Source organism: Triturus cristatus, chromosome 8, assembly GCF_964204655.1.
Source record: "Triturus cristatus chromosome 8, aTriCri1.1, whole genome shotgun sequence".
Lineage (NCBI taxonomy): Eukaryota > Metazoa > Chordata > Amphibia > Caudata > Salamandridae > Triturus > Triturus cristatus.
This window is the reverse complement of record NC_140591.1, coordinates 899,981,917-900,051,450: the sequence shown is the minus strand read 5'-3', so window position 1 is coordinate 900,051,450 and position 69,534 is coordinate 899,981,917.

The following is a 69,534-nucleotide window of genomic DNA, read 5'->3' as shown; positions in this document are numbered from 1 at the left end:
AGAGTTAAGACAGTAGCTATGAGGCCAGAGTAAGAGTCCAAGACCTTAACCATTAGGCCAGAGTAAGAGTTAAGACAGTAGCTATTAGGCCAGAGTAAGAGCCCAAGACCTTAACCGTTAGGCCAGAGTAAGAGTTAAGACAGTAGCTATTAGGCCAAAGTAAGAGTCCAAGACCTTAACCATTATGCCAGAGTAAGAGTTAAGACAGTAGCTATGAGGCCAGAGTAAGAGTTAAGACAGTAGCTATGAGGCCAGAGTAAGAGTCCAAGACCTTAACCATTAGGCCGGAGTAAGAGTTAAGACAGTAGCTATGAGGCCAGAGTAAGAGTTAAGACAGTAGCTATTAGGCCAGAGTAAGAGTCCAAGACCTTAACCATTAGGCCAGAGTAAGAGTTAAGACAGTAGCTATGAGGCCAGAGTAAGAGTTAAGACAGTATCTATGAGGCCAGAGTAAGAGTCTAAGACCTTAACCATTAGGCCAGAGTAAGAGTCAAGACAGTAGCTATGAGGCCAGAGTAAGAGTTAAGACAGTAGCTATGAGGCCAAAGTAAGAGTCCAAGACCTTAACCATTAGGCCAGAGTAAGAGTTAAGACAGTAGCTATGAGGCCAGAGTAAGAGTCCACGACCTTAACCATTATGCCAGAGTAAGAGTTAAGACAGTAGCTATTAGGCCAGAGTAAGAGTTAAGACAGTAGCTATTAGGCCAGAGTAAGAGTTAAGGCAGTAGCTATTAGGCCAGAGTAAGAGTTAAGACAGTAGCTATGAGGCCAGAGTAAGAGTCCAAGACCTTAACCATTAGGCCAGAGTAAGAGTTAAGACAGTAGCTATTAGGCCAGAGTAAGAGCCCAAGACCTTAACCGTTAGGCCAGAGTAAGAGTTAAGACAGTAGCTATTAGGCCAAAGTAAGAGTCCAAGACCTTAACCATTATGCCAGAGTAAGAGTTAAGACAGTAGCTATGAGGCCAGAGTAAGAGTTAAGACAGTAGCTATGAGGCCAGAGTAAGAGTCCAAGACCTTAACCATTAGGCCGGAGTAAGAGTTAAGACAGTAGCTATGAGGCCAGAGTAAGAGTTAAGACAGTAGCTATTAGGCCAGAGTAAGAGTCCAAGACCTTAACCATTAGGCCAGAGTAAGAGTTAAGACAGTAGCTATGAGGCCAGAGTAAGAGTTAAGACAGTATCTATGAGGCCAGAGTAAGAGTCTAAGACCTTAACCATTAGGCCAGAGTAAGAGTCAAGACAGTAGCTATGAGGCCAGAGTAAGAGTTAAGACAGTAGCTATGAGGCCAAAGTAAGAGTCCAAGACCTTAACCATTAGGCCAGAGTAAGAGTTAAGACAGTAGCTATGAGGCCAGAGTAAGAGTTAAGACAGTGGCTATGAGGCCAGAGTAAGAGTTAAGACAGTAGCTATGAGGCCAGAGTAAGAGTCCAAGACCTTAACCATTAGGCCAGAGTAAGAGTTAAGACAGTAGCTATGAGGCCAGAGTAAGAGTTAAGACAGTAGCTATTAGGCCAGAGTAAGAGTCCAAGACCTTAACCAATAGGCCAGAGTAAGAGTTAAGACAGTAGCTATGAGGCCAGAGTAAGAGTTAAGACAGTAGCTATGAGGCCAGAGTAAGAGTCCAAGACCTTAACCATTAGGCCAGAGTAAGAGTTAAGACAATAGCTATGAGGCCAGAGTAAGAGTTAAGACAGTAGCTATGAGGCCAGAGTAAGAGTTAAGACAGTAGCTATGAGGCCAGAGTAAGAGTTAAGACAGTAGCTATGAGGCCAGAGTAAGAGTCAAAGACCTTAACCATTAGGCCAGAGTAAGAGTTAAGACAGTAGCTATTAGGCCAGAGTAAGAGTTAAGACAGTAGCTATGAGGCCAGAGTAAGAGTTAAGACAGTAGCTATGAGGCCAGAGTAAGAGTTAAGACAGTAGCTATTAGGCCAGAGTAAGAGTTAAGACAGTAGCTATGAGGCCAGAGTAAGAGTCCAATACCTTAACTGTTAGGCCAGAGTAAGAGTTAAGACAGTAGCTATGAGGCCAGAGTAAGAGTTAAGACAGTAGCTATGAGGCCAGAGTAAGAGTCCAAGACCTTAACCATTAGGCCAGAGTAAGAGTTAAGACAGTAGCTATGAGGCCAGAGTAATAGTTAAGACAGTAGCTATGAGGCCAGAGTAAGAGTCCAAGTCCTTAACCATTAGGCCAGAGTAAGAGTTAAGACAGTAGCTATGAGGCCAGAGTAAGAGTTAAGACAGTAGCTATGAGGCCAGAGTAAGAGTTAAGACAGTAGCTATGAGGCCAGAGTAAGAGTCCAAGACCTTAACCATTAGGCCAGAGTAAGTGTTAAGACAGTAGCTATTAGGCCAGAGTAAGAGTTAAGACAGTAGCTATGAGGCCAGAGTAATAGTTAAGACAGTAGCTATGAGGCCAGAGTAAGAGTCCAAGACCTTAACCATTATGCCAGAGTAAGAGTTAAGACAGTAGCTATGAGGCCAGAGTAAGAGTTAAGACAGTAGCTATGAGGCCAGAGTAAGAGTTAAGGCAGTAGCTATGAGGCCAGAGTAAGAGTCCAAGACCTTAACCATTAGGCCAGAGTAAGAGTTAAGACAGTAGCTATGAGGCCAGAGTAAGAGTTAAGACAGTAGCTATTAGGCCAGAGTAAGAGTCCAAGACCTTAACCATTAGGCCAGAGTAAGAGTTAAGACAGTAGCTATGAGGCCAGAGTAAGAGTTAAGACAGTATCTATGAGGCCAGAGTAAGAGTCTAAGACCTTAACCATTAGGCCAGAGTAAGAGTTAAGACAGTAGCTATGAGGCCAGAGTAAGAGTTAAGACAGTAGCTATGAGGCCAAAGTAAGAGTCCAAGACCTTAACCATTAGGCCAGAGTAAGAGTTAAGACAGTAGCTATGAGGCCAGAGTAAGAGTCCACGACCTTGACCATTATGCCAGAGTAAGAGTTAAGACAGTAGCTATTAGGCCAGAGTAAGAGTTAAGACAGTAGCTATTAGGCCAGAGTAAGAGTTAAGGCAGTAGCTATTAGGCCAGAGTAAGAGTTAAGACAGTAGCTATGAGGCCAGAGTAAGAGTCCAAGACCTTAACCATTAGGCCAGAGTAAGAGTTAAGACAGTAGCTATTAGGCCAGAGTAAGAGCCCAAGACCTTAACCATTAGGCCAGAGTAAGAGTTAAGACAGTAGCTATTAGGCCAAAGTAAGAGTCCAAGACCTTAACCATTATGCCAGAGTAAGAGTTAAGACAGTAGCTATGAGGCCAGAGTAAGAGTTAAGACAGTAGCTATGAGGCCAGAGTAAGAGTCCAAGACCTTAACCATTAGGCCGGAGTAAGAGTTAAGACAGTAGCTATGAGGCCAGAGTAAGAGTTAAGACAGTAGCTATTAGGCCAGAGTAAGAGTCCAAGACCTTAACCATTAGGCCAGAGTAAGAGTTAAGACAGTAGCTATGAGGCCAGAGTAAGAGTTAAGACAGTATCTATGAGGCCGGAGTAAGAGTCTAAGACCTTAACCATTAGGCCAGAGTAAGAGTCAAGACAGTAGCTATGAGGCCAGAGTAAGAGTTAAGACAGTAGCTATGAGGCCAAAGTAAGAGTCCAAGACCTTAACCATTAGGCCAGAGTAAGAGTTAAGACAGTAGCTATGAGGCCAGAGTAAGAGTCCAAGACCTTAACCATTAGGCCAGAGTAAGAGTTAAGACAGTAGCTATTAGGCCAGAGTAAGAGTTAAGACAGTAGCTATTAGGCCAGAGTAAGAGTTAAGACAGTAGCTATTAGGCCAGAGTAAGAGCCCAAGACCTTAACCATTAGGCCAGAGTAAGAGTTAAGACAGTAGCTATTAGGCCAAAGTAAGAGTCCAAGACCGTAACCATTAGACCAGAGTAAGAGTTAGGACAGTAGCTATGAGGCCAGAGTAAGAGTTAAGACAGTAGCTATGAGGCCAGAGTAAGAGTCCAAGACCTTAACCATTAGGCCAGAGTAAGAGTTAAGACAGTAGCTATGAGGCCAGAGTAAGAGTTAAGACAGTATCTATGAGGCCAGAGTAAGAGTCTAAGACCTTAACCATTAGGCCAGAGTAAGAGTCAAGACAGTAGCTATGAGGCCAGAGTAAGAGTACAGTAGCTATGAGGCCAGAGTAAGAGTTAAGACAGTAGCTATGAGGCCAGAGTAAGAGTTAAGAAAGTAGCTATGAGGCCAGAGTAAGAGTTAAGACAGTAGCTATGAGGCCAGAGTAAGAGTCCAAGACCTTAACCATTAGGCCAGAGTAAGAGTTAAGACAGTAGCTATTGGGCCAGAGTAAGAGTTAAGACAGTAGCTATTAGGCCAGAGTAAGAGTTAAGACAGTAGCTATGAGGCCAGAGTAAGAGTTAAGACAGTAGCTATTAGGCCAGAGTAAGAGTCCAAGACCTTAACCATTAGGCCAGAGTAAGAGTTAAGACAGTAGCTATTAGGCCAGAGTAAGAGTTCAGACAGTAGCTATGAGGCCAGAGTAAGAGTCCAAGACCTTAACCATTAGGCCAGAGTAAGAGTTAAGACAGTAGCTATGAGGCCAGAGTAAGAGTTAAGACAGTAGCTATTAGGCCAGAGTAAGAGTTCAGACAGTAGCTATGAGGCCAGAGTAAGAGTCCAAGACCTTAACCATTAGGCCAGAGTAAGAGTTAAGACAGTAGCTATGAGGCCAGAGTAAGAGTTAAGACAGTAGCTATTAGGCCAGAGTAAGAGTCCAAGACCTTAACCATTAGGCCAGAGTAAGAGTTAAGAGAGTAGCTATGAGGCCAGAGTAAGAGTTAAGACAGTAGCTATGAGGCCAGAGTAAGAGATAAGACAGTAGCTATGAGGCCAGAGTAAGAGTTAAGACAGTAGCTATTAGGCCAGAGTAAGAGTCCAAGACATTAACCATTAGGCCAGAGTAAGAGTTAAGACAGTATCTATGAGGCCAGAGTAAGAGTCCAAGACCTTAACCATTAGGCCAGAGTAAGAGTTAAGACAGTAGCTTTTAGGCCAGAGTAAGAGTTAAGACAGTAGCTATGAGGCCAGAGTAAGAGTCCAAGACCTTAACCATTAGGCCAGAGTAAGAGTTAAGACAGTAGCTATGAGGCCAGAGTAAGAGTTAAGACAGTAGCTATGAGGCCAGAGTAAGAGTCCAAGACCTTAACCATTAGGCCAGAGTAAGAGTTAAGACAGTAGCTATTAGGCCAGAGTAAGAGTTAAGACAGTAGCTATGAGGCCAGAGTAAGAGTCCAAGACCTTAACCATTATGCCAGTGTAAGAGTTAAGACAGTAGCTATGAGGCCAGAGTAAGAGTCCAAGACCTTAACCATTAGGCCAGAGTAAGATTTAAGACAGTAGCTATGAGGCCAGAGTAAGAGTTAAGACAGTAGCTATGAGGCCAGAGTAAGAGTTAAGACAGTAGCTATGAGGCCAGAGTAAGAGTCCAAGACCTTAACCATTAGGCCAAAGTAAGAGTTAAGACAGTAGCTATTAGGCCAGTGTAAGAGTTAAGACAGTAGCTATGAGGCCAGAGTAAGAGTTAAGACAGCAGCTTAGAGGCCAGAGTATGAGTTAAGACAGTAGCTATGAGGCCAGAGTAAGAGTCCAAGACCTTAACCATTAGGCCAGAGTAAGAGTTAAGACAGTAGCTATTAGGCCAGAGTAAGAGTTAAGACAGTAGCTATGAGGCCAGAGTGAGAGTTAAGACAGTAGCAATGAGGCCAGAATAAGAGTCCAAGACCTTAACCATTAGGCCAGAGTAAGAGTTAAGACAGTAGCTATGAGGCCAGAGTAAGAGTTAAGAAAGTAGCTATGAGGCCAGAGTAAGAGTCCAAGACCTTAACCATTAGGCCAGAGTAAGAGTTAAGACAGTAGCTATGAGGCCAGAGTAAGAGTTAAGACAGTAGCTATGAGGCCAGAGTAAGATTTCAAGACCTTAACCATTAGGCCAGAGTAAGAGTTAAGACAGTAGCTATTAGGCCAGAGTAAGAGTTAAGACAGTAGCTATGAGGCCAGAGTAAGAGTTAAGACAGTAGCTATGAGGAAAGAGTAAGAGTTAAGACAGTAGCTATGAGGCCAGAGTAAGAGTACAAGACCTTAACCATTAGGCCAGAGTAAGAGTTAAGACAGTAGCTATTAGGCCAGAGTAAGAGTTAAGACAGTAGCTATGAGGCCAGAGTAAGAGTTAAGACAGTAGCTATGAGGCCAGAGTAAGAGTTAAGACAGTAGCTATGAGGCCAGAGTAAGAGTCCAAGACCTTAACCATTAGGCCAGTGTATGAGTTAAGACAGTAGCTATGAGGCCAGAGGAAGAGTTAAGACAGTAGCTATGAGGCCAGAGTAAGAGTTAAGACAGTAGCTATGAGGCCAGAGTAAGAGTCCAAGACCTTAACCATTGGGCCAGAGTAAGAGGTAAGCCAGTAGCTATTAGGCCAGAGTAAGAGTTAAGACAGTAGCTATTAGGCCAGAGTAAGAGTTAAGACAGTAGCTATGAGGCAAGAGTAAGAGTTAAGACAGTAGCTATGAGGCTAGAGTAAGAGTTAAGACAGTAGCTATTAGGCCAGAGTAAGAGTCCAAGACCTTATCCATTAGGCCAGAGTAAGAGTTAAGGCAGTAGCTATTAGGCCAGAGTAAGAGTTAAGACAGTAGCTATGAGGCTAGAGTAAGAGTTAAGACAGTAGCTATGAGGCCAGATTAAGAGTCCAAGACCTTAACCATTAGGCCAGAGTAAGAGTTAGGACAGTAGCTATGAGGCCAGAGTAAGAGTTAAGACAGTAGCTATTAGGCCAGAGTAAGAGTCCAAGACCTTAACCATTAGACCAGAGTAAGAGTTGAGACAGTAGCTATGAGGCCAGAGTAAGAGTTAAGACAGTAGCTATTAGGCCAGAGTAAGAGTTAAGACAGTAGCTATGATGCCAGAGTAAGAGTTAAGACAGTAGCTATGAGGCCAGAGTAAGAGTTAAGACAGTAGCTATGAGGCCAGAGTAAGAGTCCAAGACCTTAACCATTAGGCCAGAGTAATAGTTAAGACAGTAGCTATTAGGCCAGAGTTAGAGTTAGGACAGTAGCTATGAGGCCAGAGTAAGAATTAAGACAGTAGCTATGAGGCCAGAGTAAGAGTCCAAGACCTTAACCATTAGACCAGAGTAAGAGTTAAGACAGTAGCTATGAGGCCAGAGTAAGAGTTAAGACAGTAGCTATTAGGCCAGAGTAAGAGTTAAGACAGTAGCTATGATGCCAGAGTAAGAGTTAAGACAGTAGCTATGAGGCCAGAGTAAGAGTTAAGACAGTAGCTATGAGGACAGAGTAAGAGTCCAAGACCTTAACCGTTAGGCCAGAGTAATAGCTAAGACAGTAGCTATTAGGCCAGAGTAAGAGTTAGGACAGTAGCTATGAGGCCAGAGTATGAGTTAAGACAGTAGCTATGAGGCCAGAGTAAGAGTTAAGATAGTAGCTATGAGGCCAGAGTAAGAGTTAAGACAGTAGCTATTAGGCCAGAGTAAGAGTTACGACAGTGGCTATGAGGCAAGAGTAAGAGTTAAGACAGTAGCTATGAGGCCAGAGTAACAGTCCAAGACCTTAACCATTAGGCCAGAGTAAGAGTTAAGACAGTAGCTATTAGGCCAGAGTAAGAGTCCAAGACCTTAACCATTAGGCCAGAGTAAGAGTTAAGACAGTAGCTATGAGGCCAGAGTAAGAGTTAAGACAGTAGCTATGAGGCCAGAGTAAGAGTCCAAGACCTTAACCATTAGGCCAGAGTAAGAGTTAAGACAATAGCTATGAGGCCAGAGTAAGAGTTAAGACAGTAGCTATGAGGCCAGAGTAAGAGTCCAAGACCTTAACCATTAGGCCAGAGTAAGAGTTAAGACAGTAGCTATTAGGCCAGAGAAAGAGTTAAGACAGTAGCTATGAGGCCAGAGTAAGAGTTAAGACAGTAGCTATGAGGCCAGAGTAAGAGTTAAGACAGTAGCTATTGGGCCAGAGTAAGAGTTAAGACAGTAGCTATTAGGCCAGAGTAAGAGTTAAGACAGTAGCTATGAGGCCAGAGTAAGAGTTAAGACAGTAGCTATTAGGCCAGAGTAAGAGTCCAAGACCTTAACCATTAGGCCAGAGTAAGAGTTAAGACAGTAGCTATTAGGCCAGAGTAAGAGTTCAGACAGTAGCTATGAGGCCAGAGTAAGAGTCCAAGACCTTAACCATTAGGCCAGAGTAAGAGTTAAGACAGTAGCTATGAGGCCAGAGTAAGAGTTAAGACAGTAGCTATTAGGCCAGAGTAAGAGTCCAAGACCTTAACCATTAGGCCAGAGTAAGAGTTAAGAGAGTAGCTATGAGGCCAGAGTAAGAGTTAAGACAGTAGCTATGAGGCCAGAGTAAGAGATAAGACAGTAGCTAGGAGGCCAGAGTAAGAGTTAAGACAGTAGCTATTAGGCCAGAGTAAGAGTCCAAGACATTAACCATTAGGCCAGAGTAAGAGTTAAGACAGTAGCTATGAGGCCAGAGTAAGAGTTAAGACAGTATCTATGAGGCCAGAGTAAGAGTCCAAGACCTTAACCATTAGGCCAGAGTAAGAGTTAAGACAGTAGCTTTTAGGCCAGAGTAAGAGTTAAGACAGTAGCTATGAGGCCAGAGTAAGAGTCCAAGACCTTAACCATTAGGCCAGAGTAAGAGTTAAGACAGTAGCTATGAGGCCAGAGTAAGAGTTAAGACAGTAGCTATGAGGCCAGAGTAAGAGTCCAAGACCTTAACCATTAGGCCAGAGTAAGAGTTTAGACAGTAGCTATGAGGCCAGAGTAAGAGTTAAGACAGTAGCTATGAGGCCAGAGTAAGAGTTAAGACAGTAGCTATGAGGCCAGAGTAAGAGTCCAAGACCTTAACCATTAGGCCAGAGTAAGATTTAAGACAGTAGCTATGAGGCCAGAGTAAGAGTTAAGACAGTAGCTATGAGGCCAGAGTAAGAGTTAAGACAGTAGCTATGAGGCCAGAGTAAGAGTCCAAGACCTTAACCATTAGGCCAAAGTAAGAGTTAAGACAGTAGCTATTAGGCCAGTGTAAGAGTTAAGACAGTAGCTACGAGGCCAGAGTAAGAGTTAAGACAGCAGCTTAGAGGCCAGAGTATGAGTTAAGACAGTAGCTATGAGGCCAGAGTAAGAGTCCAAGACCTTAACCATTAGGCCAGAGTAAGAGTTAAGACAGTAGCTATTAGGCCAGAGTAAGAGTTAAGACAGTAGCTATGAGGCCAGAGTGAGAGTTAAGACAGTAGCTATGAGGCCAGAATAAGAGTCCAAGACCTTAACCATTAGGCCAGAGTAAGAGTTAAGACAGTAGCTATGAGGCCAGAGTAAGAGTTAAGAAAGTAGCTATGAGGCCAGAGTAAGAGTCCAAGACCTTAACCATTAGGCCAGAGTAAGAGTTAAGACAGTAGCTATGAGGCCAGAGTAAGAGTTAAGACAGTAGCTATGAGGCCAGAGTAAGATTCCAAGACCTTAACCATTAGGCCAGAGTAAGAGTTAAGACAGTAGCTATTAGGCCAGAGTAAGAGTTAAGACAGTAGCTATGAGGCCAGAGTAAGAGTTAAGACAGTAGCTATGAGGAAAGAGTAAGAGTTAAGACAGTAGCTATGAGGCCAGAGTAAGAGTACAAGACCTTAACCATTAGGCCAGAGTAAGAGTTAAGACAGTAGCTATTAGGCCAGAGTAAGAGTTAAGACAGTAGCTATGAGGCCAGAGTAAGAGTTAAGACAGTAGCTATGAGGCCAGAGTAAGAGTTAAGACAGTAGCTATGAGGCCAGAGTAAGAGTCCAAGACCTTAACCATTAGGCCAGAGTATGAGTTAAGACAGTAGCTATGAGGCCAGAGGAAGAGTTAAGACAGTAGCTATGAGGCCAGAGTAAGAGTTAAGACAGTAGCTATGAGGCCAGAGTAAGAGTCCAAGACCTTAACCATTGGGCCAGAGTAAGAGGTAAGCCAGTAGCTATTAGGCCAGAGTAAGAGTTAAGACAGTAGCTATTAGGCCAGAGTAAGAGTTAAGACAGTAGCTATGAGGCAAGAGTAAGAGTTAAGACAGTAGCCATGAGGCCAGAGTAAGAGTTAAGACAGTAGCTATTAGGCCAGAGTAAGAGTCCAAGACCTTATCCATTAGGCCAGAGTAAGAGTTAAAACAGTAGCTATTAGGCCAGAGTAAGAGTTAAGACAGTAGCTATGAGGCTAGAGTAAGAGTTAAGACAGTAGTTATGAGGCCAGATTAAGAGTCCAAGACCTTAACCATTAGGCCAGAGTAAGAGTTAGGACAGTAGCTATGAGGCCAGAGTAAGAGTTAAGACAGTAGCTATTAGGCCAGAGTAAGAGTCCAAGACCTTAACCATTAGACCAGAGTAAGAGTTGAGACAGTAGCTATGAGGCCAGAGTAAGAGTTAAGACAGTAGCTATTAGGCCAGAGTAAGAGTTAAGACAGTAGCTATGATGCCAGAGTAAGAGTTAAGACAGTAGCTATGAGGCCAGAGTAAGAGTTAAGACAGTAGCTATGAGGCCAGAGTAAGAGTCCAAGACCTTAACCATTAGGCCAGAGTAATAGTTAAGACAGTAGCTATTAGGCCAGAGTTAGAGTTAGGACAGTAGCTATGAGGCCAGAGTAAGAATTAAGACAGTAGCTATGAGGCCAGAGTAAGAGTCCAAGACCTTAACCATTAGACCAGAGTAAGAGTTAAGACAGTAGCTATGAGGCCAGAGTAAGAGTTAAGACAGTAGCTATTAGGCCAGAGTAAGAGTTAAGACAGTAGCTATGATGCCAGAGTAAGAGTTAAGACAGTAGCTATGAGGCCAGAGTAAGAGTCCAAGACCTTAACCGTTAGGCCAGAGTAATAGTTAAGACAGTAGCTATTAGGCCAGAGTAAGAGTTAGGACAGTAGCTATGAGGCCAGAGTATGATTTAAGACAGTAGCTATGAGGCCAGAGTAAGAGTTAAGATAGTAGCTATGAGGCCAGAGTAAGAGTTAAGACAGTAGCTATTAGGCCAGAGTAAGAGTTAAGACAGTGGCTATGAGGCAAGAGTAAGAGTTAAGACAGTAGCTATGAGGCCAGAGTAACAGTCCAAGACCTTAACCATTAGGCCAGAGTAAGAGTTAAGACAGTAGCTATTAGGCCAGAGTAAGAGTCCAAGACCTTAACCATTAGGCCAGAGTAAGAGTTAAGACAGTAGCTATTAGGCCAGAGTAAGGGTTAAGACAGTAGCTTTGAGGCCAGAGTAAGAGTTAAGACAGTAGCTATTAGGCCAGAGTAAGAGTTAAGACAGTGGCTATGAGGCAAGAGTAAGAGTTAAGACAGTAGCTATGAGGCCAGAGTAACAGTCCAAGACCTTAACCATTAGGCCAGAGTAAGAGTTAAGACAGTAGCTATTAGGCCAGAGTAAGAGTCCAAGACCTTAACCATTAGGCCAGAGTAAGAGTTAAGACAGTAGCTATGAGGCCAGAGTAAGAGTTAAGACAGTAGCTATGAGGCCAGAGTAAGAGTCCAAGACCTTAACCATTAGGCCAGAGTAAGAGTTAAGACAATAGCTATGAGGCCAGAGTAAGAGATAAGACAGTAGCTATGAGGCCAGAGTAAGAGTCCAAGACCTTAACCATTAGGCCAGAGTAAGAGTTAAGACAGTAGCTATTAGGCCAGAGAAAGAGTTAAGACAGTAGCTATGAGGCCAGAGTAAGAGTTAAGACAGTAGCTATGAGGCCAGAGTAAGAGTTAAGACAGTAGCTATTGGGCCAGAGTAAGAGTTAAGACAGTAGCTATTAGGCCAGAGTAAGAGTTAAGACAGTAGCTATGAGGCCAGAGTAAGAGTTAAGACAGTAGCTATTAGGCCAGAGTAAGAGTCCAAGACCTTAACCATTAGGCCAGAGTAAGAGTTAAGACAGTAGCTATTAGGCCAGAGTAAGAGTTCAGACAGTAGCTATGAGGCCAGAGTAAGAGTCCAAGACCTTAACCATTAGGCCAGAGTAAGAGTTAAGACAGTAGCTATGAGGCCAGAGTAAGAGTTAAGACAGTAGCTATTAGGCCAGAGTAAGAGTCCAAGACCTTAACCATTAGGCCAGAGTAAGAGTTAAGAGAGTAGCTATGAGGCCAGAGTAAGAGTTAAGACAGTAGCTATGAGGCCAGAGTAAGAGATAAGACAGTAGCTATGAGGCCAGAGTAAGAGTTAAGACAGTAGCTATTAGGCCAGAGTAAGAGTCCAAGACATTAACCATTAGGCCAGAGTAAGAGTTAAGACAGTAGCTATGAGGCCAGAGTAAGAGTTAAGACAGTATCTATGAGGCCAGAGTAAGAGTCCAAGACCTTAACCATTAGGCCAGAGTAAGAGTTAAGACAGTAGCTTTTAGGCCAGAGTAAGAGTTAAGACAGTAGCTATGAGGCCAGAGTAAGAGTCCAAGACCTTAACCATTAGGCCAGAGTAAGAGTTAAGACAGTAGCTATGAGGCCAGAGTAAGAGTTAAGACAGTAGCTATGAGGCCAGAGTAAGAGTCCAAGACCTTAACCATTAGGCCAGAGTAAGAGTTAAGACAGTAGCTATTAGGCCAGAGTAAGAGTTAAGACAGTAGCTATGAGGCCAGAGTAAGAGTTAAGACAGTAGCTATGAGGCCAGAGTAAGAGTCCAAGACCTTAACCATTATGCCAGTGTAAGAGTTAAGACAGTAGCTATGAGGCCAGAGTAAGAGTCCAAGACCTTAACCATTAGGCCAGAGTAAGATTTAAGACAGTAGCTATGAGGCCAGAGTAAGAGTTAAGACAGTAGCTATGAGGCCAGAGTAAGAGTTAAGACAGTAGCTATGAGGCCAGAGTAAGAGTCCAAGACCTTAACCATTAGGCCAGAGTAAGAGTTAAGACAGTAGCTATTAGGCCAGTGTAAGAGTTAAGACAGTAGCTATGAGGCCAGAGTAAGAGTTAAGACAGCAGCTTAGAGGCCAGAGTATGAGTTAAGACAGTAGCTATGAGGCCAGAGTAAGAGTCCAAGACCTTAACCATTAGGCCAGAGTAAGAGTTAAGACAGTAGCTATTAGGCCAGAGTAAGAGTTAAGACAGTAGCTATGAGGCCAGAGTGAGAGTTAAGACAGTAGCTATGAGGCCAAAATAAGAGTCCAAGACCTTAACCATTAGGCCAGAGTAAGAGTTAAGACAGTAGCTATGAGGCCAGAGTAAGAGTTAAGAAAGTAGCTATGAGGCCAGAGTAAGAGTCCAAGACCTTTACCATTAGGCCAGAGTAAGAGTTAAGACAGTAGCTATGAGGCCAGAGTAAGAGTTAAGACAGTAGCTATGAGGCCAGAGTAAGAGTTAAGACAGTAGCTATGAGGCCAGAGTAAGAGTCCAAGACCTTAACCATTAGGCCAGAGTGAGAGTTAAGACAGTAGCTATTAGGCCAGAGTAAGAGTTAAGACAGTAGCTATGAGGCCAGAGTAAGAGTCCAAGACCTTAACCATTAGGCCAGAGTAAGAGTTAAGACAGTAGCAATGAGGCCAGAGTAAGAGTTAAGACAGTAGCTATGAGGCCAGGGTAAGAGTCCAAGACCTTAACCATTAGGCCAGAGTAAGAGTTAAGACAGTAGCTATGAGGCCAGAGTAAGAGTTAAGACAGTAGCTATGAGGCCAGAGTAAGAGTTAAGACATTAGCTATGAGGCCAGAGTAAGAGTTAAGACATTAGCTATGAGGCCAGAGTAAGAGTTAAGACAGTAGCTATTAGGCCAGAGTAAGAGTTAAGACAGTAGCTATGAGGCCAGAGTGAGAGTTAAGACAGTAGCTATGAGGCCAGAATAAGAGTCCAAGACCTTAACCATTAGGCCAGAGTAAGAGTTAAGACAGTAGCTATGAGGCCAGAGTAAGAGTTAAGAAAGTAGCTATGAGGCCAGAGTAAGAGTCCAAGACCTTAACCATTAGGCCAGAGTAAGAGTTAAGACAGTAGCTATGAGGCCAGAGTAAGAGTTAAGACAGTAGCTATGAGGCCAGAGTAAGATTCCAAGACCTTAACCATTAGGCCAGAGTAAGAGTTAAGACAGTAGCTATTAGGCCAGAGTAAGAGTTAAGACAGTAGCTATGAGGCCAGAGTAAGAGTTAAGACAGTAGCTATGAGGAAAGAGTAAGAGTTAAGACAGTAGCTATGAGGCCAGAGTAAGAGTACAAGACCTTAACCATTAGGCCAGAGTAAGAGTTAAGACAGTAGCTATTAGGCCAGAGTAAGAGTTAAGACAGTAGCTATGAGGCCAGAGTAAGAGTTAAGACAGTAGCTATGAGGCCAGAGTAAGAGTTAAGACAGTAGCTATGAGGCCAGAGTAAGAGTCCAAGACCTTAACCATTAGGCCAGAGTATGAGTTAAGACAGTAGCTATGAGGCCAGAGGAAGAGTTAAGACAGTAGCTATGAGGCCAGAGTAAGAGTTAAGACAGTAGCTATGAGGCCAGAGTAAGAGTCCAAGACCTTAACCATTGGGCCAGAGTAAGAGGTAAGCCAGTAGCTATTAGGCCAGAGTAAGAGTTAAGACAGTAGCTATTAGGCCAGAGTAAGAGTTAAGACAGTAGCTATGAGGCAAGAGTAAGAGTTAAGACAGTAGCCATGAGGCCAGAGTAAGAGTTAAGACAGTAGCTATTAGGCCAGAGTAAGAGTCCAAGACCTTATCCATTAGGCCAGAGTAAGAGTTAAAACAGTAGCTATTAGGCCAGAGTAAGAGTTAAGACAGTAGCTATGAGGCTAGAGTAAGAGTTAAGACAGTAGTTATGAGGCCAGATTAAGAGTCCAAGACCTTAACCATTAGGCCAGAGTAAGAGTTAGGACAGTAGCTATGAGGCCAGAGTAAGAGTTAAGACAGTAGCTATTAGGCCAGAGTAAGAGTCCAAGACCTTAACCATTAGACCAGAGTAAGAGTTGAGACAGTAGCTATGAGGCCAGAGTAAGAGTTAAGACAGTAGCTATTAGGCCAGAGTAAGAGTTAAGACAGTAGCTATGATGCCAGAGTAAGAGTTAAGACAGTAGCTATGAGGCCAGAGTAAGAGTTAAGACAGTAGCTATGAGGCCAGAGTAAGAGTCCAAGACCTTAACCATTAGGCCAGAGTAATAGTTAAGACAGTAGCTATTAGGCCAGAGTTAGAGTTAGGACAGTAGCTATGAGGCCAGAGTAAGAATTAAGACAGTAGCTATGAGGCCAGAGTAAGAGTCCAAGACCTTAACCATTAGACCAGAGTAAGAGTTAAGACAGTAGCTATGAGGCCAGAGTAAGAGTTAAGACAGTAGCTATTAGGCCAGAGTAAGAGTTAAGACAGTAGCTATGATGCCAGAGTAAGAGTTAAGACAGTAGCTATGAGGCCAGAGTAAGAGTCCAAGACCTTAACCGTTAGGCCAGAGTAATAGTTAAGACAGTAGCTATTAGGCCAGAGTAAGAGTTAGGACAGTAGCTATGAGGCCAGAGTATGATTTAAGACAGTAGCTATGAGGCCAGAGTAAGAGTTAAGATAGTAGCTATGAGGCCAGAGTAAGAGTTAAGACAGTAGCTATTAGGCCAGAGTAAGAGTTAAGACAGTGGCTATGAGGCAAGAGTAAGAGTTAAGACAGTAGCTATGAGGCCAGAGTAACAGTCCAAGACCTTAACCATTAGGCCAGAGTAAGAGTTAAGACAGTAGCTATTAGGCCAGAGTAAGAGTCCAAGACCTTAACCATTAGGCCAGAGTAAGAGTTAAGACAGTAGCTATTAGGCCAGAGTAAGGGTTAAGACAGTAGCTTTGAGGCCAGAGTAAGAGTTAAGACAGTAGCTATTAGGCCAGAGTAAGAGTTAAGACAGTGGCTATGAGGCAAGAGTAAGAGTTAAGACAGTAGCTATGAGGCCAGAGTAACAGTCCAAGACCTTAACCATTAGGCCAGAGTAAGAGTTAAGACAGTAGCTATTAGGCCAGAGTAAGAGTCCAAGACCTTAACCATTAGGCCAGAGTAAGAGTTAAGACAGTAGCTATGAGGCCAGAGTAAGAGTTAAGACAGTAGCTATGAGGCCAGAGTAAGAGTCCAAGACCTTAACCATTAGGCCAGAGTAAGAGTTAAGACAATAGCTATGAGGCCAGAGTAAGAGATAAGACAGTAGCTATGAGGCCAGAGTAAGAGTCCAAGACCTTAACCATTAGGCCAGAGTAAGAGTTAAGACAGTAGCTATTAGGCCAGAGAAAGAGTTAAGACAGTAGCTATGAGGCCAGAGTAAGAGTTAAGACAGTAGCTATGAGGCCAGAGTAAGAGTTAAGACAGTAGCTATTGGGCCAGAGTAAGAGTTAAGACAGTAGCTATTAGGCCAGAGTAAGAGTTAAGACAGTAGCTATGAGGCCAGAGTAAGAGTTAAGACAGTAGCTATTAGGCCAGAGTAAGAGTCCAAGACCTTAACCATTAGGCCAGAGTAAGAGTTAAGACAGTAGCTATTAGGCCAGAGTAAGAGTTCAGACAGTAGCTATGAGGCCAGAGTAAGAGTCCAAGACCTTAACCATTAGGCCAGAGTAAGAGTTAAGACAGTAGCTATGAGGCCAGAGTAAGAGTTAAGACAGTAGCTATTAGGCCAGAGTAAGAGTCCAAGACCTTAACCATTAGGCCAGAGTAAGAGTTAAGAGAGTAGCTATGAGGCCAGAGTAAGAGTTAAGACAGTAGCTATGAGGCCAGAGTAAGAGATAAGACAGTAGCTATGAGGCCAGAGTAAGAGTTAAGACAGTAGCTATTAGGCCAGAGTAAGAGTCCAAGACATTAACCATTAGGCCAGAGTAAGAGTTAAGACAGTAGCTATGAGGCCAGAGTAAGAGTTAAGACAGTATCTATGAGGCCAGAGTAAGAGTCCAAGACCTTAACCATTAGGCCAGAGTAAGAGTTAAGACAGTAGCTTTTAGGCCAGAGTAAGAGTTAAGACAGTAGCTATGAGGCCAGAGTAAGAGTCCAAGACCTTAACCATTAGGCCAGAGTAAGAGTTAAGACAGTAGCTATGAGGCCAGAGTAAGAGTTAAGACAGTAGCTATGAGGCCAGAGTAAGAGTCCAAGACCTTAACCATTAGGCCAGAGTAAGAGTTAAGACAGTAGCTATTAGGCCAGAGTAAGAGTTAAGACAGTAGCTATGAGGCCAGAGTAAGAGTTAAGACAGTAGCTATGAGGCCAGAGTAAGAGTCCAAGACCTTAACCATTATGCCAGTGTAAGAGTTAAGACAGTAGCTATGAGGCCAGAGTAAGAGTCCAAGACCTTAACCATTAGGCCAGAGTAAGATTTAAGACAGTAGCTATGAGGCCAGAGTAAGAGTTAAGACAGTAGCTATGAGGCCAGAGTAAGAGTTAAGACAGTAGCTATGAGGCCAGAGTAAGAGTCCAAGACCTTAACCATTAGGCCAGAGTAAGAGTTAAGACAGTAGCTATTAGGCCAGTGTAAGAGTTAAGACAGTAGCTATGAGGCCAGAGTAAGAGTTAAGACAGCAGCTTAGAGGCCAGAGTAAGAGTTAAGACAGTAGCTATGAGGCCAGAGTAAGAGTCCAAGACCTTAACCATTAGGCCAGAGTAAGAGTTAAGACAGTAGCTATTAGGCCAGAGTAAGAGTTAAGACAGTAGCTATGAGGCCAGAGTGAGAGTTAAGACAGTAGCTATGAGGCCAAAATAAGAGTCCAAGACCTTAACCATTAGGCCAGAGTAAGAGTTAAGACAGTAGCTATGAGGCCAGAGTAAGAGTTAAGAAAGTAGCTATGAGGCCAGAGTAAGAGTCCAAGACCTTTACCATTAGGCCAGAGTAAGAGTTAAGACAGTAGCTATGAGGCCAGAGTAAGAGTTAAGACAGTAGCTATGAGGCCAGAGTAAGAGTTAAGACAGTAGCTATGAGGCCAGAGTAAGAGTCCAAGACCTTAACCATTAGGCCAGAGTGAGAGTTAAGACAGTAGCTATTAGGCCAGAGTAAGAGTTAAGACAGTAGCTATGAGGCCAGAGTAAGAGTCCAAGACCTTAACCATTAGGCCAGAGTAAGAGTTAAGACAGTAGCAATGAGGCCAGAGTAAGAGTTAAGACAGTAGCTATGAGGCCAGGGTAAGAGTCCAAGACCTTAACCATTAGGCCAGAGTAAGAGTTAAGACAGTAGCTATGAGGCCAGAGTAAGAGTTAAGACAGTAGCTATGAGGCCAGAGTAAGAGTTAAGACATTAGCTATGAGGCCAGAGTAAGAGTTAAGACAGTAGCTATGAGGCCAGAGTAAGAGTCCAAGACCTTAACCATTAGGCCAGAGTAAGAGCTAAGACAGTAGCTATTAGGCCAGAGTAAGAGTTAAGACAGTAGCTGTGAGGCCAGAGTAAGAGTTAAGACAGTAGCTATTAGGCCAGAGTAAGAGTTAAGACAGTAGCTATGAGGCCAGAGTAAGAGTTAAGACAGTAGCTATTAGGCCAGAGTAAGAGTCCAAGACCTTAACCATTAGGCCCGAGTAAGAGTTAAGACAGTAGCTATTAGGCCAGAGTAAGAGTTCAGACAGTAGCTATGAGGCCAGAGTAAGAGTCCAAGACCTTAACCATTAGGCCAGAGTAAGAGTTAAGACAGTAGCTATGAGGCCAGAGTAAGAGTTAAGACAGTAGCTATTAGGCCAGAGTAAGAGTCCAAGACCTTAACCATTAGGCCAGAGTAAGAGTTAAGAGAGTAGCTATGAGGCCAGAGTAAGAGTTAAGACAGTAGCTATGAGGCCAGAGTAAGAGATAAGACAGTAGCTATGAGGCCAGAGTAAGAGTTAAGACAGTAGCTATTAGGCCAGAGTAAGAGTCCAAGACATTAACCATTAGGCCAGAGTAAGAGTTAAGACAGTAGCTATGAGGCCAGAGTAAGAGTTAAGACAGTATCTATGAGGCCAGAGTAAGAGTCCAAGACCTTAACCATTAGGCCAGAGTAAGAGTTAAGACAGTAGCTTTTAGGCCAGAGTAAGAGTTAAGACAGTAGCTATGAGGCCAGAGTAAGAGTCCAAGACCTTAACCATTAGGCCAGAGTAAGAGTTAAGACAGTAGCTATGAGGCCAGAGTAAGAGTTAAGACAGTAGCTATGAGGCCAGAGTAAGAGTCCAAGACCTTAACCATTAGGCCAGAGTAAGAGTTAAGACAGTAGCTATTAGGCCAGAGTAAGAGTTAAGACAGTAGCTATGAGGCCAGAGTAAGAGTTAAGACAGTAGCTATGAGGCCAGAGTAAGAGTCCAAGACCTTAACCATTATGCCAGTGTAAGAGTTAAGACAGTAGCTATGAGGCCAGAGTAAGAGTCCAAGACCTTAACCATTAGGCCAGAGTAAGATTTAAGACAGTAGCTATGAGGCCAGAGTAAGAGTTAAGACAGTAGCTATGAGGCCAGAGTAAGAGTTAAGACAGTAGCTATGAGGCCAGAGTAAGAGTCCAAGACCTTAACCATTAGGCCAGAGTAAGAGTTAAGACAGTAGCTATTAGGCCAGTGTAAGAGTTAAGACAGTAGCTATGAGGCCAGAGTAAGAGTTAAGACAGCAGCTTAGAGGCCAGAGTATGAGTTAAGACAGTAGCTATGAGGCCAGAGTAAGAGTCCAAGACCTTAACCATTAGGCCAGAGTAAGAGTTAAGACAGTAGCTATTAGGCCAGAGTAAGAGTTAAGACAGTAGCTATGAGGCCAGAGTGAGAGTTAAGACAGTAGCTATGAGGCCAAAATAAGAGTCCAAGACCTTAACCATTAGGCCAGAGTAAGAGTTAAGACAGTAGCTATGAGGCCAGAGTAAGAGTTAAGAAAGTAGCTATGAGGCCAGAGTAAGAGTCCAAGACCTTTACCATTAGGCCAGAGTAAGAGTTAAGACAGTAGCTATGAGGCCAGAGTAAGAGTTAAGACAGTAGCTATGAGGCCAGAGTAAGAGTTAAGACAGTAGCTATGAGGCCAGAGTAAGAGTCCAAGACCTTAACCATTAGGCCAGAGTGAGAGTTAAGACAGTAGCTATTAGGCCAGAGTAAGAGTTAAGACAGTAGCTATGAGGCCAGAGTAAGAGTCCAAGACCTTAACCATTAGGCCAGAGTAAGAGTTAAGACAGTAGCAATGAGGCCAGAGTAAGAGTTAAGACAGTAGCTATGAGGCCAGGGTAAGAGTCCAAGACCTTAACCATTAGGCCAGAGTAAGAGTTAAGACAGTAGCTATGAGGCCAGAGTAAGAGTTAAGACAGTAGCTATGAGGCCAGAGTAAGAGTTAAGACATTAGCTATGAGGCCAGAGTAAGAGTTAAGACAGTAGCTATGAGGCCAGAGTAAGAGTCCAAGACCTTAACCATTAGGCCAGAGTAAGAGCTAAGACAGTAGCTATTAGGCCAGAGTAAGAGTTAAGACAGTAGCTGTGAGGCCAGAGTAAGAGTTAAGACAGTAGCTATGAGGCCAGAGTAAGAGTTAAGACAGTAGCTATTAGGCCAGAGCACGAGTTAAGACAGTAGCAATGAGGCCAGAGTAAGAGTCCAAGACCTTAACCATTAGGCCAGAGTAAGAGTTAAGACAGTAGCTATGAGGCCAGAGTGAGAGTTAAGACAGTAGCTATGAGGCCAGAGTAAGAGTTAAGACAGTAGCTATGAGGCCAGAGTAAGAGTCCAAGACCTTAACCATTAGGCCAGAGTAAGAGTTAAGACAGTAACTATTAGGCCAGAGTAAGAGTTAAGACAGTAGCTATGAGGCCAGAGTAAGAGTTAAGACAGTAGCTTAGAGGCCAGAGTATGAGTTAAGACAGTAGCTATGAGGCCAGAGTAAGAGTCCAAGACCTTAACCATTAGGCCAGAGTAAGAGTTAAGACAGTAGCTATTAGGCCAGAGTAAGAGTTAAGACAGTAGCTATGAGGCCAGAGTAAGAGTTAAGACAGTAGCTATGAGGCCAGAGTAAGAGTCCAAGACCTTAACCATTAGGCCAGAGTAAGAGTTAAGACAGTAGCTATGAGGCCAGAGTAAGAGTTAAGAAAGTAGCTATGAGGCCAGAGTAAGAGTCCAAGACCTTAACCATTAGGCCAGAGTAAGAGTTAAGACAGTAGCTATGAGGCCAGAGTAAGAGTTAAGACAGTAGCTATGAGGCCAGAGTAAGAGTCCAAGACCTTAACCATTAGGCCAGAGTAAGAGTTAAGACAGTAGCTATTAGGCCAGAGTAAGAGTTAAGACAGTAGCTATGAGGCCAGAGTAGGAGTTAAGACAGTAGCTATTAGGCCAGAGTAAGAGTTAAGACAGTAGCTATGAGGCCAGAGTAAGAGTTAAGACAGTAGCTATTAGGCCAGAGTAAGAGTTAAGACAGTAGCTATGAGGCCAGAGTAAGAGTTAAGACAGTAGCTATGAGGCCAGAGTAAGAGTTAAGACAGTAACTATGAGGACAGAGTAGGAGTCCAAGACCTTAACCATTAGGCCAGAGTAAGAGTTAAGACAGTAGCTATGAGGCCAGAGGAAGAGTTAAGACAGTAGCTATGAGGCCAGAGTAAGAGTTAAGACAGTAGCTATGAGGCCAGAGTAAGAGTTAAGACAGTAGCTATGAGGCCAGAGTAAGAGTTAAGACAGTAGCTATGAGGCCAGAGTAAGAGTCCAAGACCTTAACCATTAGGCCAGAGTAAGAGTTAAGGCAGTAGCTATTAGGCCAGAGTAAGAGTTAAGACAGTAGCTATGAGGCCAGAGTAAGAGTTAAGACAGTAGCTATGAGGCCAGAGTAAGAGTTAAAACAGTAGCTATGAGGCCAGAGTAAGAGTCCAAGACCTTAACCATTAGGCCAGAGTAACAGTTAAGACAGTAGCTATGAGGCCAGAGTAAGAGTTAAGACAGTAGCTATTAGGCCAGAGTAAGAGTCCAAGACCTTAACCATTAGACCAGAGTAAGAGTTAAGACAGTAGCTATGAGGCCAGAGTAAGAGTTAAGACAGTAGCTATGAGGCCAGAGTAAGAGTTAAGACAGTAGCTATGATGGCAGAGTAAGAGTTAAGACAGTAGCTATGAGGCCAGAGTAAGAGTCCAAGAACTTAACCATTAGGCCAGAGTAAGAGTTAAGACAGTAGCTATGAGGCCAGAGTAAGAGTTAAGACAGTAGCTATGAGGCCAGAGTAAGAGTTAAGACAGTAGCTATGAGGCCAGAGTAAGAGTCCAAGACCTTAACCATTAGGCCAGAGTAAGAGTTAAGACAGTAGCTATGAGGCCAGAGTAAGAGTTAAGACAGTAGCTATTAGGCCAGAGTAAGAGTCCAAGACCTTAACCATTAGGCCAGAGTAAGAGTTAAGACAGTAGCTATGAGGCCAGAGTAAGAGTCCAAGACCTTAACCATTAGGCCCGAGTAAGAGTTAAGACAGTAGCTATGAGGCCAGAGTAAGAGTTAAGACAGTAGCTATGAGGCCAGAGTAAGAGTTAAGACAGTAGCTATGAGGCCAGAGTAAGAGTCCAAGACCTTAACCATTAGGCCAGAGTAAGAGTTAAGACAGTAGCTATGAGGCCAGAGTAAGAGTTAAGACAGTAGCTATGAGGCCAGAGTAAGAGTTAAGACAGTAGCTATGAGGCCAGAGTAAGAGTTAAGACAGTAGCTATGAGGCCAGAGTAAGAGTTAAGACAATAGCTATGAGGCCAGAGTAAGAGTTAAGACAGTAGCTATGAGGCCAGAGTAAGAGTCCAAGACCTTAACCATTAGGCCAGAGTAAGAGTTAAGACAGTAGCTATGAGGCCAGAGTAAGAGTTATGACAGTAGCTATGAGGCCAGAGTAAGAGTCCAAGACCTTAACCATTAGGCCAGAGTAAGAGTTAAGACAGTAGCTATTAGGCCAGAGTAAGAGTTAAGACAGTAGCTATGAGGCCAGAGTAAGAGTTAAGACAGTAGCTATGAGGCCAGAGTAAGAGTCCAAGACCTTAACCATTATGCCAGTGTAAGAGTTAAGACAGTAGCTATGAGGCCAGAGTAAGAGTCCAAGACCTTAACCATTAGGTCAGAGTAAGAGTTAAGACAGTAGCTATGAGGCTAGAGTAAGAGTTAAGACAGTAGCTATGAGGCCAGAGTAAGAGTTAAGACAGTAGCTATGAGGCCAGAGTAAGAGTCCAAGACCTTAACCATTAGGCCAGAGTAAGAGTTAAGACAGTAGCTATTAGGCCAGTGTAAGAGTTAAGACAGTAGCTATGAGGCCAGAGTAAGAGTTAAGACAGTAGCTTAGAGGCCAGAGTATGAGTTAAGACAGTAGCTATGAGGCCAGAGTAAGAGTCCAAGACCTTAACCATTAGGCCAGAGTAAGAGTTAAGACAGTAGCTATTAGGCCAGAGTAAGAGTTAAGACAGTAGCTATGAGGCCAGAGTGAGAGTTAAGACAGTAGCTATGAGGCCAGAGTAAGAGTCCAAGACCTTAACCATTAGGCCAGAGTAAGAGTTAAGACAGTAGCTATGAGGCCAGAGTAAGAGTTAAGAAAGTAGCTATGAGGCCAGAGTAAGAGTCCAAGACCTTAACCATTAGGCCAGAGTAAGAGTTAAGACAGTAGCTATGAGGCCAGAGTAAGAGTTAAGACAGTAGCTATGAGGCCAAAGTAAGATTCCAAGACCTTAACCATTAGGCCAGAGTTGGAGTTAAGACAGTAGCTATTAGGCCAGAGTAAGAGTTAAGACAGTGGCTATGAGGCCAGAGTAAGAGTTAAGACAGTCGCTATGAGGCCAGAGTAAGAGTCCAAGACCTTAACCATTAGGCCAGAGTAAGAGTTAAGACAGTAGCTATTAGGCCAGAGTAAGAGTCCAAGACATTAACCATTAGGCCAGAGTAAGAGTTAAGACAGTAGCTATGAGGCCAGAGTAAGAGTTAAGACAGTAGCTATGAGGCCAGAGTAAGAGTCCAAGACCTTAACCATTAGGCCAGAGTAAGAGTTAAGACAGTAGCTATTAGGCCAGAGTAAGAGTTAAGACAGTAGCTATGAGGCCAGAGTAAGAGTTAAGACAGTAGCTATTAGGCCAGAGTAAGAGTCCAAGACCTTAACCATTAGACCAGAGTAAGAGTTACGACAGTAGCTATGAGGCCAGAGTAAGAGTTAAGACAGTAGCTATGAGGCCAGACTAAGAGTTAATACAGTGTCTATGAGGCCAGAGTAAGAGTTAAGACAGTAGCTATGAGGCCAGAGTAAGAGTCCAAGACCTTAACCATTAGGCCAGAGTAAGAGTTAAGACAGTAGCTATGAGGCCAGAGTAAGAGTCCAAGACCTTAACCATTAGGCCAGAGTAAGTGTTAAGACAGTAGCTATGAGGCCAGAGTAAGAGTCCAAGACCTTAACCATTAGGCCCGATTAAGAGTTAAGACAGTAGCTATGAGGCCAGAGTAAGATTCCAAGACCTTAACCATTAGGCCAGAGTAAGAGTTAAGACAGTAGCTATTAGGCCAGAGTAAGAGTTAAGACAGTAGCTATGAGGAAAGAGTAAGAGTTAAGACAGTAGCTATGAGGCCAGAGTAAGAGTACAAGACCTTAACCATTAGGCCAGAGTAAGAGTTAAGACAGTAGCTATTAGGCCAGGGTAAGAGTTAAGACAGTAGCTATGAGGCCAGAGTAAGAGTTAAGACAGTAGCTATTAGGCCAGAGTAAGAGTTAAGACAATAGCTATGAGGCCAGAGTAAGAGTTAAGACAGTAGCTATGAGGCCAGAGTAAGAGTCCAAGACCTTAACCATTAGGCCAGAGTATGAGTTAAGACAGTAGCTATGAGGACAGAGGAAGAGTTAAGACAGTAGCTATGAGGCCAGAGTAAGAGTTAAGACAGTAGCTATGAGGCCAGAGTAAGAGTCCAAGATCTTAACCATTAGGCCAGAGTAAGAGTTAAGACAGTAGCTATTAGGCCAGAGTAAGAGTTAAGACAGTAGCTATTAGGCCAGAGTAAGAGTTAAGACAGTAGCTATGAGGCAAGAGTAAGAGTTAAGACAGTAGCTATGAGGCCAGAGTAAGAGTTAAGACAGTAGCTATTAGGCCAGAGTAAGAGTCCAAGACCTTAACCATTAGGCCAGAGTAAGAGTTAAGACAGTAGCTATTAGGCCAGAGTAAGAGTTAAGACAGTAGCTATGAGGCCAGAGTAAGAGTTAAGACAGTAGCTATGAGGCCAGATTAAGATTCCAAGACCTTAACCATTAGTCCAGAGTAAGAGTTAGGACAGTAGCTATGAGGCCAGAGTAAGAGTTAAGACAGTAGCTATTAGGCCAGAGTAAGAGTCCAAGACCTTAACCATTAGACCAGAGTAAGAGTTAAGACAGTAGCTATGAGGCCAGAGTAAGAGTTAAGACAGTAGCTATTAGGCCAGATTAAGAGTTAAGACAGTAGCTATGATGCCAGAGTAAGAGTTAAGACAGTAGCTATGAGGCCAGAGTAAGAGTTAAGACAGTAGCTATGAGGCCAGAGTAAGAGTCCAAGACCTTAACCATTAGGCCAGAGTAATAGTTAAGACAGTAGCTATTAGGCCAGAGTAAGAGTTAGGACAGTAGCTATGAGGCCAGAGTAAGAATTAAGACAGTAGCTATGAGGCCAGAGTAAGAGTCCAAGACCTTAACCATTAGGCCAGAGTATGAGTTAAGACAGTAGCTATGAGGCCAGAGGAAGAGTTAAGACAGTAGCTATGAGGCCAGAGTAAGAGTTAAGACAGTAGCTATTAGGCCAGAGTAAGAGTTAAGACAGTGGCTATGAGGCCAGAGTAAGAGTTAGGACAGTAGCTATGAGGCCAGAGTAAGAGTCCAAGACCTTAACCATTAGGCCAGAGTAAGAGTTAAGACAGTAGCTATGAGGCCAGAGTAAGAGTTAAGACAGTAGCTATGAGGCCAGAGTAAGAGTCCAAGACCTTAACCATTAGGCCAGAGTAAGAGTTAAGACAATAGCTATGAGGCCAGAGTAAGAGTTAAGACAGTAGCTATGAGGCCAGAGTAAGAGTTAAGACAGTAGCTATGAGGCCAGAGTAAGAGTTAAGACAGTAGCTATGAGGCCAGAGTAAGAGTCCAAGACCTTAACCATTAGGCCAGAGTAAGAGTTAAGACAGTAGCTATTAGGCCAGAGTAAGAGTTAAGACAGTAGCTATGAGGCCAGAGTAAGAGTTAAGACAGTAGCTATGAGGCCAGAGTAAGAGTTAAGACAGTAGCTATTAGGCCAGAGTAAGAGTTAAGACAGTAGCTATGAGGCCAGAGTAAGAGTCCAAGACCTTAACTGTTAGGCCAGAGTAAGAGTTAAGACAGTAGCTATGAGGCCAGAGTAAGAGTTAAGACAGTAGCTATGAGGCCAGAGTAAGAGTCCAAGACCTTAACCGTTAGGCCAGAGTAAGAGTTAAGACAGTAGCTATGAGGCCAGAGTAATAGTTAAGACAGTAGCTATGAGGCCAGAGTAAGAGTCCAAGTCCTTAACCATTAGGCCAGAGTAAGAGTTAAGACAGTAGCTATGAGGCCAGAGTAAGAGTTAAGACAGTAGCTATGAGGCCAGAGTAAGAGTTAAGACAGTAGCTATGAGGCCAGAGTAAGAGTCCAAGACCTTAACCATTAGGCCAGAGTAAGTGTTAAGACAGTAGCTATTAGGCCAGAGTAAGAGTTAAGACAGTAGCTATGAGGCCAGAGTAATAGTTAAGACAGTAGCTATGAGGCCAGAGTAAGAGTCCAAGACCTTAACCATTATGCCAGAGTAAGAGTTAAGACAGTAGCTATGAGGCCAGAGTAAGAGTTAAGACAGTAGCTATGAGGCCAGAGTAAGAGTTAAGGCAGTAGCTATGAGGCCAGAGTAAGAGTCCAAGACCTTAACCATTAGGCCAGAGTAAGAGTTAAGACAGTAGCTATGAGGCCAGAGTAAGAATTAAGACAGTAGCTATTAGGCCAGAGTAAGAGTCCAAGACCTTAACCATTAGGCCAGAGTAAGAGTTAAGACAGTAGCTATGAGGCCAGAGTAAGAGTTAAGACAGTATCTATGAGGCCAGAGTAAGAGTCTAAGACCTTAACCATTAGGCCAGAGTAAGAGTTAAGACAGTAGCTATGAGGCCAGAGTAAGAGTTAAGACAGTAGCTATGAGGCCAAAGTAAGAGTCCAAGACCTTAACCATTAGGCCAGAGTAAGAGTTAAGACAGTAGCTATGAGGCCAGAGTAAGAGTCCACGACCTTAACCATTATGCCAGAGTAAGAGTTAAGACAGTAGCTATTAGGCCAGAGTAAGAGTTAAGACAGTAGCTATTAGGCCAGAGTAAGAGTTAAGGCAGTAGCTATTAGGCCAGAGTAAGAGTTAAGACAGTAGCTATGAGGCCAGAGTAAGAGTCCAAGACCTTAACCATTAGGCCAGAGTAAGAGTTAAGACAGTAGCTATTAGGCCAGAGTAAGAGCCCAAGACCTTAACCATTAGGCCAGAGTAAGAGTTAAGACAGTAGCTATTAGGCCAAAGTAAGAGTCCAAGACCTTAACCATTATGCCAGAGTAAGAGTTAAGACAGTAGCTATGAGGCCAGAGTAAGAGTTAAGACAGTAGCTATGAGGCCAGAGTAAGAGTCCAAGACCTTAACCATTAGGCCGGAGTAAGAGTTAAGACAGTAGCTATGAGGCCAGAGTAAGAGTTAAGACAGTAGCTATTAGGCCAGAGTAAGAGTCCAAGACCTTAACCATTAGGCCAGAGTAAGAGTTAAGACAGTAGCTATGAGGCCAGAGTAAGAGTTAAGACAGTATCTATGAGGCCAGAGTAAGAGTCTAAGACCTTAACCATTAGGCCAGAGTAAGAGTCAAGACAGTAGCTATGAGGCCAGAGTAAGAGTTAAGACAGTAGCTATGAGGCCAAAGTAAGAGTCCAAGACCTTAACCATTAGGCCAGAGTAAGAGTTAAGACAGTAGCTATGAGGCCAGAGTAAGAGTCCAAGACCTTAACCATTAGGCCAGAGTAAGAGTTAAGACAGTAGCTATTAGGCCAGAGTAAGAGTTAAGACAGTAGCTATTAGGCCAGAGTAAGAGTTAAGACAGTAGCTATTAGGCCAGAGTAAGATTAAGACAGTAGCTATTAGGCCAGAGTAAGAGTCCAAGACCTTAACCATTAGACCAGAGTAAGAGTTAAGACAGTAGCTATGAGGCCAGAGTAAGAGTTAAGAAAGTAGCTATGAGGCCAGAGTAAGAGTTAAGACAGTAGCTATGAGGCCAGAGTAAGAGTCCAAGACCTTAACCATTATGCCAGTGTAAGAGTTAAGACAGTAGCTATGAGGCCAGAGTAAGAGTCCAAGACCTTAACCATTAGGTCAGAGTAAGAGTTAAGACAGTAGCTATGAGGCTAGAGTAAGAGTTAAGACAGTAGCTATGAGGCCAGAGTAAGAGTTAAGACAGTAGCTATGAGGCCAGAGTAAGAGTCCAAGACCTTAACCATTAGGCCAGAGTAAGAGTTAAGACAGTAGCTATTAGGCCAGTGTAAGAGTTAAGACAGTAGCTATGAGGCCAGAGTAAGAGTTAAGACAGTAGCTTAGAGGCCAGAGTATGAGTTAAGACAGTAGCTATGAGGCCAGAGTAAGAGTCCAAGACCTTAACCATTAGGCCAGAGTAAGAGTTAAGAAAGTAGCTATTAGGCCAGAGTAAGAGTTAAGACAGTAGCTATGAGGCCAGAGTGAGAGTTAAGACAGTAGCTATGAGGCCAGAGTAAGAGTCCAAGACCTTAACCATTAGGCCAGAGTAAGAGTTAAGAGAGTAGCTATGAGGCCAGAGTAAGAGTTAAGACAGTAGCTATGAGGCCAGAGTAAGAGATAAGACAGTAGCTATGAGGCCAGAGTAAGAGTTAAGACAGTAGCTATTAGGCCAGAGTAAGAGTCCAAGACATTAACCATTAGGCCAGAGTAAGAGTTAAGACAGTAGCTATGAGGCCAGAGTAAGAGTTAAGACAGTATCTATGAGGCCAGAGTAAGAGTCCAAGACCTTAACCATTAGGCCAGAGTAAGAGTTAAGACAGTAGCTTTTAGGCCAGAGTAAGAGTTAAGACAGTAGCTATGAGGCCAGAGTAAGAGTCCAAGACCTTAACCATTAGGCCAGAGTAAGAGTTAAGACAGTAGCTATGAGGCCAGAGTAAGAGTTAAGACAGTAGCTATGAGGCCAGAGTAAGAGTCCAAGACCTTAACCATTAGGCCAGAGTAAGAGTTAAGACAGTAGCTATTAGGCCAGAGTAAGAGTTAAGACAGTAGCTATGAGGCCAGAGTAAGAGTTAAGACAGTAGCTATGAGGCCAGAGTAAGAGTCCAAGACCTTAACCATTAGGCCAGAGTAAGAGTTAAGACAGTAGCTATGAGGCCAGAGTAATAGTTAAGACAGTAGCTATGAGGCCAGAGTAAGAGTCCAAGTCCTTAACCATTAGGCCAGAGTAAGAGTTAAGACAGTAGCTATGAGGCCAGAGTAAGAGTTAAGACAGTAGCTATGAGGCCAGAGTAAGAGTTAAGACAGTAGCTATGAGGCCAGAGTAAGAGTCCAAGACCTTAACCATTAGGCCAGAGTAAGTGTTAAGACAGTAGCTATTAGGCCAGAGTAAGAGTTAAGACAGTAGCTATGAGGCCAGAGTAATAGTTAAGACAGTAGCTATGAGGCCAGAGTAAGAGTCCAAGACCTTAACCATTATGCCAGAGTAAGAGTTAAGACAGTAGCTATGAGGCCAGAGTAAGAGTTAAGACAGTAGCTATGAGGCCAGAGTAAGAGTTAAGGCAGTAGCTATGAGGCCAGAGTAAGAGTCCAAGACCTTAACCATTAGGCCAGAGTAAGAGTTAAGACAGTAGCTATGAGGCCAGAGTAAGAATTAAGACAGTAGCTATTAGGCCAGAGTAAGAGTCCAAGACCTTAACCATTAGGCCAGAGTAAGAGTTAAGACAGTAGCTATGAGGCCAGAGTAAGAGTTAAGACAGTATCTATGAGGCCAGAGTAAGAGTCTAAGACCTTAACCATTAGGCCAGAGTAAGAGTTAAGACAGTAGCTATGAGGCCAGAGTAAGAGTTAAGACAGTAGCTATGAGGCCAAAGTAAGAGTCCAAGACCTTAACCATTAGGCCAGAGTAAGAGTTAAGACAGTAGCTATGAGGCCAGAGTAAGAGTCCACGACCTTAACCATTATGCCAGAGTAAGAGTTAAGACAGTAGCTATTAGGCCAGAGTAAGAGTTAAGACAGTAGCTATTAGGCCAGAGTAAGAGTTAAGGCAGTAGCTATTAGGCCAGAGTAAGAGTTAAGACAGTAGCTATGAGGCCAGAGTAAGAGTCCAAGACCTTAACCATTAGGCCAGAGTAAGAGTTAAGACAGTAGCTATTAGGCCAGAGTAAGAGCCCAAGACCTTAACCATTAGGCCAGAGTAAGAGTTAAGACAGTAGCTATTAGGCCAAAGTAAGAGTCCAAGACCTTAACCATTATGCCAGAGTAAGAGTTAAGACAGTAGCTATGAGGCCAGAGTAAGAGTTAAGACAGTAGCTATGAGGCCAGAGTAAGAGTCCAAGACCTTAACCATTAGGCCGGAGTAAGAGTTAAGACAGTAGCTATGAGGCCAGAGTAAGAGTTAAGACAGTAGCTATTAGGCCAGAGTAAGAGTCCAAGACCTTAACCATTAGGCCAGAGTAAGAGTTAAGACAGTAGCTATGAGGCCAGAGTAAGAGTTAAGACAGTATCTATGAGGCCAGAGTAAGAGTCTAAGACCTTAACCATTAGGCCAGAGTAAGAGTCAAGACAGTAGCTATGAGGCCAGAGTAAGAGTTAAGACAGTAGCTATGAGGCCAAAGTAAGAGTCCAAGACCTTAACCATTAGGCCAGAGTAAGAGTTAAGACAGTAGCTATGAGGCCAGAGTAAGAGTCCAAGACCTTAACCATTAGGCCAGAGTAAGAGTTAAGACAGTAGCTATTAGGCCAGAGTAAGAGTTAAGACAGTAGCTATTAGGCCAGAGTAAGAGTTAAGACAGTAGCTATTAGGCCAGAGTAAGATTAAGACAGTAGCTATTAGGCCAGAGTAAGAGTCCAAGACCTTAACCATTAGACCAGAGTAAGAGTTAAGACAGTAGCTATGAGGCCAGAGTAAGAGTTAAGAAAGTAGCTATGAGGCCAGAGTAAGAGTTAAGACAGTAGCTATGAGGCCAGAGTAAGAGTCCAAGACCTTAACCATTATGCCAGTGTAAGAGTTAAGACAGTAGCTATGAGGCCAGAGTAAGAGTCCAAGACCTTAACCATTAGGTCAGAGTAAGAGTTAAGACAGTAGCTATGAGGCTAGAGTAAGAGTTAAGACAGTAGCTATGAGGCCAGAGTAAGAGTTAAGACAGTAGCTATGAGGCCAGAGTAAGAGTCCAAGACCTTAACCATTAGGCCAGAGTAAGAGTTAAGACAGTAGCTATTAGGCCAGTGTAAGAGTTAAGACAGTAGCTATGAGGCCAGAGTAAGAGTTAAGACAGTAGCTTAGAGGCCAGAGTATGAGTTAAGACAGTAGCTATGAGGCCAGAGTAAGAGTCCAAGACCTTAACCATTAGGCCAGAGTAAGAGTTAAGAAAGTAGCTATTAGGCCAGAGTAAGAGTTAAGACAGTAGCTATGAGGCCAGAGTGAGAGTTAAGACAGTAGCTATGAGGCCAGAGTAAGAGTCCAAGACCTTAACCATTAGGCCAGAGTAAGAGTTAAGAGAGTAGCTATGAGGCCAGAGTAAGAGTTAAGACAGTAGCTATGAGGCCAGAGTAAGAGATAAGACAGTAGCTATGAGGCCAGAGTAAGAGTTAAGACAGTAGCTATTAGGCCAGAGTAAGAGTCCAAGACATTAACCATTAGGCCAGAGTAAGAGTTAAGACAGTAGCTATGAGGCCAGAGTAAGAGTTAAGACAGTATCTATGAGGCCAGAGTAAGAGTCCAAGACCTTAACCATTAGGCCAGAGTAAGAGTTAAGACAGTAGCTTTTAGGCCAGAGTAAGAGTTAAGACAGTAGCTATGAGGCCAGAGTAAGAGTCCAAGACCTTAACCATTAGGCCAGAGTAAGAGTTAAGACAGTAGCTATGAGGCCAGAGTAAGAGTTAAGACAGTAGCTATGAGGCCAGAGTAAGAGTCCAAGACCTTAACCATTAGGCCAGAGTAAGAGTTAAGACAGTAGCTATTAGGCCAGAGTAAGAGTTAAGACAGTAGCTATGAGGCCAGAGTAAGAGTTAAGACAGTAGCTATGAGGCCAGAGTAAGAGTCCAAGACCTTAACCATTATGCCAGTGTAAGAGTTAAGACAGTAGCTATGAGGCCAGAGTAAGAGTCCAAGACCTTAACCATTAGGCCAGAGTAAGATTTAAGACAGTAGCTATGAGGCCAGAGTAAGAGTTAAGACAGTAGCTATGAGGCCAGAGTAAGAGTTAAGACAGTAGCTATGAGGCCAGAGTAAGAGTCCAAGACCTTAACCATTAGGCCAGAGTAAGAGTTAAGACAGTAGCTATTAGGCCAGTGTAAGAGTTAAGACAGTAGCTATGAGGCCAGAGTAAGAGTTAAGACAGCAGCTTAGAGGCCAGAGTATGAGTTAAGACAGTAGCTATGAGGCCAGAGTAAGAGTCCAAGACCTTAACCATTAGGCCAGAGTAAGAGTTAAGACAGTAGCTATTAGGCCAGAGTAAGAGTTAAGACAGTAGCTATGAGGCCAGAGTGAGAGTTAAGACAGTAGCTATGAGGCCAAAATAAGAGTCCAAGACCTTAACCATTAGGCCAGAGTAAGAGTTAAGACAGTAGCTATGAGGCCAGAGTAAGAGTTAAGAAAGTAGCTATGAGGCCAGAGTAAGAGTCCAAGACCTTTACCATTAGGCCAGAGTAAGAGTTAAGACAGTAGCTATGAGGCCAGAGTAAGAGTTAAGACAGTAGCTATGAGGCCAGAGTAAGAGTTAAGACAGTAGCTATGAGGCCAGAGTAAGAGTCCAAGACCTTAACCATTAGGCCAGAGTGAGAGTTAAGACAGTAGCTATTAGGCCAGAGTAAGAGTTAAGACAGTAGCTATGAGGCCAGAGTAAGAGTCCAAGACCTTAACCATTAGGCCAGAGTAAGAGTTAAGACAGTAGCAATGAGGCCAGAGTAAGAGTTAAGACAGTAGCTATGAGGCCAGGGTAAGAGTCCAAGACCTTAACCATTAGGCCAGAGTAAGAGTTAAGACAGTAGCTATGAGGCCAGAGTAAGAGTTAAGACAGTAGCTATGAGGCCAGAGTAAGAGTTAAGACATTAGCTATGAGGCCAGAGTAAGAGTTAAGACAGTAGCTATGAGGCCAGAGTAAGAGTCCAAGACCTTAACCATTAGGCCAGAGTAAGAGCTAAGACAGTAGCTATTAGGCCAGAGTAAGAGTTAAGACAGTAGCTGTGAGGCCAGAGTAAGAGTTAAGACAGTAGCTATTAGGCCAGAGTAAGAGTTAAGACAGTAGCTATGAGGCCAGAGTAAGAGTTAAGACAGTAGCTATTAGGCCAGAGTAAGAGTCCAAGACCTTAACCATTAGGCCCGAGTAAGAGTTAAGACAGTAGCTATTAGGCCAGAGTAAGAGTTCAGACAGTAGCTATGAGGCCAGAGTAAGAGTCCAAGACCTTAACCATTAGGCCAGAGTAAGAGTTAAGACAGTAGCTATGAGGCCAGAGTAAGAGTTAAGACAGTAGCTATTAGGCCAGAGTAAGAGTCCAAGACCTTAACCATTAGGCCAGAGTAAGAGTTAAGAGAGTAGCTATGAGGCCAGAGTAAGAGTTAAGACAGTAGCTATGAGGCCAGAGTAAGAGATAAGACAGTAGCTATGAGGCCAGAGTAAGAGTTAAGACAGTAGCTATTAGGCCAGAGTAAGAGTCCAAGACATTAACCATTAGGCCAGAGTAAGAGTTAAGACAGTAGCTATGAGGCCAGAGTAAGAGTTAAGACAGTATCTATGAGGCCAGAGTAAGAGTCCAAGACCTTAACCATTAGGCCAGAGTAAGAGTTAAGACAGTAGCTTTTAGGCCAGAGTAAGAGTTAAGACAGTAGCTATGAGGCCAGAGTAAGAGTCCAAGACCTTAACCATTAGGCCAGAGTAAGAGTTAAGACAGTAGCTATGAGGCCAGAGTAAGAGTTAAGACAGTAGCTATGAGGCCAGAGTAAGAGTCCAAGACCTTAACCATTAGGCCAGAGTAAGAGTTAAGACAGTAGCTATTAGGCCAGAGTAAGAGTTAAGACAGTAGCTATGAGGCCAGAGTAAGAGTTAAGACAGTAGCTATGAGGCCAGAGTAAGAGTCCAAGACCTTAACCATTATGCCAGTGTAAGAGTTAAGACAGTAGCTATGAGGCCAGAGTAAGAGTCCAAGACCTTAACCATTAGGCCAGAGTAAGATTTAAGACAGTAGCTATGAGGCCAGAGTAAGAGTTAAGACAGTAGCTATGAGGCCAGAGTAAGAGTTAAGACAGTAGCTATGAGGCCAGAGTAAGAGTCCAAGACCTTAACCATTAGGCCAGAGTAAGAGTTAAGACAGTAGCTATTAGGCCAGTGTAAGAGTTAAGACAGTAGCTATGAGGCCAGAGTAAGAGTTAAGACAGCAGCTTAGAGGCCAGAGTATGAGTTAAGACAGTAGCTATGAGGCCAGAGTAAGAGTCCAAGACCTTAACCATTAGGCCAGAGTAAGAGTTAAGACAGTAGCTATTAGGCCAGAGTAAGAGTTAAGACAGTAGCTATGAGGCCAGAGTAAGAGTTAAGAAAGTAGCTATGAGGCCAGAGTAAGAGTCCAAGACCTTTACCATTAGGCCAGAGTAAGAGTTAAGACAGTAGCTATGAGGCCAGAGTAAGAGTTAAGACAGTAGCTATGAGGCCAGAGTAAGAGTTAAGACAGTAGCTATGAGGCCAGAGTAAGAGTCCAAGACCTTAACCATTAGGCCAGAGTGAGAGTTAAGACAGTAGCTATTAGGCCAGAGTAAGAGTTAAGACAGTAGCTATGAGGCCAGAGTAAGAGTCCAAGACCTTAACCATTAGGCCAGAGTAAGAGTTAAGACAGTAGCAATGAGGCCAGAGTAAGAGTTAAGACAGTAGCTATGAGGCCAGGGTAAGAGTCCAAGACCTTAACCATTAGGCCAGAGTAAGAGTTAAGACAGTAGCTATGAGGCCAGAGTAAGAGTTAAGACAGTAGCTATGAGGCCAGAGTAAGAGTTAAGACATTAGCTATGAGGCCAGAGTAAGAGTTAAGACAGTAGCTATGAGGCCAGAGTAAGAGTCCAAGACCTTAACCATTAGGCCAGAGTAAGAGCTAAGACAGTAGCTATTAGGCCAGAGTAAGAGTTAAGACAGTAGCTGTGAGGCCAGAGTAAGAGTTAAGACAGTAGCTATGAGGCCAGAGTAAGAGTTAAGACAGTAGCTATTAGGCCAGAGCACGAGTTAAGACAGTAGCAATGAGGCCAGAGTAAGAGTCCAAGACCTTAACCATTAGGCCAGAGTAAGAGTTAAGACAGTAGCTATGAGGCCAGAGTGAGAGTTAAGACAGTAGCTATGAGGCCAGAGTAAGAGTTAAGACAGTAGCTATGAGGCCAGAGTAAGAGTCCAAGACCTTAACCATTAGGCCAGAGTAAGAGTTAAGACAGTAACTATTAGGCCAGAGTAAGAGTTAAGACAGTAGCTATGAGGCCAGAGTAAGAGTTAAGACAGTAGCTTAGAGGCCAGAGTATGAGTTAAGACAGTAGCTATGAGGCCAGAGTAAGAGTCCAAGACCTTAACCATTAGGCCAGAGTAAGAGTTAAGACAGTAGCTATTAGGCCAGAGTAAGAGTTAAGACAGTAGCTATGAGGCCAGAGTAAGAGTTAAGACAGTAGCTATGAGGCCAGAGTAAGAGTCCAAGACCTTAACCATTAGGCCAGAGTAAGAGTTAAGACAGTAGCTATGAGGCCAGAGTAAGAGTTAAGAAAGTAGCTATGAGGCCAGAGTAAGAGTCCAAGACCTTAACCATTAGGCCAGAGTAAGAGTTAAGACAGTAGCTATGAGGCCAGAGTAAGAGTTAAGACAGTAGCTATGAGGCCAGAGTAAGAGTCCAAGACCTTAACCATTAGGCCAGAGTAAGAGTTAAGACAGTAGCTATTAGGCCAGAGTAAGAGTTAAGACAGTAGCTATGAGGCCAGAGTAGGAGTTAAGACAGTAGCTATTAGGCCAGAGTAAGAGTTAAGACAGTAGCTATGAGGCCAGAGTAAGAGTTAAGACAGTAGCTATTAGGCCAGAGTAAGAGTTAAGACAGTAGCTATGAGGCCAGAGTAAGAGTTAAGACAGTAGCTATGAGGCCAGAGTAAGAGTTAAGACAGTAACTATGAGGACAGAGTAGGAGTCCAAGACCTTAACCATTAGGCCAGAGTAAGAGTTAAGACAGTAGCTATGAGGCCAGAGGAAGAGTTAAGACAGTAGCTATGAGGCCAGAGTAAGAGTTAAGACAGTAGCTATGAGGCCAGAGTAAGAGTTAAGACAGTAGCTATGAGGCCAGAGTAAGAGTTAAGACAGTAGCTATGAGGCCAGAGTAAGAGTCCAAGACCTTAACCATTAGGCCAGAGTAAGAGTTAAGGCAGTAGCTATTAGGCCAGAGTAAGAGTTAAGACAGTAGCTATGAGGCCAGAGTAAGAGTTAAGACAGTAGCTATGAGGCCAGAGTAAGAGTTAAAACAGTAGCTATGAGGCCAGAGTAAGAGTCCAAGACCTTAACCATTAGGCCAGAGTAACAGTTAAGACAGTAGCTATGAGGCCAGAGTAAGAGTTAAGACAGTAGCTATTAGGCCAGAGTAAGAGTCCAAGACCTTAACCATTAGACCAGAGTAAGAGTTAAGACAGTAGCTATGAGGCCAGAGTAAGAGTTAAGACAGTAGCTATGAGGCCAGAGTAAGAGTTAAGACAGTAGCTATGATGGCAGAGTAAGAGTTAAGACAGTAGCTATGAGGCCAGAGTAAGAGTCCAAGAACTTAACCATTAGGCCAGAGTAAGAGTTAAGACAGTAGCTATGAGGCCAGAGTAAGAGTTAAGACAGTAGCTATGAGGCCAGAGTAAGAGTTAAGACAGTAGCTATGAGGCCAGAGTAAGAGTCCAAGACCTTAACCATTAGGCCAGAGTAAGAGTTAAGACAGTAGCTATGAGGCCAGAGTAAGAGTTAAGACAGTAGCTATTAGGCCAGAGTAAGAGTCCAAGACCTTAACCATTAGGCCAGAGTAAGAGTTAAGACAGTAGCTATGAGGCCAGAGTAAGAGTCCAAGACCTTAACCATTAGGCCCGAGTAAGAGTTAAGACAGTAGCTATGAGGCCAGAGTAAGAGTTAAGACAGTAGCTATGAGGCCAGAGTAAGAGTTAAGACAGTAGCTATGAGGCCAGAGTAAGAGTCCAAGACCTTAACCATTAGGCCAGAGTAAGAGTTAAGACAGTAGCTATGAGGCCAGAGTAAGAGTTAAGACAGTAGCTATGAGGCCAGAGTAAGAGTTAAGACAGTAGCTATGAGGCCAGAGTAAGAGTTAAGACAATAGCTATGAGGCCAGAGTAAGAGTTAAGACAGTAGCTATGAGGCCAGAGTAAGAGTCCAAGACCTTAACCATTAGGCCAGAGTAAGAGTTAAGACAGTAGCTATGAGGCCAGAGTAAGAGTTATGACAGTAGCTATGAGGCCAGAGTAAGAGTCCAAGACCTTAACCATTAGGCCAGAGTAAGAGTTAAGACAGTAGCTATTAGGCCAGAGTAAGAGTTAAGACAGTAGCTATGAGGCCAGAGTAAGAGTTAAGACAGTAGCTATGAGGCCAGAGTAAGAGTCCAAGACCTTAACCATTATGCCAGTGTAAGAGTTAAGACAGTAGCTATGAGGCCAGAGTAAGAGTCCAAGACCTTAACCATTAGGTCAGAGTAAGAGTTAAGACAGTAGCTATGAGGCTAGAGTAAGAGTTAAGACAGTAGCTATGAGGCTAGAGTAAGAGTTAAGACAGTAGCTATGAGGCCAGAGTAAGAGTTAAGACAGTAGCTATGAGGCCAGAGTAAGAGTCCAAGACCTTAACCATTAGGCCAGAGTAAGAGTTAAGACAGTAGCTATTAGGCCAGTGTAAGAGTTAAGACAGTAGCTATGAGGCCAGAGTAAGAGTTAAGACAGTAGCTTAGAGGCCAGAGTATGAGTTAAGACAGTAGCTATGAGGCCAGAGTAAGAGTCCAAGACCTTAACCATTAGGCCAGAGTAAGAGTTAAGACAGTAGCTATTAGGCCAGAGTAAGAGTTAAGACAGTAGCTATGAGGCCAGAGTGAGAGTTAAGACAGTAGCTATGAGGCCAGAGTAAGAGTCCAAGACCTTAACCATTAGGCCAGAGTAAGAGTTAAGACAGTAGCTATGAGGCCAGAGTAAGAGTTAAGAAAGTAGCTATGAGGCCAGAGTAAGAGTCCAAGACCTTAACCATTAGGCCAGAGTAAGAGTTAAGACAGTAGCTATGAGGCCAGAGTAAGAGTTAAGACAGTAGCTATGAGGCCAAAGTAAGATTCCAAGACCTTAACCATTAGGCCAGAGTTGGAGTTAAGACAGTAGCTATTAGGCCAGAGTAAGAGTTAAGACAGTGGCTATGAGGCCAGAGTAAGAGTTAAGACAGTCGCTATGAGGCCAGAGTAAGAGTCCAAGACCTTAACCATTAGGCCAGAGTAAGAGTTAAGACAGTAGCTATTAGGCCAGAGTAAGAGTCCAAGACATTAACCATTAGGCCAGAGTAAGAGTTAAGACAGTAGCTATGAGGCCAGAGTAAGAGTTAAGACAGTAGCTATGAGGCCAGAGTAAGAGTCCAAGACCTTAACCATTAGGCCAGAGTAAGAGTTAAGACAGTAGCTATTAGGCCAGAGTAAGAGTTAAGACAGTAGCTATGAGGCCAGAGTAAGAGTTAAGACAGTAGCTATTAGGCCAGAGTAAGAGTCCAAGACCTTAACCATTAGACCAGAGTAAGAGTTACGACAGTAGCTATGAGGCCAGAGTAAGAGTTAAGACAGTAGCTATGAGGCCAGACTAAGAGTTAATACAGTGTCTATGAGGCCAGAGTAAGAGTTAAGACAGTAGCTATGAGGCCAGAGTAAGAGTCCAAGACCTTAACCATTAGGCCAGAGTAAGAGTTAAGACAGTAGCTATGAGGCCAGAGTAAGAGTCCAAGACCTTAACCATTAGGCCAGAGTAAGTGTTAAGACAGTAGCTATGAGGCCAGAGTAAGAGTCCAAGACCTTAACCATTAGGCCCGATTAAGAGTTAAGACAGTAGCTATGAGGCCAGAGTAAGATTCCAAGACCTTAACCATTAGGCCAGAGTAAGAGTTAAGACAGTAGCTATTAGGCCAGAGTAAGAGTTAAGACAGTAGCTATGAGGAAAGAGTAAGAGTTAAGACAGTAGCTATGAGGCCAGAGTAAGAGTACAAGACCTTAACCATTAGGCCAGAGTAAGAGTTAAGACAGTAGCTATTAGGCCAGGGTAAGAGTTAAGACAGTAGCTATGAGGCCAGAGTAAGAGTTAAGACAGTAGCTATTAGGCCAGAGTAAGAGTTAAGACAATAGCTATGAGGCCAGAGTAAGAGTTAAGACAGTAGCTATGAGGCCAGAGTAAGAGTCCAAGACCTTAACCATTAGGCCAGAGTATGAGTTAAGACAGTAGCTATGAGGACAGAGGAAGAGTTAAGACAGTAGCTATGAGGCCAGAGTAAGAGTTAAGACAGTAGCTATGAGGCCAGAGTAAGAGTCCAAGATCTTAACCATTAGGCCAGAGTAAGAGTTAAGACAGTAGCTATTAGGCCAGAGTAAGAGTTAAGACAGTAGCTATTAGGCCAGAGTAAGAGTTAAGACAGTAGCTATGAGGCAAGAGTAAGAGTTAAGACAGTAGCTATGAGGCCAGAGTAAGAGTTAAGACAGTAGCTATTAGGCCAGAGTAAGAGTCCAAGACCTTAACCATTAGGCCAGAGTAAGAGTTAAGACAGTAGCTATTAGGCCAGAGTAAGAGTTAAGACAGTAGCTATGAGGCCAGAGTAAGAGTTAAGACAGTAGCTATGAGGCCAGATTAAGATTCCAAGACCTTAACCATTAGTCCAGAGTAAGAGTTAGGACAGTAGCTATGAGGCCAGAGTAAGAGTTAAGACAGTAGCTATTAGGCCAGAGTAAGAGTCCAAGACCTTAACCATTAGACCAGAGTAAGAGTTAAGACAGTAGCTATGAGGCCAGAGTAAGAGTTAAGACAGTAGCTATTAGGCCAGATTAAGAGTTAAGACAGTAGCTATGATGCCAGAGTAAGAGTTAAGACAGTAGCTATGAGGCCAGAGTAAGAGTTAAGACAGTAGCTATGAGGCCAGAGTAAGAGTCCAAGACCTTAACCATTAGGCCAGAGTAATAGTTAAGACAGTAGCTATTAGGCCAGAGTAAGAGTTAGGACAGTAGCTATGAGGCCAGAGTAAGAATTAAGACAGTAGCTATGAGGCCAGAGTAAGAGTCCAAGACCTTAACCATTAGGCCAGAGTATGAGTTAAGACAGTAGCTATGAGGCCAGAGGAAGAGTTAAGACAGTAGCTATGAGGCCAGAGTAAGAGTTAAGACAGTAGCTATTAGGCCAGAGTAAGAGTTAAGACAGTGGCTATGAGGCCAGAGTAAGAGTTAGGACAGTAGCTATGAGGCCAGAGTAAGAGTCCAAGACCTTAACCATTAGGCCAGAGTAAGAGTTAAGACAGTAGCTATGAGGCCAGAGTAAGAGTTAAGACAGTAGCTATGAGGCCAGAGTAAGAGTCCAAGACCTTAACCATTAGGCCAGAGTAAGAGTTAAGACAATAGCTATGAGGCCAGAGTAAGAGTTAAGACAGTAGCTATGAGGCCAGAGTAAGAGTTAAGACAGTAGCTATGAGGCCAGAGTAAGAGTTAAGACAGTAGCTATGAGGCCAGAGTAAGAGTCCAAGACCTTAACCATTAGGCCAGAGTAAGAGTTAAGACAGTAGCTATTAGGCCAGAGTAAGAGTTAAGACAGTAGCTATGAGGCCAGAGTAAGAGTTAAGACAGTAGCTATGAGGCCAGAGTAAGAGTTAAGACAGTAGCTATTAGGCCAGAGTAAGAGTTAAGACAGTAGCTATGAGGCCAGAGTAAGAGTCCAAGACCTTAACTGTTAGGCCAGAGTAAGAGTTAAGACAGTAGCTATGAGGCCAGAGTAAGAGTTAAGACAGTAGCTATGAGGCCAGAGTAAGAGTCCAAGACCTTAACCATTAGGCCAGAGTAAGAGTTAAGACAGTAGCTATGAGGCCAGAGTAATAGTTAAGACAGTAGCTATGAGGCCAGAGTAAGAGTCCAAGTCCTTAACCATTAGGCCAGAGTAAGAGTTAAGACAGTAGCTATGAGGCCAGAGTAAGAGTTAAGACAGTAGCTATGAGGCCAGAGTAAGAGTCCAAGACCTTAACCATTAGGCCAGAGTAAGAGTTAAGACAGTAGCTATGAGGCCAGAGTAAGAGTCCAAGACCTTAACCATTAGGCCAGAGTAATAGTTAAGACAGTAGCTATTAGGCCAGAGTAAGAGTTAAGACAGTAGCTATGAGGCCAGAGTAAGAGTTAAGGCAGTAGCTATGAGGCCAGAGTAAGAGTCCAAGACCTTAACCATTAGGCCAGAGTAAGAGTTAAGACAGTAGCTATGAGGCCAGAGTAAGAGTCCAAGACCTTAACCATTAGGCCAGAGTAAGTGTTAAGACAGTAGCTATGAGGCCAGAGTAAGAGTCCAAGACCTTAACCATTATGCCAGAGTAAGAGTTAAGACAGTAGCTATGAGGCCAGAGTAAGAGTTAAGACAGTAGCTATGAGGCCAGAGTAAGAGTTAAGGCAGTAGCTATGAGGCCAGAGTAAGAGTCCAAGACCTTAACCATTAGGCCAGAGTAAGAGTTAAGACAGTAGCTATGAGGCCAGAGTAAGAATTAAGACAGTAGCTATTAGGCCAGAGTAAGAGTCCAAGACCTTAACCATTAGGCCAGAGTAAGAGTTAAGACAGTAGCTATGAGGCCAGAGTAAGAGTTAAGACAGTATCTATGAGGCCAGAGTAAGAGTCTAAGACCTTAACCATTAGGCCAGAGTAAGAGTTAAGACAGTAGCTATGAGGCCAGAGTAAGAGTTAAGACAGTAGCTATGAGGCCAAAGTAAGAGTCCAAGACCTTAACCATTAGGCCAGAGTAAGAGTTAAGACAGTAGCTATGAGGCCAGAGTAAGAGTCCACGACCTTAACCATTATGCCAGAGTAAGAGTTAAGACAGTAGCTATTAGGCCAGAGTAAGAGTTAAGACAGTAGCTATTAGGCCAGAGTAAGAGTTAAGGCAGTAGCTATTAGGCCAGAGTAAGAGTTAAGACAGTAGCTATGAGGCCAGAGTAAGAGTCCAAGACCTTAACCATTAGGCCAGAGTAAGAGTTAAGACAGTAGCTATTAGGCCAGAGTAAGAGCCCAAGACCTTAACCATTAGGCCAGAGTAAGAGTTAAGACAGTAGCTATTAGGCCAAAGTAAGAGTCCAAGACCTTAACCATTATGCCAGAGTAAGAGTTAAGACAGTAGCTATGAGGCCAGAGTAAGAGTTAAGACAGTAGCTATGAGGCCAGAGTAAGAGTCCAAGACCTTAACCATTAGGCCGGAGTAAGAGTTAAGACAGTAGCTATGAGGCCAGAGTAAGAGTTAAGACAGTAGCTATTAGGCCAGAGTAAGAGTCCAAGACCTTAACCATTAGGCCAGAGTAAGAGTTAAGACAGTAGCTATGAGGCCAGAGTAAGAGTTAAGACAGTATCTATGAGGCCAGAGTAAGAGTCTAAGACCTTAACCATTAGGCCAGAGTAAGAGTCAAGACAGTAGCTATGAGGCCAGAGTAAGAGTTAAGACAGTAGCTATGAGGCCAAAGTAAGAGTCCAAGACCTTAACCATTAGGCCAGAGTAAGAGTTAAGACAGTAGCTATGAGGCCAGAGTAAGAGTCCAAGACCTTAACCATTAGGCCAGAGTAAGAGTTAAGACAGTAGCTATTAGGCCAGAGTAAGAGTTAAGACAGTAGCTATTAGGCCAGAGTAAGAGTTAAGACAGTAGCTATTAGGCCAGAGTAAGATTAAGACAGTAGCTATTAGGCCAGAGTAAGAGTCCAAGACCTTAACCATTAGACCAGAGTAAGAGTTAAGACAGTAGCTATGAGGCCAGAGTAAGAGTTAAGAAAGTAGCTATGAGGCCAGAGTAAGAGTTAAGACAGTAGCTATGAGGCCAGAGTAAGAGTCCAAGACCTTAACCATTATGCCAGTGTAAGAGTTAAGACAGTAGCTATGAGGCCAGAGTAAGAGTCCAAGACCTTAACCATTAGGTCAGAGTAAGAGTTAAGACAGTAGCTATGAGGCTAGAGTAAGAGTTAAGACAGTAGCTATGAGGCCAGAGTAAGAGTTAAGACAGTAGCTATGAGGCCAGAGTAAGAGTCCAAGACCTTAACCATTAGGCCAGAGTAAGAGTTAAGACAGTAGCTATTAGGCCAGTGTAAGAGTTAAGACAGTAGCTATGAGGCCAGAGTAAGAGTTAAGACAGTAGCTTAGAGGCCAGAGTATGAGTTAAGACAGTAGCTATGAGGCCAGAGTAAGAGTCCAAGACCTTAACCATTAGGCCAGAGTAAGAGTTAAGAAAGTAGCTATTAGGCCAGAGTAAGAGTTAAGACAGTAGCTATGAGGCCAGAGTGAGAGTTAAGACAGTAGCTATGAGGCCAGAGTAAGAGTCCAAGACCTTAACCATTAGGCCAGAGTAAGAGTTAAGACAGTAGCTATGAGGCCGGAGTAAGAGTTAAGAAAGTAGCTATGAGGCCAGAGTAAGAGTCCAAGACCTTAACCATTAGGCCAGAGTAAGAGTTAAGACAGTAGCTATGAGGCCAGAGTAAGAGTTAAGACAGTAGCTATGAGGCCAAAGTAAGATTCCAAGACCTTAACCATTAGGCCAGAGTAGGAGTTAAGACAGTAGCTATTAGGCCAGAGTAAGAGTTAAGACAGTGGCTATGAGGCCAGAGTAAGAGTTAAGACAGTCGCTATGAGGCCAGAGTAAGAGTCCAAGACCTTAACCATTAGGCCAGAGTAAGAGTTAAGACAGTAGCTATGAGGCCAGAGTAAGAGTCCAAGACCTTAACCATTAGGCCAGAGTAAGAGTTAAGACAGTAGCTATGAGGCCAGAGTAAGAGTTAAGACAGTAGCTATTAGGCCAGAGTAAGAGTCCAAGACATTAACCATTAGGCCAGAGTAAGAGTTAAGACAGTAGCTATGAGGCCAGAGTAAGAGTTAAGACAGTAGCTATGAGGCCAGAGTAAGAGTCCAAGACCTTAACCATTAGGCCAGAGTAAGAGTTAAGACAGTAGCTATTAGGCCAGAGTAAGAGTTAAGACAGTAGCTATGAGGCCAGAGTAAGAGTTAAGACAGTAGCTATTAGGCCAGAGTAAGAGTCCAAGACCTTAACCATTAGACCAGAGTAAGAGTTACGACAGTAGCTATGAGGCCAGAGTAAGAGTTAAGACAGTAGCTATGAGGCCAGAGTAATAGTTAAGACAGTAGCTATGAGGCCAGAGTAAGAGTCCAAGACCTTAACCATTATGCCAGAGTAAGAGTTAAGACAGTAGCTATGAGGCCAGAGTAAGAGTTAAGACAGTAGCTATGAGGCCAGAGTAAGAGTTAAGGCAGTAGCTATGAGGCCAGAGTAAGAGTCCAAGACCTTAACCATTAGGCCAGAGTAAGAGTTAAGACAGTAGCTATGAGGCCAGAGTAAGAATTAAGACAGTAGCTATTAGGCCAGAGTAAGAGTCCAAGACCTTAACCATTAGGCCAGAGTAAGAGTTAAGACAGTAGCTATGAGGCCAGAGTAAGAGTTAAGACAGTATCTATGAGGCCAGAGTAAGAGTCTAAGACCTTAACCATTAGGCCAGAGTAAGAGTTAAGACAGTAGCTATGAGGCCAGAGTAAGAGTTAAGACAGTAGCTATGAGGCCAAAGTAAGAGTCCAAGACCTTAACCATTAGGCCAGAGTAAGAGTTAAGACAGTAGCTATGAGGCCAGAGTAAGAGTCCAAGACCTTAACCATTAGGCCAGAGTAATAGTTAAGACAGTAGCTATTAGGCCAGAGTAAGAGTTAAGACAGTGGCTATGAGGCCAGAGTAAGAGTCCAAGACCTTAACCATTAGGCCAGAGTAATAGTTAAGACAGTAGCTATGAGGCCAGAGTAAGAGTTAAGACAGTGGCTATGAGGCCAGTGTAAGAGTTAAGACAGTAGCTATGAGGCCAGAGTAAGAGTTAAGACAGTGGCTATGAGGCCAGAGTAAGAGTTAAGGCAGTAGCTATGAGGCCAGAGTAAGAGTCCAAGACCTTAACCATTAGGCCAGAGTAAGAGTTAAGACAGTAGCTATGAGGCCAGAGTAAGAGTTAAGACAGTAGCTATTAGGCCAGAGTAAGAGTCCAAGACCTTAACCATTAGGCCAGAGTAAGAGTTAAGACAGTAGCTATTAGGCCAGAGTAAAAGTTAAGACAGTAGCTATGAGGCCAGAGTAAGAGTTAAGACAGTAGCTATGAGGCCAGAGTAAGAGTTAAGACAGTGGCTATTAGGCCAGAGTAAGAGTTAAGACAGTAGCTATGAGGCCAGAGTAAGAGTTAAGACAGTAGCTTTGAGGCCAGAGTGAGAGTTAAGACAGTAGCTGTGAGGCCAGAGTAAGAGTTAAGACAGTAGCTATGAGGCCAGAGTAAGAGTTAAGACAGTAGCTATGAGGCCAGAGTAAGAGTCCAAGACCTTAACCATTAGGCCAGAGTAATAGTTAAGACAGTAGCTATTAGGCCAGAGTAAGAGTTAAGACAGTGGCTATGAGGCCAGAGTAAGAGTCCAAGACCTTAACCATTAGGCCAGAGTAAGAGTTAAGACAGTAGCTATGAGGCCAGAGTAAGAGTTAAGACAGTAGCTATGAGGCCAGAGTAAGTGTCCAAGACCTTAACCATTAGGCCAGAGTAAGAGTTAAGACAGTAGCTATGAGGCCAGAGGAAGAGTTAAGACAGTAGCTATGAGGCCTGAGTAAGAGTTAAGACATTAGCTATTAGGCCAGAGTAAGAGTTAAGACAGTAGCTATGAGGCCAGAGTAAGAGTTAGGACAGTAGCTATGAGGCCAGAGTAAGAGTCCAATACCTTAACCATTAGGCCAGAGTAAGAGTTAAGACAGTAGCTATGAGGCCAGAGTAAGAGTTAAGACAGTAGCTATTAGGCCAGAGTAAGAGTTAAGACAGTAGCTATGAGGCCAGAGTAAGAGTTATGACAGTAGCTATGGGGCCAGAGTAAGAGTCCAAGACCTTAACCATTAGGCCAGAGTAAGAGTTAAGACAGTAGCTATGAGGCCAGAGTAAGAGTTAAGACAGTAGCTATGAGGCCAGAGTAAGAGTCCAAGACCTTAACCATTAGGCCAGAGTAAGAGTTAAGACAGTAGCTATTAGGCCAGAGTAAGAGTTAAGACAGTAGCTATTAGGCCAGAGTAAGAGTTAAGACAGTAGCTATGAGGCCAGAGTAAGAGTTAAGACAGTAGCTATGAGGCCAGAGTAAGAGTTAAGACAGTAGCTATTAGGCCAGAGTAAGAGTCCAAGACCTTAACCATTAGGCCAGAGTAAGAGTTAAGACAGTAGCTATTAGGCCAGAGTAAGAGTTAAGACAGTAGCTATGAGGCCAGAGTAAGAGTTAAGACAGTAGCTATGAGGCCAGAGTAAGAGTCCAAGACCTTAACCATTAGGCCAGAGTAAGAGTTAAGACAGTAGCTATTAGGCCAGAGTAAGAGTTAAGACAGTAGCTATGAGGCCAGAGTAAGAGTTAAGACAGTAGCTATTAGGCCAGAGTAAGAGTTAAGACAGTAGCTATGAGGCCAGAGTAAGAGTCAAGACAGTAGCTTTGAGGCCAGAGTAAGAGTTAAGACAGTAGCTATGAGGCCAGAGTAAGAGTCAAAGACCTTAACCATTAGGCCAGAGTAAGAGTTAAGACAGTAGCTATGAGGCCAGAGTAAGAGTTAAGACAGTAGCTATGAGGCCAGAGTAAGAGTCCAAGACCTTAACCATTAGGCCAGAGTAAGAGTTAAGACAGTAGCTATGAGGCCAGAGTAAGAGTTAAGACAGTAGCTATGAGGCCAGAGTAAGAGTCCAAGACCTTAACCATTAGGCCAGAGTAAGAGTTAAGACAGTAGCTATTAGGCCAGAGTAAGAGTTAAGACAGTAGCTATGATGCCAGAGTAAGAGTTAAGACAGTAGCTATGAAGCCAGAGTAAGAGTTAAGACAGTAGCTATGAGGCCAGAGTAAGAGTCCAAGACCTTAACCATTAGGCCAGAGTAATAGTTAAGACAGTAGCTATTAGGCCAGAGTAAGAGTTAAGACAGTGGCTATGAGGCCAGAGTAAGAGTCCAAGACCTTAACCATTAGGCCAGAGTAATAGTTAAGACAGTAGCTATGAGGCCAGAGTAAGAGTTAAGACAGTAGCTATGAGGCCAGTGTAAGAGTTAAGACAGTAGCTATGAGGCCAGAGTAAGAGTTAAGACAGTGGCTATGAGGCCAGTGTAAGAGTTAAGGCAGTAGCTATGAGGCCAGAGTAAGAGTCCAAGACCTTAACCATTAGGCCAGAGTAAGAGTTAAGACATTAGCTATTAGGCCAGAGTAAGAGTTAAGACAGTAGCTATGAGGCCAGAGTAAGAGTTAGGACAGTAGCTATGAGGCCAGAGTAAGAGTCCAATACCTTAACCATTAGGCCAGAGTAAGAGTTAAGACAGTAGCTATGAGGCCAGAGTAAGAGTTAAGACAGTAGCTATGAGGCCAGAGTAAGAGTCCAAGACCTTAACCATTAGGCCAGAGTAAGAGTTAAGACAGTAGCTATGAGGCCAGAGTAAGAGTTAAGACAGTAGCTATTAGGCCAGAGTAAGAGTTAAGACAGTAGCTATGAGGCCAGAGTAAGAGTTATGACAGTAGCTATGAGGCCAGAGTAAGAGTCCAAGACCTTAACCATTAGGCCAGAGTAAGAGTTAAGACAGTAGCTATGAGGCCAGAGTAAGAGTTAAGACAGTAGCTATGAGGCCAGAGTAAGAGTCCAAGACCTTAACCATTAGGCCAGAGTAAGAGTTAAGACAGTAGCTATTAGGCCAGAGTAAGAGTTAAGACAGTAGCTATGAGGCCAGAGTAAGAGTTAAGACAGTAGCTATGAGGCCAGAGTAAGAGTTAAGACAGTAGCTATTAGGCCAGAGTAAGAGTCCAAGACCTTAACCATTAGGCCAGAGTAAGAGTTAAGACAGTAGCTATTAGGCCAGAGTAAGAGTTAAGACAGTAGCTATGAGGCCAGAGTAAGAGTTAAGACAGTAGCTATGAGGCCAGAGTAAGAGTCCAAGACCTTAACCATTAGGCCAGAGTAAGAGTTAAGACAGTAGCTATGAGGCCAGAGTAAGAGTTAAGACAGTAGCTATTAGGCCAGAGTAAGAGTTAAGACAGTAGCTATGATGCCAGAGTAAGAGTTAAGACAGTAGCTATGAGGCCAGAGTAAGAGTTAAGACAGTAGCTATGAGGCCAGAGTAAGAGTCCAAGACCTTAACCATTAGGCCAGAGTAAGAGTTAAGACAGTAGCTATGAGGCCAGAGTAAGAGTTAAGACAGTAGCTATTAGGCCAGAGTAAGAGTTAAGACAGTAGCTATGATGCCAGAGTAAGAGTTAAGACAGTAGCTATGAGGCCAGAGTAATAGTGAAGACAGTAGCTATTAGGCCAGAGTAAGAGTTAAGACAGTGGCTATGAGGCCAGAGTAAGAGTTAAGACAGTGGCTATGAGGCCAGAGTAAGAGTCCAAGACCTTAACCATTAGGCCAGAGTAAGAGTTAAGACAGTAGCTATGAGGCCAGAGTAAGAGTTAAGACAGTAGCTATGAGGCCAGTGTAAGAGTTAAGACAGTAGCTATGAGGCCAGAGTAAGAGTTAAGACAGTGGCTATGAGGCCAGAGTAAGAGTTAAGGCAGTAGCTATGAGGCCAGAGTAAGAGTCCAAGACCTTAACCATTAGGCCAGAGTAAGAGTTAAGACAGTAGCTATTAGGCCAGAGTAAGAGTTAAGACAGTAGCTATGAGGCCAGAGTAAGAGTTAAGACAGTAGCTATGAGGCCAGAGTAAGAGTCCAAGACCTTAACCATTAGGCCAGAGTAAGAGTTAAGACAGTAGCTATGAGGCCAGAGTAAGAGTTAAGACAGTAGCTATTAGGCCAGAGTAAGAGTTAAGACAGTAGCTATGATGCCAGAGTAAGAGTTAAGACAGTAGCTATGAGGCCAGAGTAAGAGTTAAGACAGTAGCTATGAGGCCAGAGTAAGAGTCCAAGACCTTAACCATTAGGCCAGAGTAAGAGTTAAGACAGTAGCTATGGGGCCAGAGTAAGAGTTAAGACAGTAGCTATTAGGCCAGAGTAAGAGTTAAGACAGTAGCTATGATGCCAGAGTAAGAGTTAAGACAGTAGCTATGAGGCCAGAGTAATAGTGAAGACAGTAGCTATTAGGCCAGAGTAAGAGTTAAGACAGTGGCTATGAGGCCAGAGTAAGAGTCCAAGACCTTAACCATTAGGCCAGAGTAAGAGTTAAGACAGTAGCTATGAGGCCAGAGTAAGAGTTAAGACAGTAGCTATGAGGCCAGTGTAAGAGTTAAGACAGTAGCTATGAGGCCAGAGTAAGAGTTAAGACAGTGGCTATGAGGCCAGAGTAAGAGTCAAAGACCTTAACCATTAGGCCAGAGTAAGAGTTAAGACAGTAGCTATGAGGCCAGAGTAAGAGTTAAGACAGTAGCTATGAGGCCAGAGTAAGAGTCCAAGACCTTAACCATTAGGCCAGAGTAAGAGTTAAGACAGTAGCTATGAGGCCAGAGTAAAAGTTAAGACAGTAGCTATAAGGCCAGAGTAAGAGTTAAGACAGTAGCTATGAGGCCAGAGTAAGAGTTAAGACAGTAGCTATGAGGCCAGAGTAAGTGTCCAAGACCTTAACCATTAGGCCAGAGTAAGAGTTAAGACAGTAGCTATGAGGCCAGAGGAAGAGTTAAGACAGTAGCTATGAGGCCTGAGTAAGAGTTAAGACATTAGCTATTAGGCCAGAGTAAGAGTTAAGACAGTAGCTATGAGGCCAGAGTAAGAGTTAGGACAGTAGCTATGAGGCCAGAGTAAGAGTCCAATACCTTAACCATTAGGCCAGAGTAAGAGTTAAGACAGTAGCTATGAGGCCAGAGTAAGAGTTAAGACAGTAGCTATGAGGCCAGAGTAAGAGTCCAAGACCTTAACCATTAGGCCAGAGTAAGAGTTAAGACAGTAGCTATGAGGCCAGAGTAAGAGTTAAGACAGTAGCTATTAGGCCAGAGTAAGAGTTAAGACAGTAGCTATGAGGCCAGAGTAAGAGTTATGACAGTAGCTATGGGGCCAGAGTAAGAGTCCAAGACCTTAACCATTAGGCCAGAGTAAGAGTTAAGACAGTAGCTATGAGGCCAGAGTAAGAGTTAAGACAGTAGCTATGAGGCCAGAGTAAGAGTCCAAGACCTTAACCATTAGGCCAGAGTAAGAGTTAAGACAGTAGCTATTAGGCCAGAGTAAGAGTTAAGACAGTAGCTATTAGGCCAGAGTAAGAGTTAAGACAGTAGCTATGAGGCCAGAGTAAGAGTTAAGACAGTAGCTATGAGGCCAGAGTAAGAGTTAAGACAGTAGCTATTAGGCCAGAGTAAGAGTCCAAGACCTTAACCATTAGGCCAGAGTAAGAGTTAAGACAGTAGCTATTAGGCCAGAGTAAGAGTTAAGACAGTAGCTATGAGGCCAGAGTAAGAGTTAAGACAGTAGCTATGAGGCCAGAGTAAGAGTCCAAGACCTTAACCATTAGGCCAGAGTAAGAGTTAAGACAGTAGCTATTAGGCCAGAGTAAGAGTTAAGACAGTAGCTATGAGGCCAGAGTAAGAGTTAAGACAGTAGCTATTAGGCCAGAGTAAGAGTTAAGACAGTAGCTATGAGGCCAGAGTAAGAGTTAAGACAGTAGCTTTGAGGCCAGAGTAAGAGTTAAGACAGTAGCTGTGAGGCCAGAGTAAGAGTTAAGACAGTAGCTATGAGGCCAGAGTAAGAGTCAAAGACCTTAACCATTAGGCCAGAGTAAGAGTTAAGACAGTAGCTATGAGGCCAGAGTAAGAGTTAAGACAGTAGCTATGAGGCCAGAGTAAGAGTCCAAGACCTTAACCATTAGGCCAGAGTAAGAGTTAAGACAGTAGCTATGAGGCCAGAGTAAGAGTTAAGACAGTAGCTATGAGGCCAGAGTAAGAGTCCAAGACCTTAACCATTAGGCCAGAGTAAGAGTTAAGACAGTAGCTATTAGGCCAGAGTAAGAGTTAAGACAGTAGCTATGATGCCAGAGTAAGAGTTAAGACAGTAGCTATGAAGCCAGAGTAAGAGTTAAGACAGTAGCTATGAGGCCAGAGTAAGAGTCCAAGACCTTAACCATTAGGCCAGAGTAATAGTTAAGACAGTAGCTATTAGGCCAGAGTAAGAGTTAAGACAGTGGCTATGAGGCCAGAGTAAGAGTCCAAGACCTTAACCATTAGGCCAGAGTAATAGTTAAGACAGTAGCTATGAGGCCAGAGTAAGAGTTAAGACAGTAGCTATGAGGCCAGTGTAAGAGTTAAGACAGTAGCTATGAGGCCAGAGTAAGAGTTAAGACAGTGGCTATGAGGCCAGTGTAAGAGTTAAGGCAGTAGCTATGAGGCCAGAGTAAGAGTCCAAGACCTTAACCATTAGGCCAGAGTAAGAGTTAAGACAGTAGCTATGAGGCCAGAGTAAGAGTTAAGACAGTAGCTATTAGGCCAGAGTAAGAGTCCAAGACCTTAACCATTAGGCCAGAGTAAGAGTTAAGACAGTAGCTGTGAGGCCAGAGTAAGAGTTAAGACAGTAGCTATGAGGCCAGAGTAAGAGTCCAAGACCTTAACCATTAGGCCAGAGTAAGAGTTAAGACAGTAGCTATGAGGCCAGAGTAAGAGTTAAGACAGTATCTATGAGGCCAGAGTAAGAGTCCAAGACCTTAACCATTAGGCCAGAGTAAGAGTTAAGACAGTAGCTATTAGGCCAGAGTAAGAGTTAAGACAGTAGCTATGAGGCCAGAGTAAGAGTTAAGACAGTAGCTATTAGGCCAGAGTAAGAGTTAAGACAGTAGCTATGAGGCCAGAGTAAGAGTTAAGACAGTAGCTTTGAGGCCAGAGTAAGAGTTAAGACAGTAGCTGTGAGGCCAGAGTAAGAGTTAAGACAGTAGCTATGAGGCCAGAGTAAGAGTCAAAGACCTTAACCATTAGGCCAGAGTAAGAGTTAAGACAGTAGCTATGAGGCCAGAGTAAGAGTTAAGACAGTAGCTATGAGGCCAGAGTAAGAGTCCAAGACCTTAACCATTAGGCCAGAGTAAGAGTTAAGACAGTAGCTATGAGGCCAGAGTAAAAGTTAAGACAGTAGCTATAAGGCCAGAGTAAGAGTTAAGACAGTAGCTATGAGGCCAGAGTAAGAGTTAAGACAGTAGCTATGAGGCCAGAGTAAGTGTCCAAGACCTTAACCATTAGGCCAGAGTAAGAGTTAAGACAGTAGCTATGATGCCAGAGTAAGAGTTAAGACAGTAGCTATGAGGCCAGAGTAAGAGTTAAGACAGTAGCTATGAGGCCAGAGTAAGAGTCCAAGACCTTAACCATTAGGCCAGAGTAATAGTTAAGACAGTAGCTATTAGGCCAGAGTAAGAGTTAAGACAGTGGCTATGAGGCCAGAGTAAGAGTCCAAGACCTTAACCATTAGGCCAGAGTAATAGTTAAGACAGTAGCTATGAGGCCAGAGTAAGAGTTAAGACAGTGGCTAGGAGGCCAGTGTAAGAGTTAAGACAGTAGCTATGAGGCCAGAGTAAGAGTTAAGACAGTGGCTATGAGGCCAGAGTAAGAGTTAAGGCAGTAGCTATGAGGCCAGAGTAAGAGTCCAAGACCTTAACCATTAGGCCAGAGTAAGAGTTAAGACAGTAGCTATGAGGCCAGAGTAAGAGTTAAGACAGTAGCTATTAGGCCAGAGTAAGAGTCCAAGACCTTAACCATTAGGCCAGAGTATGAGTTAAGACAGTAGCTATTAGGCCAGAGTAAAAGTTAAGACAGTAGCTATGAGGCCAGAGTAAGAGTTAAGACAGTAGCTATGAGGCCAGAGTAAGAGTTAAGACAGTGGCTATTAGGCCAGAGTAAGAGTTAAGACAGTAGCTATGAGGCCAGAGTAAGAGTTAAGACAGTAGCTTTGAGGCCAGAGTGAGAGTTAAGACAGTAGCTGTGAGGCCAGAGTAAGAGTTAAGACAGTAGCTATGAGGCCAGAGTAAGAGTTAAGACAGTAGCTATGAGGCCAGAGTAAGAGTCCAAGACCTTAACCATTAGGCCAGAGTAATAGTTAAGACAGTAGCTATTAGGCCAGAGTAAGAGTTAAGACAGTGGCTATGAGGCCAGAGTAAGAGTCCAAGACCTTAACCATTAGGCCAGAGTAAGAGTTAAGACAGTAGCTATGAGGCCAGAGTAAGAGTTAAGACAGTAGCTATGAGGCCAGAGTAAGTGTCCAAGACCTTAACCATTAGGCCAGAGTAAGAGTTAAGACAGTAGCTATGAGGCCAGAGGAAGAGTTAAGACAGTAGCTATGAGGCCTGAGTAAGAGTTAAGACATTAGCTATTAGGCCAGAGTAAGAGTTAAGACAGTAGCTATGAGGCCAGAGTAAGAGTTAGGACAGTAGCTATGAGGCCAGAGTAAGAGTCCAATACCTTAACCATTAGGCCAGAGTAAGAGTTAAGACAGTAGCTATGAGGCCAGAGTAAGAGTTAAGACAGTAGCTATTAGGCCAGAGTAAGAGTTAAGACAGTAGCTATGAGGCCAGAGTAAGAGTTATGACAGTAGCTATGGGGCCAGAGTAAGAGTCCAAGACCTTAACCATTAGGCCAGAGTAAGAGTTAAGACAGTAGCTATGAGGCCAGAGTAAGAGTTAAGACAGTAGCTATGAGGCCAGAGTAAGAGTCCAAGACCTTAACCATTAGGCCAGAGTAAGAGTTAAGACAGTAGCTATTAGGCCAGAGTAAGAGTTAAGACAGTAGCTATTAGGCCAGAGTAAGAGTTAAGACAGTAGCTATGAGGCCAGAGTAAGAGTTAAGACAGTAGCTATGAGGCCAGAGTAAGAGTTAAGACAGTAGCTATTAGGCCAGAGTAAGAGTCCAAGACCTTAACCATTAGGCCAGAGTAAGAGTTAAGACAGTAGCTATTAGGCCAGAGTAAGAGTTAAGACAGTAGCTATGAGGCCAGAGTAAGAGTTAAGACAGTAGCTATGAGGCCAGAGTAAGAGTCCAAGACCTTAACCATTAGGCCAGAGTAAGAGTTAAGACAGTAGCTATTAGGCCAGAGTAAGAGTTAAGACAGTAGCTATGAGGCCAGAGTAAGAGTTAAGACAGTAGCTATTAGGCCAGAGTAAGAGTTAAGACAGTAGCTATGAGGCCAGAGTAAGAGTTAAGACAGTAGCTTTGAGGCCAGAGTAAGAGTTAAGACAGTAGCTGTGAGGCCAGAGTAAGAGTTAAGACAGTAGCTATGAGGCCAGAGTAAGAGTCAAAGACCTTAACCATTAGGCCAGAGTAAGAGTTAAGACAGTAGCTATGAGGCCAGAGTAAGAGTTAAGACAGTAGCTATGAGGCCAGAGTAAGAGTCCAAGACCTTAACCATTAGGCCAGAGTAAGAGTTAAGACAGTAGCTATGAGGCCAGAGTAAGAGTTAAGACAGTAGCTATGAGGCCAGAGTAAGAGTCCAAGACCTTAACCATTAGGCCAGAGTAAGAGTTAAGACAGTAGCTATTAGGCCAGAGTAAGAGTTAAGACAGTAGCTATGATGCCAGAGTAAGAGTTAAGACAGTAGCTATGAAGCCAGAGTAAGAGTTAAGACAGTAGCTATGAGGCCAGAGTAAGAGTCCAAGACCTTAACCATTAGGCCAGAGTAATAGTTAAGACAGTAGCTATTAGGCCAGAGTAAGAGTTAAGACAGTGGCTATGAGGCCAGAGTAAGAGTCCAAGACCTTAACCATTAGGCCAGAGTAATAGTTAAGACAGTAGCTATGAGGCCAGAGTAAGAGTTAAGACAGTAGCTATGAGGCCAGTGTAAGAGTTAAGACAGTAGCTATGAGGCCAGAGTAAGAGTTAAGACAGTGGCTATGAGGCCAGTGTAAGAGTTAAGGCAGTAGCTATGAGGCCAGAGTAAGAGTCCAAGACCTTAACCATTAGGCCAGAGTAAGAGTTAAGACATTAGCTATTAGGCCAGAGTAAGAGTTAAGACAGTAGCTATGAGGCCAGAGTAAGAGTTAGGACAGTAGCTATGAGGCCAGAGTAAGAGTCCAATACCTTAACCATTAGGCCAGAGTAAGAGTTAAGACAGTAGCTATGAGGCCAGAGTAAGAGTTAAGACAGTAGCTATGAGGCCAGAGTAAGAGTCCAAGACCTTAACCATTAGGCCAGAGTAAGAGTTAAGACAGTAGCTATGAGGCCAGAGTAAGAGTTAAGACAGTAGCTATTAGGCCAGAGTAAGAGTTAAGACAGTAGCTATGAGGCCAGAGTAAGAGTTATGACAGTAGCTATGAGGCCAGAGTAAGAGTCCAAGACCTTAACCATTAGGCCAGAGTAAGAGTTAAGACAGTAGCTATGAGGCCAGAGTAAGAGTCCAAGACCTTAACCATTAGGCCAGAGTAAGAGTTAAGACAGTAGCTATGAGGCCAGAGTAAGAGTTAAGACAGTAGCTATGAGGCCAGAGTAAGAGTCCAAGACCTTAACCATTAGGCCAGAGTAAGAGTTAAGACAGTAGCTATTAGGCCAGAGTAAGAGTTAAGACAGTAGCTATGATGCCAGAGTAAGAGTTAAGACAGTAGCTATGAAGCCAGAGTAAGAGTTAAGACAGTAGCTATGAGGCCAGAGTAAGAGTCCAAGACCTTAACCATTAGGCCAGAGTAATAGTTAAGACAGTAGCTATTAGGCCAGAGTAAGAGTTAAGACAGTGGCTATGAGGCCAGAGTAAGAGTCCAAGACCTTAACCATTAGGCCAGAGTACTAGTTAAGACAGTAGCTATGAGGCCAGAGTAAGAGTTAAGACAGTAGCTATGAGGCCAGTGTAAGAGTTAAGACAGTAGCTATGAGGCCAGAGTAAGAGTTAAGACAGTGGCTATGAGGCCAGTGTAAGAGTTAAGGCAGTAGCTATGAGGCCAGAGTAAGAGTCCAAGACCTTAACCATTAGGCCAGAGTAAGAGTTAAGACATTAGCTATTAGGCCAGAGTAAGAGTTAAGACAGTAGCTATGAGGCCAGAGTAAGAGTTAGGACAGTAGCTATGAGGCCAGAGTAAGAGTCCAATACCTTAACCATTAGGCCAGAGTAAGAGTTAAGACAGTAGCTATGAGGCCAGAGTAAGAGTTAAGACAGTAGCTATGAGGCCAGAGTAAGAGTCCAAGACCTTAACCATTAGGCCAGAGTAAGAGTTAAGACAGTAGCTATGAGGCCAGAGTAAGAGTTAAGACAGTAGCTATTAGGCCAGAGTAAGAGTTAAGACAGTAGCTATGAGGCCAGAGTAAGAGTTATGACAGTAGCTATGAGGCCAGAGTAAGAGTCCAAGACCTTAACCATTAGGCCAGAGTAAGAGTTAAGACAGTAGCTATGAGGCCAGAGTAAGAGTTAAGACAGTAGCTATGAGGCCAGAGTAAGAGTCCAAGACCTTAACCATTAGGCCAGAGTAAGAGTTAAGACAGTAGCTATTAGGCCAGAGTAAGAGTTAAGACAGTAGCTATGAGGCCAGAGTAAGAGTTAAGACAGTAGCTATGAGGCCAGAGTAAGAGTTAAGACAGTAGCTATTAGGCCAGAGTAAGAGTCCAAGACCTTAACCATTAGGCCAGAGTAAGAGTTAAGACAGTAGCTATTAGGCCAGAGTAAGAGTTAAGACAGTAGCTATGAGGCCAGAGTAAGAGTTAAGACAGTAGCTATGAGGCCAGAGTAAGAGTCCAAGACCTTAACCATTAGGCCAGAGTAAGAGTTAAGACAGTAGCTATGAGGCCAGAGTAAGAGTTAAGACAGTAGCTATTAGGCCAGAGTAAGAGTTAAGACAGTAGCTATGATGCCAGAGTAAGAGTTAAGACAGTAGCTATGAGGCCAGAGTAAGAGTTAAGACAGTAGCTATGAGGCCAGAGTAAGAGTCCAAGACCTTAACCATTAGGCCAGAGTAAGAGTTAAGACAGTAGCTATGAGGCCAGAGTAAGAGTTAAGACAGTAGCTATTAGGCCAGAGTAAGAGTTAAGACAGTAGCTATGATGCCAGAGTAAGAGTTAAGACAGTAGCTATGAGGCCAGAGTAATAGTGAAGACAGTAGCTATTAGGCCAGAGTAAGAGTTAAGACAGTGGCTATGAGGCCAGAGTAAGAGTCCAAGACCTTAACCATTAGGCCAGAGTAAGAGTTAAGACAGTAGCTATGAGGCCAGAGTAAGAGTTAAGACAGTAGCTATGAGGCCAGTGTAAGAGTTAAGACAGTAGCTATGAGGCCAGAGTAAGAGTTAAGACAGTGGCTATGAGGCCAGAGTAAGAGTTAAGGCAGTAGCTATGAGGCCAGAGTAAGAGTCCAAGACCTTAACCATTAGGCCAGAGTAAGAGTTAAGACAGTAGCTATTAGGCCAGAGTAAGAGTTAAGACAGTAGCTATGAGGCCAGAGTAAGAGTTAAGACAGTAGCTATGAGGCCAGAGTAAGAGTCCAAGACCTTAACCATTAGGCCAGAGTAGGAGTTAAGACAGTAGCTATGAGGCCAGAGTAAGAGTTAAGACAGTAGCTATTAGGCCAGAGTAAGAGTTAAGACAGTAGCTATGATGCCAGAGTAAGAGTTAAGACAGTAGCTATGAGGCCAGAGTAAGAGTTAAGACAGTAGCTATGAGGCCAGAGTAAGAGTCCAAGACCTTAACCATTAGGCCAGAGTAAGAGTTAAGACAGTAGCTATGAGGCCAGAGTAAGAGTTAAGACAGTAGCTATTAGGCCAGAGTAAGAGTTAAGACAGTAGCTATGATGCCAGAGTAAGAGTTAAGACAGTAGCTATGAGGCCAGAGTAATAGTGAAGACAGTAGCTATTAGGCCAGAGTAAGAGTTAAGACAGTGGCTATGAGGCCAGAGTAAGAGTCCAAGACCTTAACCATTAGGCCAGAGTAAGAGTTAAGACAGTAGCTATGAGGCCAGAGTAAGAGTTAAGACAGTAGCTATGAGGCCAGTGTAAGAGTTAAGACAGTAGCTATGAGGCCAGAGTAAGAGTTAAGACAGTGGCTATGAGGCCAGAGTAAGAGTTAAGACAGTAGCTATGAGGCCAGAGTAAGAGTTAAGACAGTAGCTATGAGGCCAGAGTAAGAGTCCAAGACCTTAACCATTAGGCCAGAGTAAGAGTTAAGACAGTAGCTATTAGGCCAGAGTAAGAGTTAAGACAGTAGCTATTAGGCCAGAGTAAGAGTTAAGACAGTAGCTATGAGGCCAGAGTAAGAGTTAAGACAGTAGCTATGAGGCCAGAGTAAGAGTTAAGACAGTAGCTATTAGGCCAGAGTAAGAGTCCAAGACCTTAACCATTAGGCCAGAGTAAGAGTTAAGACAGTAGCTATTAGGCCAGAGTAAGAGTTAAGACAGTAGCTATGAGGCCAGAGTAAGAGTTAAGACAGTAGCTATGAGGCCAGAGTAAGAGTCCAAGACCTTAACCATTAGGCCAGAGTAAGAGTTAAGACAGTAGCTATGAGGCCAGAGTAAGAGTTAAGACAGTAGCTATTAGGCCAGAGTAAGAGTTAAGACAGTAGCTATGATGCCAGAGTAAGAGTTAAGACAGTAGCTATGAGGCCAGAGTAAGAGTTAAGACAGTAGCTATGAGGCCAGAGTAAGAGTCCAAGACCTTAACCATTAGGCCAGAGTAAGAGTTAAGACAGTAGCTATGAGGCCAGAGTAAGAGTTAAGACAGTAGCTATTAGGCCAGAGTAAGAGTTAAGACAGTAGCTATGATGCCAGAGTAAGAGTTAAGACAGTAGCTATGAGGCCAGAGTAATAGTGAAGACAGTAGCTATTAGGCCAGAGTAAGAGTTAAGACAGTGGCTATGAGGCCAGAGTAAGAGTCCAAGACCTTAACCATTAGGCCAGAGTAAGAGTTAAGACAGTAGCTATGAGGCCAGAGTAAGAGTTAAGACAGTAGCTATGAGGCCAGTGTAAGAGTTAAGACAGTAGCTATGAGGCCAGAGTAAGAGTTAAGACAGTGGCTATGAGGCCAGAGTAAGAGTTAAGGCAGTAGCTATGAGGCCAGAGTAAGAGTCCAAGACCTTAACCATTAGGCCAGAGTAAGAGTTAAGACAGTAGCTATTAGGCCAGAGTAAGAGTTAAGACAGTAGCTATGAGGCCAGAGTAAGAGTTAAGACAGTAGCTATGAGGCCAGAGTAAGAGTCCAAGACCTTAACCATTAGGCCAGAGTAGGAGTTAAGACAGTAGCTATGAGGCCAGAGTAAGAGTTAAGACAGTAGCTATTAGGCCAGAGTAAGAGTTAAGACAGTAGCTATGATGCCAGAGTAAGAGTTAAGACAGTAGCTATGAGGCCAGAGTAAGAGTTAAGACAGTAGCTATGAGGCCAGAGTAAGAGTCCAAGACCTTAACCATTAGGCCAGAGTAAGAGTTAAGACAGTAGCTATGAGGCCAGAGTAAGAGTTAAGACAGTAGCTATTAGGCCAGAGTAAGAGTTAAGACAGTAGCTATGATGCCAGAGTAAGAGTTAAGACAGTAGCTATGCGGCCAGAGTAAGAGTTAAGACAGTAGCTATGAGGCCAGAGTAAGAGTCCAAGACCTTAACCCTTAGGCCAGAGTAAGAGTTAAGACAGTAGCTATTACGCCAGAGTAAGAGTTAAGACAGTAGCCATTAGGCCAGAGTAAGAGTTAAGACAGTAGCTGTGAGGCCAGAGTAAGAGTTAAGACAGTAGCTATGAGGCCAGAGTAAGAGTCAAAGACCTTAACCATTAGGCCAGAGTAAGAGTTAAGACAGTAGCTATGAGGCCAGAGTAAGAGTTAAGACAGTAGCTATGAGGCCAGAGTAAGAGTCCAAGACCTTAACCATTAGGCCAGAGTAAGAGTTAAGACAGTAGCTATGAGGCCAGAGTAAAAGTTAAGACAGTAGCTATAAGGCCAGAGTAAGAGTTAAGACAGTAGCTATGAGGCCAGAGTAAGAGTTAAGACAGTAGCTATGAGGCCAGAGTAAGTGTCCAAGACCTTAACCATTAGGCCAGAGTAAGAGTTAAGACAGTAGCTATGATGCCAGAGTAAGAGTTAAGACAGTAGCTATGAGGCCAGAGTAAGAGTTAAGACAGTAGCTATGAGGCCAGAGTAAGAGTCCAAGACCTTAACCATTAGGCCAGAGTAATAGTTAAGACAGTAGCTATTAGGCCAGAGTAAGAGTTAAGACAGTGGCTATGAGGCCAGAGTAAGAGTCCAAGACCTTAACCATTAGGCCAGAGTAATAGTTAAGACAGTAGCTATGAGGCCAGAGTAAGAGTTAAGACAGTGGCTAGGAGGCCAGTGTAAGAGTTAAGACAGTAGCTATGAGGCCAGAGTAAGAGTTAAGACAGTGGCTATGAGGCCAGAGTAAGAGTTAAGACAGTAGCTATGAGGCCAGAGTAAGAGTTAAGACAGTAGCTATGAGGCCAGAGTAAGAGTTAAGACAGTAGCTATGAGGCCAGAGTAAGAGTCCAAGACCTTAACCATTAGGCCAGAGTAAGAGTTAAGACAGTAGCTATGAGGCCAGAGTAAGAGTTAAGACAGTAGCTATGAGGCCAGAGTAAGAGTTAAGACAGTAGCTATGAGGCCAGAGTAAGAGTCCAAGACCTTAACCATTAGGCCAGAGTAAGTGTTAAGACAGTAGCTATTAGGCCAGAGTAAGAGTTAAGACAGTAGCTATGAGGCCAGAGTAATAGTTAAGACAGTAGCTATGAGGCCAGAGTAAGAGTCCAAGACCTTAACCATTATGCCAGAGTAAGAGTTAAGACAGTAGCTATGAGGCCAGAGTAAGAGTTAAGACAGTAGCTATGAGGCCAGAGTAAGAGTTAAGGCAGTAGCTATGAGGCCAGAGTAAGAGTCCAAGACCTTAACCATTAGGCCAGAGTAAGAGTTAAGACAGTAGCTATGAGGCCAGAGTAAGAGTTAAGACAGTAGCTATTAGGCCAGAGTAAGAGTCCAAGACCTTAACCATTAGGCCAGAGTAAGAGTTAAGACAGTAGCTATTAGGCCAGAGTAAAAGTTAAGACAGTAGCTATGAGGCCAGAGTAAGAGTTAAGACAGTAGCTATGAGGCCAGAGTAAGAGTTAAGACAGTGGCTATTAGGCCAGAGTAAGAGTTAAGACAGTAGCTATGAGGCCAGAGTAAGAGTTAAGACAGTAGCTTTGAGGCCAGAGTGAGAGTTAAGACAGTAGCTGTGAGGCCAGAGTAAGAGTTAAGACAGTAGCTATGAGGCCAGAGTAAGAGTTAAGACAGTAGCTATGAGGCCAGAGTAAGAGTCCAAGACCTTAACCATTAGGCCAGAGTAATAGTTAAGACAGTAGCTATTAGGCCAGAGTAAGAGTTAAGACAGTGGCTATGAGGCCAGAGTAAGAGTCCAAGACCTTAACCATTAGGCCAGAGTAAGAGTTAAGACAGTAGCTATGAGGCCAGAGTAAGAGTTAAGACAGTAGCTATGAGGCCAGAGTAAGTGTCCAAGACCTTAACCATTAGGCCAGAGTAAGAGTTAAGACAGTAGCTATGAGGCCAGAGGAAGAGTTAAGACAGTAGCTATGAGGCCTGAGTAAGAGTTAAGACATTAGCTATTAGGCCAGAGTAAGAGTTAAGACAGTAGCTATGAGGCCAGAGTAAGAGTTAGGACAGTAGCTATGAGGCCAGAGTAAGAGTCCAATACCTTAACCATTAGGCCAGAGTAAGAGTTAAGACAGTAGCTATGAGGCCAGAGTAAGAGTTAAGACAGTAGCTATTAGGCCAGAGTAAGAGTTAAGACAGTAGCTATGAGGCCAGAGTAAGAGTTATGACAGTAGCTATGGGGCCAGAGTAAGAGTCCAAGACCTTAACCATTAGGCCAGAGTAAGAGTTAAGACAGTAGCTATGAGGCCAGAGTAAGAGTTAAGACAGTAGCTATGAGGCCAGAGTAAGAGTCCAAGACCTTAACCATTAGGCCAGAGTAAGAGTTAAGACAGTAGCTATTAGGCCAGAGTAAGAGTTAAGACAGTAGCTATTAGGCCAGAGTAAGAGTTAAGACAGTAGCTATGAGGCCAGAGTAAGAGTTAAGACAGTAGCTATGAGGCCAGAGTAAGAGTTAAGACAGTAGCTATTAGGCCAGAGTAAGAGTCCAAGACCTTAACCATTAGGCCAGAGTAAGAGTTAAGACAGTAGCTATTAGGCCAGAGTAAGAGTTAAGACAGTAGCTATGAGGCCAGAGTAAGAGTTAAGACAGTAGCTATGAGGCCAGAGTAAGAGTCCAAGACCTTAACCATTAGGCCAGAGTAAGAGTTAAGACAGTAGCTATTAGGCCAGAGTAAGAGTTAAGACAGTAGCTATGAGGCCAGAGTAAGAGTTAAGACAGTAGCTATTAGGCCAGAGTAAGAGTTAAGACAGTAGCTATGAGGCCAGAGTAAGAGTTAAGACAGTAGCTTTGAGGCCAGAGTAAGAGTTAAGACAGTAGCTGTGAGGCCAGAGTAAGAGTTAAGACAGTAGCTATGAGGCCAGAGTAAGAGTCAAAGACCTTAACCATTAGGCCAGAGTAAGAGTTAAGACAGTAGCTATGAGGCCAGAGTAAGAGTTAAGACAGTAGCTATGAGGCCAGAGTAAGAGTCCAAGACCTTAACCATTAGGCCAGAGTAAGAGTTAAGACAGTAGCTATGAGGCCAGAGTAAGAGTTAAGACAGTAGCTATGAGGCCAGAGTAAGAGTCCAAGACCTTAACCATTAGGCCAGAGTAAGAGTTAAGACAGTAGCTATTAGGCCAGAGTAAGAGTTAAGACAGTAGCTATGATGCCAGAGTAAGAGTTAAGACAGTAGCTATGAAGCCAGAGTAAGAGTTAAGACAGTAGCTATGAGGCCAGAGTAAGAGTCCAAGACCTTAACCATTAGGCCAGAGTAATAGTTAAGACAGTAGCTATTAGGCCAGAGTAAGAGTTAAGACAGTGGCTATGAGGCCAGAGTAAGAGTACAAGACCTTAACCATTAGGCCAGAGTAATAGTTAAGACAGTAGCTATGAGGCCAGAGTAAGAGTTAAGACAGTAGCTATGAGGCCAGTGTAAGAGTTAAGACAGTAGCTATGAGGCCAGAGTAAGAGTTAAGACAGTGGCTATGAGGCCAGTGTAAGAGTTAAGGCAGTAGCTATGAGGCCAGAGTAAGAGTCCAAGACCTTAACCATTAGGCCAGAGTAAGAGTTAAGACATTAGCTATTAGGCCAGAGTAAGAGTTAAGACAGTAGCTATGAGGCCAGAGTAAGAGTTAGGACAGTAGCTATGAGGCCAGAGTAAGAGTCCAATACCTTAACCATTAGGCCAGAGTAAGAGTTAAGACAGTAGCTATGAGGCCAGAGTAAGAGTTAAGACAGTAGCTATGAGGCCAGAGTAAGAGTCCAAGACCTTAACCATTAGGCCAGAGTAAGAGTTAAGACAGTAGCTATGAGGCCAGAGTAAGAGTTAAGACAGTAGCTATTAGGCCAGAGTAAGAGTTAAGACAGTAGCTATGAGGCCAGAGTAAGAGTTATGACAGTAGCTATGAGGCCAGAGTAAGAGTCCAAGACCTTAACCATTAGGCCAGAGTAAGAGTTAAGACAGTAGCTATGAGGCCAGAGTAAGAGTTAAGACAGTAGCTATGAGGCCAGAGTAAGAGTCCAAGACCTTAACCATTAGGCCAGAGTAAGAGTTAAGACAGTAGCTATTAGGCCAGAGTAAGAGTTAAGACAGTAGCTATTAGGCCAGAGTAAGAGTTAAGACAGTAGCTATGAGGCCAGAGTAAGAGTTAAGACAGTAGCTATGAGGCCAGAGTAAGAGTTAAGACAGTAGCTATTAGGCCAGAGTAAGAGTCCAAGACCTTAACCATTAGGCCAGAGTAAGAGTTAAGACAGTAGCTATTAGGCCAGAGTAAGAGTTAAGACAGTAGCTATGAGGCCAGAGTAAGAGTTAAGACAGTAGCTATGAGGCCAGAGTAAGAGTCCAAGACCTTAACCATTAGGCCAGAGTAAGAGTTAAGACAGTAGCTATGAGGCCAGAGTAAGAGTTAAGACAGTAGCTATTAGGCCAGAGTAAGAGTTAAGACAGTAGCTATGATGCCAGAGTAAGAGTTAAGACAGTAGCTATGAGGCCAGAGTAAGAGTTAAGACAGTAGCTATGAGGCCAGAGTAAGAGTCCAAGACCTTAACCATTAGGCCAGAGTAAGAGTTAAGACAGTAGCTATGAGGCCAGAGTAAGAGTTAAGACAGTAGCTATTAGGCCAGAGTAAGAGTTAAGACAGTAGCTATGATGCCAGAGTAAGAGTTAAGACAGTAGCTATGAGGCCAGAGTAATAGTGAAGACAGTAGCTATTAGGCCAGAGTAAGAGTTAAGACAGTGGCTATGAGGCCAGAGTAAGAGTCCAAGACCTTAACCATTAGGCCAGAGTAAGAGTTAAGACAGTAGCTATGAGGCCAGAGTAAGAGTTAAGACAGTAGCTATGAGGCCAGTGTAAGAGTTAAGACAGTAGCTATGAGGCCAGAGTAAGAGTTAAGACAGTGGCTATGAGGCCAGAGTAAGAGTTAAGGCAGTAGCTATGAGGCCAGAGTAAGAGTCCAAGACCTTAACCATTAGGCCAGAGTAAGAGTTAAGACAGTAGCTATTAGGCCAGAGTAAGAGTTAAGACAGTAGCTATGAGGCCAGAGTAAGAGTTAAGACAGTAGCTATGAGGCCAGAGTAAGAGTCCAAGACCTTAACCATTAGGCCAGAGTAGGAGTTAAGACAGTAGCTATGAGGCCAGAGTAAGAGTTAAGACAGTAGCTATTAGGCCAGAGTAAGAGTTAAGACAGTAGCTATGATGCCAGAGTAAGAGTTAAGACAGTAGCTATGAGGCCAGAGTAAGAGTTAAGACAGTAGCTATGAGGCCAGAGTAAGAGTCCAAGACCTTAACCATTAGGCCAGAGTAAGAGTTAAGACAGTAGCTATGAGGCCAGAGTAAGAGTTAAGACAGTAGCTATTAGGCCAGAGTAAGAGTTAAGACAGTAGCTATGATGCCAGAGTAAGAGTTAAGACAGTAGCTATGAGGCCAGAGTAATAGTGAAGACAGTAGCTATTAGGCCAGAGTAAGAGTTAAGACAGTGGCTATGAGGCCAGAGTAAGAGTCCAAGACCTTAACCATTAGGCCAGAGTAAGAGTTAAGACAGTAGCTATGAGGCCAGAGTAAGAGTTAAGACAGTAGCTATGAGGCCAGTGTAAGAGTTAAGACAGTAGCTATGAGGCCAGAGTAAGAGTTAAGACAGTGGCTATGAGGCCAGAGTAAGAGTTAAGACAGTAGCTATGAGGCCAGAGTAAGAGTTAAGACAGTAGCTATGAGGCCAGAGTAAGAGTCCAAGACCTTAACCATTAGGCCAGAGTAAGAGTTAAGACAGTAGCTATTAGGCCAGAGTAAGAGTTAAGACAGTAGCTATTAGGCCAGAGTAAGAGTTAAGACAGTAGCTATGAGGCCAGAGTAAGAGTTAAGACAGTAGCTATGAGGCCAGAGTAAGAGTTAAGACAGTAGCTATTAGGCCAGAGTAAGAGTCCAAGACCTTAACCATTAGGCCAGAGTAAGAGTTAAGACAGTAGCTATTAGGCCAGAGTAAGAGTTAAGACAGTAGCTATGAGGCCAGAGTAAGAGTTAAGACAGTAGCTATGAGGCCAGAGTAAGAGTCCAAGACCTTAACCATTAGGCCAGAGTAAGAGTTAAGACAGTAGCTATGAGGCCAGAGTAAGAGTTAAGACAGTAGCTATTAGGCCAGAGTAAGAGTTAAGACAGTAGCTATGATGCCAGAGTAAGAGTTAAGACAGTAGCTATGAGGCCAGAGTAAGAGTTAAGACAGTAGCTATGAGGCCAGAGTAAGAGTCCAAGACCTTAACCATTAGGCCAGAGTAAGAGTTAAGACAGTAGCTATGAGGCCAGAGTAAGAGTTAAGACAGTAGCTATTAGGCCAGAGTAAGAGTTAAGACAGTAGCTATGATGCCAGAGTAAGAGTTAAGACAGTAGCTATGAGGCCAGAGTAATAGTGAAGACAGTAGCTATTAGGCCAGAGTAAGAGTTAAGACAGTGGCTATGAGGCCAGAGTAAGAGTCCAAGACCTTAACCATTAGGCCAGAGTAAGAGTTAAGACAGTAGCTATGAGGCCAGAGTAAGAGTTAAGACAGTAGCTATGAGGCCAGTGTAAGAGTTAAGACAGTAGCTATGAGGCCAGAGTAAGAGTTAAGACAGTGGCTATGAGGCCAGAGTAAGAGTTAAGGCAGTAGCTATGAGGCCAGAGTAAGAGTCCAAGACCTTAACCATTAGGCCAGAGTAAGAGTTAAGACAGTAGCTATTAGGCCAGAGTAAGAGTTAAGACAGTAGCTATGAGGCCAGAGTAAGAGTTAAGACAGTAGCTATGAGGCCAGAGTAAGAGTCCAAGACCTTAACCATTAGGCCAGAGTAGGAGTTAAGACAGTAGCTATGAGGCCAGAGTAAGAGTTAAGACAGTAGCTATTAGGCCAGAGTAAGAGTTAAGACAGTAGCTATGATGCCAGAGTAAGAGTTAAGACAGTAGCTATGAGGCCAGAGTAAGAGTTAAGACAGTAGCTATGAGGCCAGAGTAAGAGTCCAAGACCTTAACCATTAGGCCAGAGTAAGAGTTAAGACAGTAGCTATGAGGCCAGAGTAAGAGTTAAGACAGTAGCTATTAGGCCAGAGTAAGAGTTAAGACAGTAGCTATGATGCCAGAGTAAGAGTTAAGACAGTAGCTATGAGGCCAGAGTAATAGTGAAGACAGTAGCTATTAGGCCAGAGTAAGAGTTAAGACAGTGGCTATGAGGCCAGAGTAAGAGTCCAAGACCTTAACCATTAGGCCAGAGTAAGAGTTAAGACAGTAGCTATGAGGCCAGAGTAAGAGTTAAGACAGTAGCTATGAGGCCAGTGTAAGAGTTAAGACAGTAGCTATGAGGCCAGAGTAAGAGTTAAGACAGTGGCTATGAGGCCAGAGTAAGAGTTAAGACAGTAGCTATGAGGCCAGAGTAAGAGTTAAGACAGTAGCTATGAGGCCAGAGTAAGAGTCCAAGACCTTAACCATTAGGCCAGAGTAAGAGTTAAGACAGTAGCTATTAGGCCAGAGTAAGAGTTAAGACAGTAGCTATTAGGCCAGAGTAAGAGTTAAGACAGTAGCTATGAGGCCAGAGTAAGAGTTAAGACAGTAGCTATGAGGCCAGAGTAAGAGTTAAGACAGTAGCTATTAGGCCAGAGTAAGAGTCCAAGACCTTAACCATTAGGCCAGAGGAAGAGTTAAGACAGTAGCTATTAGGCCAGAGTAAGAGTTAAGACAGTAGCTATGAGGCCAGAGTAAGAGTTAAGACAGTAGCTATGAGGCCAGAGTAAGAGTCCAAGACCTTAACCATTAGGCCAGAGTAAGAGTTAAGACAGTAGCTATGAGGCCAGAGTAAGAGTTAAGACAGTAGCTATTAGGCCAGAGTAAGAGTTAAGACAGTAGCTATGATGCCAGAGTAAGAGTTAAGACAGTAGCTATGAGGCCAGAGTAAGAGTTAAGACAGTAGCTATGAGGCCAGAGTAAGAGTCCAAGACCTTAACCATTAGGCCAGAGTAAGAGTTAAGACAGTAGCTATGAGGCCAGAGTAAGAGTTAAGACAGTAGCTATTAGGCCAGAGTAAGAGTTAAGACAGTAGCTATGATGCCAGAGTAAGAGTTAAGACAGTAGCTATGAGGCCAGAGTAATAGTGAAGACAGTAGCTATTAGGCCAGAGTAAGAGTTAAGACAGTGGCTATGAGGCCAGAGTAAGAGTCCAAGACCTTAACCATTAGGCCAGAGTAAGAGTTAAGACAGTAGCTATGAGGCCAGAGTAAGAGTTAAGACAGTAGCTATGAGGCCAGTGTAAGAGTTAAGACAGTAGCTATGAGGCCAGAGTAAGAGTTAAGACAGTGGCTATGAGGCCAGAGTAAGAGTTAAGGCAGTAGCTATGAGGCCAGAGTAAGAGTCCAAGACCTTAACCATTAGGCCAGAGTAAGAGTTAAGACAGTAGCTATGAGGCCAGAGTAAGAGTTAAGACAGTAGCTATTAGGCCAGAGTAAGAGTCCAAGACCTTAACCATTAGGCCAGAGTAAGAGTTAAGACAGTAGCTATGAGGCCAGAGTAAGAGTTAAGACAGTAGCTATGAGGCCAGAGTAAGAGTCCAAGACCTTAACCATTAGGCCAGAGTAAGAGTTAAGACAGTAGCTATGAGGCCAGAGTAAGAGTTGAGACAGTAGCTATGAGGCCAGAGTAAGAGTCCAAGACCTTAACCATTAGGCCAGAGTAAGAGTTAAGGCAGTAGCTATTAGGCCAGAGTAAGAGTTAAGACAGTAGCTATGATGCCAGAGTAAGAGTTAAGACAGTAGCTATGAGGCCAGAGTAAGAGTTAAGACAGTAGCTATTAGGCCAGAGTAAGAGTTAAGACAGTAGCTATGAGGCCAGAGTAAGAGTTAAGACAGTAGCTTTGAGGCCAGTGTAAGAGTTAAGACAGTAGCTGTGAGGCCAGAGTAAGAGTTAAGACAGTAGCTATGAGGCCAGAGTAAGAGTTAAGACAGTAGCTATGAGGCCAGAGTAAGAGTCCAGGACCTTAACCATTAGGCCAGAGTAAGAGTTAAGACAGTAGCTATGAGGCCAGAGTAAAAGTTAAGACAGTAGCTCTAAGGCCAGAGTAAGAGTTAAGACAGTAGCTATGAGGCCAGAGTAAGAGTTAAGACAGTAGCTATGAGGCCAGAGTAAGAGTTAAGACAGTAGCTATGAGGCCAGAGTAAGAGTTCAGACAGTAGCTATGAGGCCAGAGTAAGAGTCCAAGACCTTAACCATTAGGCCAGAGTAAGAGTTAAGACAGTAGCTATGAGGCCAGAGTAAGAGTTAAGACAGTAGCTATTAGGCCAGAGTAAGAGTTAAGACAGTAGCTATGAGGCCAGAGTAAGAGATAAGACAGTAGCTATGAGGCCAGAGTAAGAGTCCAAGACCTTAACCATTAGGCCAGAGTAAGAGTTAAGACAGTAGCTATGAGGCCAGAGTAAGAGTTAAGACAGTAGCTATGAGGCCAGAGTAAGAGTTAAGACAGTAGCTATGAGGCCAGAGTAAGAGTCCAAGACCTTAACCATTAGGCCAGAGTAAGAGTTAAGACAGTAGCTATTAGGCCAGAGTAAGAGTTAAGACAGTAGCTATGAGGCCAGAGTAAGAGTTAAGACAGTAGCTATGAGGCCAGAGTAAGAGTCCAAGACATTAACCATTAGGCCAGAGTAAGAGTTAAGACAGTAGCTATGAGGCCAGAGTAAGAGTTAAGACAGTAGCTAAGAGGCCAGAGTAAGAGTTAAGACAGTAGCTATGAGACCAGAGTAAGAGTCCAAGACCTTAACCATTAGGCCAGAGTAAGAGTTAAGACAGTAGCTA